Source organism: Hemibagrus wyckioides, linkage group LG06 (assembly GCF_019097595.1).
Source record: "Hemibagrus wyckioides isolate EC202008001 linkage group LG06, SWU_Hwy_1.0, whole genome shotgun sequence".
NCBI classification, from domain to species: domain Eukaryota; kingdom Metazoa; phylum Chordata; class Actinopteri; order Siluriformes; family Bagridae; genus Hemibagrus; species Hemibagrus wyckioides.
The window spans coordinates 22541626-22604572 of NC_080715.1; the positions used below are offsets into that span (position 1 = coordinate 22541626).

At 39.3% G+C, this 62947-nt stretch overlaps 5 protein-coding genes across 13 annotated transcripts in view; 2 read left to right on the top strand and 3 right to left on the bottom strand.

Moving 5' to 3' along the window:
* Positions 1-884: 884 nt before the first annotated feature.
* Positions 885-11643, top strand: mphosph8 (M-phase phosphoprotein 8). Of its 2 annotated transcripts, none has more exons than XM_058392797.1 (14): positions 885-1128; positions 4146-4295; positions 4543-5589; positions 5674-5749; positions 5973-6419; positions 7175-7297; positions 7406-7494; positions 8194-8334; positions 8487-8573; positions 8738-8892; positions 8991-9148; positions 9252-9376; positions 9547-9630; positions 9755-11643. In XM_058392797.1, the coding sequence occupies exons 1-14, from the start codon at positions 1027-1029 to the stop codon at positions 9794-9796; spliced, it is 2826 nt and encodes a 941-aa protein (XP_058248780.1). In that variant the 5' UTR covers positions 885-1026; the 3' UTR covers positions 9797-11643. The 2 variants fall into 2 exon arrangements, with proteins under 2 accessions (XP_058248780.1, XP_058248781.1); XM_058392798.1 differs by having other exon boundaries at positions 4546-5589.
* A 2053-nt stretch (positions 11644-13696) lies between these two features.
* zmym2 (zinc finger, MYM-type 2) lies at positions 13697-35479 on the top strand. 7 transcript variants are annotated; one of them, XM_058392764.1, is made up of 24 exons: positions 13697-13874; positions 19738-19803; positions 22620-23443; positions 24115-24403; positions 24503-24665; positions 24853-25065; positions 25887-26034; positions 27214-27329; positions 27480-27602; positions 27727-27877; positions 28338-28510; positions 28764-28929; positions 29012-29037; positions 29196-29337; positions 29421-29548; positions 29688-29850; positions 30319-30462; positions 30618-30730; positions 30924-31107; positions 31383-31534; positions 32666-32780; positions 33024-33266; positions 33511-33637; positions 34140-35479. In XM_058392764.1, the coding sequence occupies exons 3-24, from the start codon at positions 22639-22641 to the stop codon at positions 34324-34326; spliced, it is 4071 nt and encodes a 1356-aa protein (XP_058248747.1). In that variant the 5' UTR covers positions 13697-13874; positions 19738-19803; positions 22620-22638; the 3' UTR covers positions 34327-35479. The 7 variants fall into 7 exon arrangements, with proteins under 7 accessions (XP_058248747.1, XP_058248746.1, XP_058248742.1 ...); XM_058392765.1 differs by lacking the exon at positions 13697-13874 and adding an exon at positions 14856-14884; XM_058392763.1 differs by lacking the exon at positions 19738-19803 and having other exon boundaries at positions 22587-23443.
* Positions 35480-46809: 11330 nt separating this feature from the next.
* gja3 (gap junction protein, alpha 3) lies at positions 46810-51429 on the bottom strand. The gene is made up of 2 exons (XM_058391322.1): positions 51261-51429; positions 46810-49406 (listed from the first exon to the last, which is right to left on the bottom strand). The coding sequence occupies exon 2, from the start codon at positions 49387-49389 to the stop codon at positions 48091-48093; it is 1299 nt and encodes a 432-aa protein (XP_058247305.1). The 5' UTR covers positions 49390-49406; positions 51261-51429; the 3' UTR covers positions 46810-48090.
* A 1125-nt stretch (positions 51430-52554) lies between these two features.
* Positions 52555-55954, bottom strand: gjb8 (gap junction protein beta 8). The gene is made up of 2 exons (XM_058391398.1): positions 55802-55954; positions 52555-54576 (listed from the first exon to the last, which is right to left on the bottom strand). Exon 2 carries the CDS (start codon positions 54550-54552, stop codon positions 53752-53754), a length of 801 nt encoding a protein of 266 aa, XP_058247381.1. The 5' UTR covers positions 54553-54576; positions 55802-55954; the 3' UTR covers positions 52555-53751.
* Positions 55955-57168: 1214 nt separating this feature from the next.
* cryl1 (crystallin, lambda 1) overlaps positions 57169-62947 on the bottom strand; it is a 17467-nt gene continuing 11688 nt past the window's right edge. For both annotated transcript variants that reach the window (XM_058391396.1, XM_058391397.1), the window contains exons 6-8: positions 58892-59000; positions 57666-57772; positions 57169-57531 (exon numbers count right to left, since the gene is read on the bottom strand). In XM_058391396.1, coding sequence (XP_058247379.1) covers positions 57433-57531; positions 57666-57772; positions 58892-59000 — 315 coding nt within the window. In that variant the 3' untranslated portion in view covers positions 57169-57432. The remainder of the gene's footprint in view (positions 57532-57665; positions 57773-58891; positions 59001-62947) is intronic.

Consider the following 62947-nt stretch of genomic DNA (forward strand, 5'->3'; position numbering starts at 1 on the left):
GGAGGGTTGCATCAGGGAGGTCATCCGGCATAAAACCTGTGCCAAAATACAAAAATGTGTGGATCGGTTGATCTGCTGTGGCAACCCTAAACAGGGAGCAGCCAAAGGACAACAACAGCTCTACAATAATGGAGGATGAGAAGACACTTGTAAAAGCATGTAATCATAACATGAATTATGGGCTTCATTCACTGCTTCAGATATGAGATTTCAAACCATGGTGAAATACAGTCAGAGAACCATTTCATACAAACATACAACCATATGATGCAGGAATCATAATAATAAGCTCATGAATATATACCTGTAATTTTTCTCACACTGCTGTCAGAAATGTTTAAAAAAATTAATTGACATTTAAGAAGTCACGTGTGCTGCTTTTTCTTTTGTATATGCAGGTCTTTTTTCTTTAAGATCAGGGCCATCAATAGTGATGTAGCTCTTCTCATTGAATCAGTTATTTTGGTTCAGCTGACCAATAAGAGCCGACTCCGAATCGGCTCCTTGACATCAACTGGAACAAGTATTCGAATTGATCAATGAATCGAATTGACTTTGCCTACAAAAAGCTTCATATATGTGAGTCGGCTCTTAACGTTCACCTAAAAGAGTCGGCTCAAAGCATCACAAACCTCCGCTTATGGGACGACCGATGGACTATTTCCTCCGCCTGGTGATCTTTTTGACTATAAATACTTTTCACAATCTGGAATAAAACTTTGTCTGTGTCTGTGGATCTCACTGGTGTGTTCGGTTTTACTCATAACATTCATTCGCAATCTAGGAGTGTTTCTCTGTGGGGCGAGGGTCACTTGTGATGCTGGGCGGTGTCTCCACGCCCACAGAGGGTCGTCCCCGGTCCGTTCTGCCCCGCCCCGCCCCGCGCGCCCCCGCGTCCACCTTAACCAGAACAGCTCCTGCTGCTCTCCAGAGGAGTATGTGCGTTAAGGCGAGGTCTTTTCTTGTAACGCTGTTCATGTAGCAAGTTAAGAAGGATATTGGCTTTTTTTTAACTTGCATATACAAATGGATTCCGGTGCAGAGAGAGCGGACCCTGGGGACAGCGAACAGGACGAAGAAGAGGATGTATACGAAGTGGAAAGGATTATTGACATGCGAGTGGAAGATGTGAGTAGCTAGTTGGCTAGTCCCTATCATGCTAGCTTGGATGCCATCTTGTTAGCTGGCGCAGCAGCTCTTTCAACATTAAACCCGATTAGATAAATAAGCTACGCGTAGCATTTTTCTTTCCTTTGATGAAAAGTCCTGAAATTGTGCAGGCACAGGTGAAGAGGCTGACTTTTACAATGAGCAGGCATGCTACACTTGCTCGGGAGTTAGCTTAGCCAACGTAAGCTTGGCTAACTTTCCTAGCTTTAGCTGAAGGCTAGCTTCAAGGGTCATTTCATTGCTGAGTGACTTTAGCCAACAAGATAGCAGCAGATTATTATAGAAACAACTATGCACGGTCTGTTTATGGTGCTTTGTCCGGGGCTGTTGGTGTAGTTTAACGCAGGGTTTGGGGTTAGAAAAGGCACGGAGGGTTTTTTTTTTTTTTTGGGAGTCATGATTTGAAGTAGAGAAAAGTAAAAGGATTTATCCGTCTCCTGCCCTGCCAGCCCTGTTGACCTGTCGTGGTGAGGTAACAGTGTTACAGAGATAGTTGAGGGACGTGTAGTAATCATTGCGCGAGGGTTACAGAGTAAATGTTTTGCAAGAAATTTTGCCGAACTGGTTATGTTTATTTTTTTGGCTCTTAAAGCGATTTGCAGTGCAGCTCTGTTTAGAAAGCAGCAATCTAAAGTACGCAAATCATTGAGATTAGTTTAGAGAGCACATGCTACAATGCACTCATGATACACACATTAACTACCCTATTTTTATTGAGAATTAACTGGGTGAATCAGCATTTTCAGATAAGCCCTACACATATCAATGCATGAACCAGATATCATGTATTTTACATGCGCAGAGGGATTAATGCGCGCGCCCGTGTGCGCGCATGCCTGAGTTTTCACTGGACAGTTGAGACCATTTTAGTCGGCTTGTAATTTGTAGCTGTGTGTCTCGTCAACATTTTCCTTTCCTGTTGAGAGAGGCTTTATGAACTGTCTGGTATTGACGCCTATCACATTACAACTTGACACAATACCACAGAGCAGAAGTGTTGTGTTAAATGCTAGCTGATTGCTCTAGGCCTGTGCCCTACTTCACAACAGGCCTTATTCTTTCTTCAGCTAACATGTTAACAAAAAAAAACGTTTTTTTTTATCTGTAACTGCTTTGTGCATGACTGTCTTTGATTATTGCTGGGTTATGATGATTCCCACTTTAGTAAAAGTCTTACAGTCATGTGAGTGTGGGGAAACTGGTGTCTGTTCTTTTTTCTTTTTTTTAAGGTTAGGTTCAACTTTATTATCATTGTCAAAATACAGAGGCGATGAAATGCAGTTAGTATCCAGCTAGTCGAGCAAATAGCAGAGATGGCAATGAAATAAATCGGGTTACGGTGCAACAAGTTATGATAACAGTTTATAGGTAAAGGGTAACGGTATAATGCATACTATCAATGCATATGACAATTAAGTTAGATAAATAAGTATTCTGGTGCAATGAGATGATAGTATACAGGTGGAGGTGAATATCATGACGGTTAGTCGTTGTTGTATGCTGTGCTTTTTCAAGTGTCTCAGCTCATTTTAGGTTGTAGTGGAGTGTGAGAGGAACAGGAAAGAGAGAGAGAGACAAAAGGGAGCAGAAGTCACTGATGTTAGGTTGGATAATTGTGTACTGTAAGTGAAATGAGAGTAAGAGAGTTTGCTGAAGATGAGAGATGTCTCACTTATCATGTGTGTTCAAGCTCCTCTGGACCATACTCCATGAACATCGGTGCTTTAGAGCCATGTGACATGCCAGATGAGGTACAGTGACAGTAAAATCCAATAGTTTGCACACAGCACTATTATAAGTCTGTGTATTCTCCTCTCTATTGAGGCAGTGCCTATTCACAGACATTGACCAGGAGTCACTGGCTCTGTGTTTGTGTTCGTAACACAGGTCTGTGTTTCTGCTTTAATGTAAATAAGGTTGCAGACAAAAGCAACAAGATGAACATGAATTGTAATTTATTTGCACTAAATTGATGTATTGACATTTAGTATTATATTGTAAAATGCCCCAGAGCTAATCATCTCTCTGAATAGTAAATATACCCCTTAATATTTGTGTATTAAGGGAAAAAAATGTAATCACATTACTTCAATGTCTGTTTATCGTCTGTGAAACTGGTGTAAAAATGATCCTGCACAGGGAAATACACCAGTCGGCATACATATGACATAGTGACATAGATAGCTACTTATACTATCTGCTCTGTTTGTTGTCATCGACCCAGTCATCTCTAAACAGAGTGGTTGAGTAATGAAACAGGAGACAACCCCTAAGAGGACTCTGAGACCATTCAGCCTTTCCAAGGTTCAACAGATTGACTCTGGCTGCAAATTTGGCATTAAGTGACAGAGAACACACACCAACACAATATACTTACTTTTTACTTTTCTTGTTTATAATTATGACATGAAGTGCCAAAGTCAATCCCATGTGTGTATAAAATAAATACGCTCACTCAAGTTCACTGTCACAGGGAATAGGCCTAATCTGTAAGCATATAACTTTAATTAGATGGCTGCTGTTGGGGCTTACATCTGTGAATTAAAAGATGAGACTGAGTGTTGTTAGAGGAAAACATCGAAGCGCCAAGGAAAAGAGACTAGCAAGATAAGCAGTAAGAGGAAACCGTGGTGCAACTGACAGGGAAGCAGGCCCACCCACTCTGATCCAAATGAATGCAGATCTTTGTGTTGAAGCTGTAGTGATTATTCAAGTGCTGCCCAGAAACACAGGCAGAGAGACGAGTAGTCCAATTGGTTACTGTTACTAAGCAACATTGTGAATGATGAACGTCCATGACATTCACCTGTGTCACATAATGTTTGTGTAATATTAACTGCATATTAAACACATTGTGGAACTTCTTTCTTTTATCATGTAGAATTTGGAAATGGAAATGAATGCTGCTGCTACTGTGTGTTTTTAAAATGCTTGTGACAGTCATAAATCTAAAATGCCTTTGTGATGTTTTTCAGGGAGAGGTGCTATACCGTGTGCGTTGGAAGAACTATTCATCAGATGATGATACATGGGAGCCCAAAGCTCACCTGGAGGACTGTAGTGAGGTGCTGCTGGCCTACGAGAGGTCTCTGGCTGAGAAAAAACTTAAGAAAGACTCCAGCATGGTGAGACTATACTCTGTAATTTATAGTTTATTTATATATATATATATATATATATATATATATATATATATATATATAAATATATATAGTTAATTATAGTAAATTTCCCACAGAGCTTAAAAAATGCTTTTGCGTCATTTAATTTACAACCAAATGTTACACGAAAGGAAAGGATCTGTTGCATATTAAAATGTGATTAAGCAACATTTTGTGAACAGTGTAATATCTCTGTTTTATTATTCCTCAGAAGCTGCCTATGAAGAGCGAACTATTTGATGCAAACTCTGAGAGTGAAAGTGATAAAGATAGACCAAAAGAGTCCCCAAGTAAGAAAAAGAAAAAAAAGAAGAAACATGCAGAGGACTCTGAGGATGAGAAGTCCGAGAAGGACAAGAAGAAAAAGAAAAAGAAGGAGAAATGGAAGGAGGACAAACCATTGCCTGCTCCCGAGTCTGATGAAGAGGAGGAAAAAGTTCCTACACCCCCACCTTCTAAGAAAGAGAAGGCCACAGAGCCCAAGAAGCGAACTATTGAAAAGGAAGAGGATGATAACGATGATGCGCCTGCAAAGAAACATAAAAAAGAAATCAAAGTTAAAGATGGAGCGAAGCAAAAAAAAGAAATTGTTGATGAAAAGAAGAAGAAAAAGTCTAAGTCAAAAAAAGAGATCGAGTCCTCAGATGATGAGACAGACAAGAGCGATGCACCATCAGAATTATACACCGATGACACTTCTTCAACAGGCAACCTTAGTGTCACAGCAAAACCTACAACAACTCCCAAAACCACAGAGAAGTCCTCTCGGAGTGAAAGTGGGAGTGACCTTTCCAAGGCAAAACAGAAGAACAAAAAAACTGAACTGAAGCTGCAAGGTTTTAGAGAATTGATTCAGGACAAGAACCCCAAAAAGACAGACAATTCAGCTCTGCTACTTAAAGAGAGTGGCCTAAACAAGTTGAAGAGCCTGACTAGCAGTAAGAGCAGCACCAAGTCATCTCGCAGTGAGGATGAGCCTGACTCCAGTGACACCGGGGCTGCAGCAAAAGCAAAAAACAAGCCTAAAGGTCCAGACTCAAACGCTGCTCCTCAAAAGGATTCGTCTGTATCTTCCTCCTCTTCCTCCTCTACAGTTTTAGCTGTTCCCAGCAAGCCGAGAGAGGAGGAGATGAAGGAGCAAAAGGAAGAAACTGGAGAGAAGGGTGCTGCACCAAATAATCTCTTTGAGAAGTTTTTGCTCAACTGTGAGGCCAAGGATCGTGTGCCTAGGAAACAGGCAGCTCACACAACACCAAAGGTACAGAGTATATTTATTTATTTTATTTTTGATAAGTGTGCTTAAAGGCATTGTATTTATTTTGGCTTTGGGATCATGTTGCAGAATTCAGTGAAGCCTGACAAAAAAGTGAGAAAGGAGTCTCCAGTGCAGAAGCCTGAGTTTGACAAGGCAAAGGAGGGTAAGTGACACAGATTCCTCAGACTTTAACTCCTGTACTCGATAATTATTTTGCCATATGTGTGTGTGTGTGTGTGTGTGTGTATATATATATATATATATATATATATATATATATATATATATATATATATATATATATATATATATATATATATATATATATATATATTTATATTTATTTTTTATTTTATTTTATTTTATTTTTTTCTGCTAACCTCCAGGCACTATTGCTATGGAGACCGATGAAAGACAAGAAAAGAGCACACAGGAGACAGAAAAGAGTGACCGGTCAAATGAACCAGTGGCCAAGATGAAGGAGGATGTTCAGCGTGAGCAGAAAGAAGAAGAGCAGCGAAGAAGGAAAGAGAGGCTTGAGGAGGAGGAGGAGAAAAAGAGAAAAGAGAAGCTTGAGGAGTCTCAGAGAGAGCGGAAGGGTAGGATGGAAGAGGCGCAAAAAGAAAGACAGAGACTGGATGAGGAGGCCCGATTAAATTGGCTGGACAGGAAGTCTGTAATGGAAGCTATGGCATCTTCTGAGTCGACCGAAGACTCAAGATGGAAGGAGAGGAGAAGGAAGAGGCGGGAGGACAGCGAGTCTCGCCTCCTTATCTCCTGCGATGACAATCAGGACTCTCAGGACCCCCTGGAACGCTCTGACAAAACGCCTGGTTTGTACAGTTGTTACATCAACATCGGGCGATCTTTAATCACTTCTATTCTCTAAAAGCTTTTCATATTGAGATGTATCTAAATAGAATATGAACAAATTAGCCTCTCTCAGTCAGACTCAAACAGCCTGTTTGCTCAATATGACCAAAGCTCATATCATGTGGAAGAGTAGTGCTGCAGTAGTGAAACTTTTATTTCATGTGTACTGAATTGAATTCTGTTGAAAATGGAAAAAAATAATCTCTAATAATAATTCTAGTAAAGAGAACAATGGGTGGCCGGCCATGCAGCAGGTAGCTCGGGGGTCCCCGGGCCAGACCTGGGCTCAGGTTACTATCTTTGTAGAGTTTCTATGTATGTACTTGCCAAGTCCAAATGGGCTTCCCTTGGGCTCCTTCCACTACCATAAATCATAGAGTCAACAGGATAAAGTGGTTACTGAAAATGAATGATGTTTACATCTACATTTTGCATTTTAAAGCATGAATACAGCATTTTAACGTCAAGTCTGCTGCTTTCAAGCAATTTGTTTGGAGTCATATGGCCCAGCTCTACAACCTGTGTATGTGTAGTATATGGGTTGTTATATACTGACTAATTTTTAGTGAAAAGCTGATTACTTTTCTCATGTGTATTAAATTGACCTTGTAGCTTGAGAGGTTTCAAATTAAATTTCTGGTGAATTTTGTGCATGTCTGGCCCAAAGAGCATTCCTTTAGCCATACTTAAATGTTGTCTTTGCTTTGTGTAACAGACAGGGGCCCGCCTTCGCTCAATCTTGGAGTTGAGCTGAAGCTAGACTGGATGACACTGGAAGATTTTCAAAAACACTTGAATGGAGAGGATGAGAATCTCTCGCCCCTAGCCTTAACTCCCAGTGAGTTCTACACAAACTCCACACCACTACAGAACAGTCCTAATTTCACATAAATATTTGAACTCTTTGTCACCTCTTACTCTGTTTCTTTTGCCTTTTTAAACACAGCTGAGTTGCGGGATGCCATAAAAAATGGGAATTATATGGCAGTGAAACGTGCACTCAGTTCCAAAGAGGACTATAATCTAGACCACGAGGTAAGACGTGTCTACAGCCTTCTTGTTTTTAGGACTAATTTAATCGTTAGTCATGACACTGTTAGTAACCAGTATGCACGTTAAATAGATTAGAAACAAAATACTGGTTAAAAAGAAATTAGAATACTGCTTTATATAGTAATAATATTTGATGGTGGCTAAAAGGTTTTTAATTATTTGTTCGTGTATATAATCTTTGGGGATATTTCATCATTCATATATTGACCGTTGATGTCATTTAGGACAGTAGTCTAGGTCACTTCAAAAGCTGCATTTGTTAAAAAGTGGTTTTGTTTCTTAGCCTACGCAAACAAGGCGTAAACAAACCTGTTATGTTGCAATCTTGATAGGTTGCTGAGAGACAATATGATAGTTTGAAGAGAGGTCATGCAATGTGCAGTTTCGTTTTACAGAAATCAACTTGTAGAAGTGGCGTGTTTGCATGCAGTTTAAGTACAGCCCAAAAATTGGAAGTTTTTTTTTGAACACTGTGTGATGAGTTACTATTTTTACCTGACAGCCCAATTCATTAACTTCTGAAGCCATACTGAAGTGCTATCTTTATACCTGTGTATTTTAATTGCTGTATTGTGTTGTCTTCCTTTTATGTACTGTCACCTACTGACCTGTAATATTACTGAATATCTTCATCTTTGTGGGTGTCTGTGCATGTGTGTTGGCCTGCTGTGTCCCCTGAAGGATTCTAGTGGTATGTCTCTGTCCATGCTGGCTGCCGCAGGTGGACAGGATGATATCCTCCGGCTGCTGATAAAGAAAGGAGTGAAGGTTAATGGGCGGCAGAAGAACGGCACCACAGCCCTTATGCATGCTGCTGAGAAGGTAATTATTGCTTTGCTGCTAAAACTGTTCTGCAGCTGTTCTGCTGCTTTACACTCACCACAGAAGACATCTGTTCATGTCTCTCACTGTGTCTTACAGTCAGGGGGTAAAAAGAAGGTCTGCTTTAACCTCATAATTATCTCTCCCTCCAGAATTTCCTCACCACTGTGGCCATTCTTCTTGAGGCAGGATCTTGCTTAAATGCTCAGACACTGGGTGGGGAGACAGCTCTTATGAAGGTAAGGATCAGAAAGAGCAGGGGAGATTTGTTCCTTGAGTTGTTCGGTGAGAGCTATCCTGATAAATGAATTGTTTTCCTTAGACTTCTGTGTTTGCGTGTTTGTTATGTCCGCCTGCTTTTATGAATGAGTAGTTTCACATTTATTATTGTTGGCCTTGTTAGGCATGTCGGAGAGGAAATGCAGATGTAGTGCGCCTCCTACTGGAGTATGGAGCTGACTGCAACATCCTCTCCAAGCACAAAACAACAGCCTTGCACTCTGCCAAACTCGGCAACAACATGATGGTGTATGACCTCATCAAAGACCACATCCAGACGTGAGTGTTCATGTGTGTATATATATATAATATAGTACAGTCTACAGTCAGATTTTATACATTTACATCAGTGAACACTTTTTGATTGTTACTCCCAGGTTGTCGACAGTGGCAGAGGAGACAATCAGAGCATATTTTGAGACACGTCTGGCTCTGCTTGAGCCAGTGTTTCCTCTGGCCTGCCATCGCCTATGTGAGGGACCAGACTTCTCACTGGAATTCAGTTACAAACCCCCACAGCACGCACCTGGAGAAGGTAGGGCACAGCACTATGGAGCCAGAGAAATGGCAACACCATAAACATTATACAACTTATATTAGCACTGAGGCAGTAGTGAAAATATTTTTTCTTCTGACAGGATCTGGTATCCTTCTCTTCATTTTCCATGCTAACTTCATGACTGAGATCACAGCCAGGCTCTGTGGGCCGTGTAGCGTACATGCCGTCATCCTTAATGACAAGTTCCAGCTGCCCATCTTCCTTGTAAGTCACTTTATTCATATAAGTATGCTCTTTTGGGGTTTGTTTTACTGCCTTGCTGTTTTAGCACTAAACACACCTTAATTATTAGTTCACTTACTTTAATTATTTAGAAATCTTAATAACCTTAATTATTAAGTAAGTCCATCTAATTATATTATTTCTTCTGACAGGATAGCCACTTTATTTATTCCTTCAGCCCTGTTCAAGGAGCCAACAAACTCTTTATTCGCCTAGCCGAGTCACCCACAGCTAAGGTGAGGGCATTACAGATGTGCCAGACACACACACACACACACACACACACACACACACACACATGCAGAGAGCCTCTATAGAAACATGTGTTTAACCAGAGACTGTCTTAATGTGTTTCTACAGGTTAAACTTCTCATTGGTGCATATAGAGTCCAGCTACAGTGATGCCTAGACTCTCCTTCAAGGTCAAGTTCAGCAGAAAATCTTGCTCAGAGCCAGAGTAATTCCCAAACCTATCCTTCCTAAACCGTGTGTCACTAGACATGCCAAGAAGAAGAAGGAGATGGTTCATGTTCAGTTAAATGGCTTGGAAATGAAGGCCCGAATACACTAGCCAGTCTTTCATAGCAGACATTGGAGTGTGACTCCAGGATACACATTCATCAAAGTGTCAGAAGTGTTTTATGAGTTTTACAGGATTTCTGTTGTTGCGTTTTTGTTTTTTTGTTTTTTTTATAAGTTTGTACTTGCATACATGGTCAAAACAAGTGTGTGAGGGATTAGACATTTTGTAAAGGCTCATTTGTAAATCTTGTTTGTAAAGGTTTTTCTTGTTTTAAATACAATAATTTATCACTCCACATTTACCCATAGTACTTTTATGTTATTGTCTTTTCACCATGGACTTGCCTGTGTGTGTGTATGTGTAAAAGAGAGTTAGTGTGTGAAATGGAGAGCAGCTGTCCGTTGTTCTGGCTTACTAGGTTTTGTTTTTGTGGGACCAAGATGAGACTGGACCTTTTAAACACCTTTTTAAAGTTCCCTGCCCATTGCTTTCCCATTCATCTGTTTTACACTTTAGTCAGATCTCTGGGGCAAACTGTGACTGTAGAATCATTTGTATATGAATGTAGTATGGGTTTGTTCAACAGTACAGGGGAAGTATTGTCTAAGCAGATGTGTGTTTGATGTGTCTGTTTTAAGGGCTAGTATCTGCTCAGAGGCTGGAGGAACCAAGTCTGATAATGCTTTTTGTTTAGGACTGAGCATCTTACCTCTATCTTCCATTAGGCTTGTTTAAATTGCTAAATGCATACACATTTTTCAGTGTATTTGGTTAGCTGTTTAAAATGCTAACTTTTTATTTGGATATTTGAATATGACTAGTTATTTTGGTGGTCAAAATGAATGGAGAGCATCTAATCTATCTGCAGAGATGATTGTCACATGATTTAATAATTGAGATAATTGTCACATGATCAATATAGATTACAATTTACGATTTAGAAGATCAATATTAGACTAGGTCATATTGGGAGTTTACACCCAGGATTGAGTTACTATACTAGAGATTCTTCTGGAAACAGTGTGCTGGACAACATAGTTTTTAATTTATTTTCCCCCTGTCTGTTTGAGTCATTTCATGACTGGTTTTTGTTTGCTACCACCTTACTGTGTGATAAATGGAAGAGTGAGAGAATGCACACAACTTGGCTTCCTCTTCAAATAAACTGTACATATGTTTCCATAACATTTGAAAAAGAAATATTTGTTTGTTAATTTAATTGTTTAGATAAAAAAAAATAATTTAGATATATGAATGACCTTTTTATATGGATTATTTGCTTCTATTCCTGAGCATGGCTACATTATATATGTCTACATTTTATATTTATAGATCCTGTTGAATGTGTCCTATTTTCATCTAGGCATAACCTTGATATGTAAGATGTTAGTACTACTACTGAATCAGTGTAAGCAAATATTGTTGGCTGGAGTAAAAGTGATAACCTGGCACATCATGGACAAAAGCAGACCAGGCTTTATATAACAATGATGCTATAGTACTTTTAGTTTTCAATTAAGCTGATTCTCATTGTAGCTTACATGGATATTTCTCTTGCAGTTTGAAAGACAAATACAAACTTCCAAATCGCATCCTACAAATTATGCGAGCACACAAATGTTATATTTTCAGAAGAAAAGATGGTCATCCTGAACCTATAAACTTCTCTTCCTTGCCAGAGATTCAATTATACTTCTACTAGCAAATAACCAGATATGTTAATAATAATAATAATAATAATAATAATAATAATAATAATATTATTATTATTATTATTATTATTATTATTATTATTACAGCCACTTGATATATCCCTCCTTGATACTAGTGGAGGATTAGTCCACAAGTGGAGGATTATTTACTGTTTAAATTTTAACTTCTGTCTCTTAAACCAGACTAGGTGAAACAAATAATATACAAACAAATATAAATGAATGGAGTATCATCATCCAGAGGTCCAGAGCATAAGGTGAGTTCATTTAATAGCCTGAGAACTTGGAGCATTAGAAAAAAAAGGGGAGAACAGCTAAATAAATAAAATGGTTTCTAGAGACCTAATTTTAAACTATGATTGGGGGATTTCTGAAAGTGAACAACATAAACAACAGAATTCAGTTTGCCCTTGTGTTGAAAAAGAAAAAGAGGCACAAATCTAGTGGGGGGGGGTTGAATAGTGAACACCCAAACACATACATTCTTACTGAGATAGATAGATAGAGAGATAGATAGATAGAGAGAGAGATAGAGTGAGCAAGCAAGCAAGCAAGCTCTGGGGGGAAAAAATGAGAGCACTGCCCAATCTCCAGATTTGAACCCTATTGAAAACCTCTGGAATGTCATCAAGAGGAAGATGGATGGTCACAAACCATCAAGAAAAGCTGAGCTGTTTGCTTTTTTGTAAAAAGAGTGGTATAAAGTTCCCCAACAGCAATGTGAAAAACTGGTGGAGAGTATGGAGCCAAAACGCATGCAAATCGGGGTTATTCCACCAAATACTGATTTCTTAATGTTGTTTAGCCAAAGAATTAAAACAATTTGTTTACAAATTATTTGCATTTTGTTTTATTTGAGTTATTAAAGCTCTGCAAATACTGATGATCATGATCTTGGGTTATTTTGACGTGTTGTCATTTCCTTTAAATATACACTCTAAATAACAATAGTTATATTTTGAATTTAGGAGTAATATTGTCAAAAGTTCACAAAAAATGAAACAAAACTGTTCATCTCACCAATACATGCACCTGTAAGAAAAAAACATAAGAAACTGATTATTTTGCAGTGGTCTTTTTTTTTCCAGAGCTGTAGGTAGGTAGGTAGGTAGGTAGGTAGGTAGGTAGGTAGGTAGGTAGATAGATAGATAGATAGATAGATAGATAGATAGATAGATAGATAGATAGATAGATAGATAGATAGATAGATAGATAGATAGATAGATAGATAGATGGATGGATGGATGGATGGATGGATGGATGGATGTTAGTACAGTTACTCGTTTATCCAGTCATGTGGCAGCAATGGAGACCACACAGGATTAGTGTACGGGTGTTTCTAATAAAATGGACGCTGAATGTAATACGAAACGCATTTATACTTAAAGTTTATTCTCTTGAACACACACACACATAAATAATAAATAAATAAATAAATAAATGAAACTACAAATGAGCTGCCAGAATAGTTGGCAGTAATGTTCGCCATTTCACTTAAGAGAGTCGACTCTCATGGCTCCGAATCGACTCCTTGATTCAAAATGAGTTCTTGTGCTGTTTTTTTTTTTTTTTTTTTTTTTAACTATCGTTTACTCTGAGCATCATTAAACGCAAGCAATTAGTAATCTTTGATATATAACATGCCATAAATTGTTTTGAGTAATTTCTGCTCCTTCATATCTCTCAGAGAAGAGCGAGGGCCTCGCATCATTTTAAGGAAGCCGTTATATTAAAGAAAAGTGTAAGGATAAGTGTAAGGATAATTCAAATCATTCCGATTAAAACGTATATATATATATATATATATATATATATATATATATATATATATATATATATATATATATATATATATATATATATTTAATCATCTGCACATTTGGCAAAGAAAGACCTGTTTAACAGTTTCAAGTAGGTGTAAGTAATCCTATAACAAATCGCCTCCATCACTCAATAAAGTGAGGCGAAAGCTCGTAAATCAGCCATCACGCAAAACGTGCAGCAACGTGGACGCGCCCGGAACATGAGTCACGGCTCTGTCAAAATAAAAGCTCCTCAAGATTCTAGTGACAAATACTCGTGGTTATCTAGATGTGTTGCCCGATAACCTACTGTATATAAAACCTAGATCTTTAGGCGGTACAACCTGTTTAAACGAAAACGAAGGCTAGGAAAAGAGTTGCACATACACCGGAGAGAGGATGCAAAAGCATCATGTAGTCCGTCAGATCACACCACATAAACGGTAGGATACTTTTATTTCTATTTAAAAAAAGAGCCTCACACAGATATGGTACCCTCTATTGGGTACACTCATTGATAAAAAAACACAACGTGTGTTCTATGATAATGTTAAACTGTTGAAATTTGCTCTAGTTTATTTTAGAATGAAAACCAACCTGTTATTCATGACACATTAAACATTGGTGAGTGTTTTATAACCCCCGTCTTAGAATAAACGATAAGGTACGTGCACGTGACACCGGGCCATGGCTGACGAGAAACTTCTCAGGAGGCGCGTTGAATCCTAGTTATTTTCACTGCATTTCAGTTTGTTTTTGTTTGTTTGTTTGTTTGTTTGTTTTTCGTGGGTCGCCATATTTTGACACCTCTCTACAGTTGTGAAGTGCACGTTGTTGTTTTTTTTTTAATTATTATTTTCTTACCCCTTATCCTGTAGAATTCAATCCTACTGACAGGACCTTTCGCAAGTCATGCATTTTATTCGTGCTGTATTCATAGGCGCTGTTATTAGTTAATGGGCATCTTAAAACTGTTATTTTGTCTATTTTCTGAGCAAGTGATCAAGTATAGAGTCGTGCCAGGGCACCTAAGCACTGCAAGTCTGCAAACAACCTACAAGTGACAACTGAAGAGGATTGAATACCGAAGACAGAGTGCTTATACTTACAACAACAACAACAAAAAAAAAGTGTGGTGATATTTAAAACAAAGACTTTCATAGAGCTCAAGTCTGTAAGTCAGAATGTATGTTACATTGACATGACCATGTTACTGGACGTTAATATCACTATAATAACAGTGCACGTGATGGACCACAGATATGCCTCCTTTTGTTGGATTTCAATTTTTAAGTTGATCGGATAGCAGTGCGCATGCGCGATAACGAGCGGCAAGGACCTCGTTGGCAGTATCCTCCCACGCGCCTGGAACGTCCGTACGTTTTCGCGCATGCGCGTCTGAATTTATGTCAAGGCACAAAACTGGCGCTATATCGTTTCCAGCTCTACTCCGGTAAGAATTTTCACTGGCGGTTTTGATGCTATAGCTACTGGGTTTAATTGGCCAAAGTTCTCACAACTGTCTGTAGTGTATAGCTCGTCCTAAAGACACGATTCGGGTCACCTGCGTGGTTCTTAAATCTAATTTAGCCAGGAGAGAGGCAGGCAATTTTACCCCGCCTGAGATTTTCTCCCCCTCTCTGCCGTGGTAGGGTGCTGTTGCCGCTGCGCGTCCGCGTATTGTTTCTCTGGCTCTCTAATGGCGGACGGGAGACAGTACTACCCTCTGAGGGGGGAATTACTGCTCAATTCGCGAGCGCTATTTTACTTTCCTAGCTGATTCTCAGGTCTGCTTTAATGCTTCCTCGGTTCAGTATCTCTCTTAATGATCTGGTCGATTTTGTAAATTTGTCTACCGAGGCGTTATAGTTGATGCTCTGAAGTGTACAGCGCCCCCTCAGGTAGCCACGTGCATGTCCTTTTGATTGCCCGGGGTAAAAGCTGAGGGGTAACTTCCGAATTAAATGTTCACCCAAGATTACTAAGACTCCAACTCCTTTTAAGTCATGTGCAGTGTGTTCTGACACGAATGTCTGCTACTGATGCTTATTTATAACAATTATTATTAACAATGTACCAACATGGCGAGGGCACCATAACAAAGAGTCCAAATTGATCGTGGTTTGTGAAAATTGAAGTACTTGGACGTTTTTACTGGTCATTTGTGTACTTAATATCTGCCTCGACGCCACGATTATTCGCGAATAACTTGCGACGTTTCTCCGTAGCTAATAACAATGGCGCAGTCTCACAGGCTCTCCTCCCTCCACTTCCACGCTAATCCAATGGCTGCATGCGCCACAGAGGCCAGGGGTGGGAACACCGCGAACTGAAACACGGCCACACTTCAGACTGTAAAAACACACGCTTTTTCACTCTACACACTTGAGTAGAGTCCGTGTCTTTATTTCTACTTGTTATGTGAATGGGGTTGGGGTTTTTTTTTTTCAGTATTAAAAATGGGTCTTGTGTAGCGCGTGCTGTCGGGACCGTGGAGCTGCGGCCCTGGTCCAGTCCCAAACCCCAGCGAGCTCAACTCGAGTGCACAGTGAAGGGTACAGCCCTAGTGGGCCTCACTCCGTTTCCTCTTCAGACGAAACCAGAGCATTTTGTATGTTCGTGTGATCTGGAAATGCTGCAGAACTTTAGAGCACGGAAGATCCACATTTTCTCAAACACTTCACTGGTCACGTGGCAGGAACGTGATGACCATTGATTAATTCTGGGTTTTTTTTTATTCTGTCTGTCGCCTCCATTAGCACGTGAAAAGACTTTTTCACACCCATAGCACATGTTCTGTGTTCTGTTATCCTTAACAATAGATCTGGCGTTTTGTCTTTAAAGCCCTGGAGAGAGAGATATATATATATATATATATATATATGTATATATGTATATATATATGTATATATGTATATATATATGTATATATGTATGTATGTGTATGTATGTATGTATGTATGTGTATGTGTGTGAGAGAGAGAGAGAGAGAGAATCATTGGTTTATCTCAAATAATGTTGGGGGGGGCTTCCTTCTTCCTTCTTTTAATTAATGTGTGTATTTGTATTGCATATTTTGCAAGCACATGTTTGTAATGTTACTACATTATCATACGCCTCTTTGGGTAGCATAGATGTAGAAGCTTGGCTGGAACTGCGTCTTCTACCAGGCAATGCGACTGGTATTTTATTGACTGTCAAATGCTTATTAGATTGTAAACAGTTTTTCTTTTTGGTGTGATCTGTTTAATGTCAAGTAGCAGAATAAGGGGAAATAGACGTAGGGTGAACTCTGCTTGTAAATTTGAGATCGCTCCAGAGATGTATAGTGTGTACGGAATAAAACCCAATGGAGCGTGCTGTTCGAGGAAATAATCTGTGACAGAATGAGGCGATGCAGACGATACCCATCCCAAAGTCGATTATTTTGCAATAACATCATGTGTTGAAGTATTTTATTTCATCTACACCACAATGATTTACCAGTGATTGCATTTTTTTCCAGCTTTTTCTTGTTGTTAATGAAAGATGTTCTCGTTGTCACTTACACTATAGCAGCTATAAATGTCATTGTTTTTCCACCACCCTCTGTACTGGAGATACAAAGACAAGAAAGAGGCCCACACCTTATCAGGTTATAGAGAAGCCAGAAAGCACATAGTCCTCTTTCTTGATGTCTGATGACTTTCCTGTGGCAGAAAACATTTTTACGCTGAGACTTCTTCCATAAATTTCATATTAATATCTGCTTACTGAAATTGGAAGTGTTACATGCCTTTCTTTGTTAAACGCCACATTTTTATCTGCTTGTTAGCCTTGGATTAAGTAGTGTCCACTCTAAGTTGTTCTATGAGCTGTTGCTCTATTTAAAAACATATTGTGTGTATTAATATAAACTAAACTAATCAATGCCTTCTGAGCAGATGTGAGAAGCCAACAGTGCTGTGGTATATCGAAATCTACTATATTTTCTACTTTTACTGTTGTATGCCACAGCATTGTTTATTTCTCACATCTGGTCAGAAGGTGTTGCCTGAACTCCTGCTGTGTTGCCATGGTGATGCTGTTAACTAGTTTGCTAAAAGACCATGGAGAACAGTACACTCCTTGTCATATGGTGTATGCATCTCTATCACTCTTCAGTCAGTATTTTCTGTTTTTTTGTGTTCGCCCCTCTGTGCATCAGCTAGAGGGCTATGATTTAAAGCCCTAACTTTTTTACAGTTGCTTCTGTGTGAAGTGGGATTTGTGGGTAGATAACTGACGTATAAAATATCTGCTCAAACATGCGATGTATGCCTCTGAAACATGCCACCATATCTGACCTGACGGCTCTGACCGATTTGATTTGAATTGATCCAACCGATGTTGGCATACCCTTTGGGCTATTTTCTTTTGAGGTGATTAAACATGTTTGTCATTTTGTCTTTGAGGTGACAGTATTGCCTTTGGATAGTTTTAAGACAACTGTTTGCACCGTGTCTATTGTGTGAAATCCAGCTGTTGGCTTTTATTGGTTTTGTTCATGTGTCTTTCGGGAAGAATGCCATGTTAAAAGAATAAAAACTTGTAGTAAAACTTGGGGGTGCCATGTTTGAGCATTTTTACCCATTCTTAGTAGTCATATTCCACTTATCTGTAAAACCTACACTGATCAGGTACAACATTATGAGCACTGATAGGTGAAGTGAATAATACTGATTATCATCTCATCATGGTGAACATTTTGTCCTCAAAGTTGATGTTAGAAGCAGGAAAAATGGGCAAGTGTAAGGATTTGAGCGAGTTTGACAAGGACCAAATTGTGATGGCTAGACCACTGGATCAGAGCATCTGTGGGGTGTTCCTGGTCTGCAGTGGTCAGCATCTATCAAAAGTGGTCCAAGGAAGGAACAGTGGTGAGCCAGCGACAGGGTAATGGGCCAAGGCTCATTGATGCACGTGGGGAGTGAAGGCTGGCCCGTGTGATCCGATCCAACAGACGAGCTACTGTTGATCAAATTGCTGAAGAAGTTAATGCTGGTTCTGATAGAAATGTGTCAGAATACACAGGGCATGACGGGTCAGGGCTGTGTTGGGAGCAAAAGGGGGACCAACACAATAGTAGGCAGACGGTCATAATGTTATGCCTGGTCGGTGTATATATCTATATCTTTCATCTTAAATTGTTCTATCGCCTTTTTGCTGTCATCATGGTGTAAATTGTTTGTATGCTAACAAAAATATGCACAAGATGTACATTTGGTGTGAATCAAATATGGTGTAATATTGGAAGGTTCTGCACCATTGCTTTACCCTGTGTAGCTACAGCTCCCAGTGCAACACAAGTCATTTGGAATTCGACTTGTGCTGAGGTTTCTTAAAGATGTTTCTGAACTGAACACTGTTTTTAAATAGATTCAAGATTTTGGCATGAACAAACTTATACAGTATACAACCTGCAGTGAAATGAAATCTTGGCCTGCTCCTCCTTTAACACTGCATGTAAATAAATCCATGTATACAATACATTTAAGAAACCAAGTATAAAACAGGATAAACAGATGCAATAAGAAGTAATAGATGATGTGTACTGTGTTACAGTACAGAATGGAAAGTGACGCAATAAACGTAAACAAGGTTAGCTCTTTCACTTACTAGCTAATCATACTAGCCTAGCTGTCTTAACTGCTCCAGCCAGGTTCTAGTAATTACAGCACGTGTCTGTTAGCTGACCTAACGCCTTCCCTAAAGAATGATTAACCAGTTGTAGCTTAGCAACCGTAACCAGGCGCAGGCACCCTTTGAAAAGCTGTAAGGGTTTTGCAGTATGCTGCAGCGTGTGAAGTGGAAGTGAAATTTTTTTGCTTATTTCCTTTATCTGAGGCAAATGAGATGTAGCATCTGGATGAAACCGTGTGTAACAGTTAAACATGTCAAAATCACTCAAGAGTCAGGGCTCGACATTAAGCATTGCCATGTGATTGTAAATCTCAAAAAGTTAATGCATCATTCACCTTTCACCTTTCAAAAGAGAGAGGGACAAAAATGAAATTTCAGCTGTGGTGTAAATAAATTATTTTAAAAGCAATGCACTCTCCTCATAACACCCTACTCGAACCATATAACTTTAAACAGCACCAAACAGTGATGTGTTAGCTGGCCACAGCACTGATGTACTCTTAGAACGCAGCAAACACACAAGTTTTCAAATCAAATCCATTTATTCTAGTTAAGGGGGAAAAAGTGGAGTAAATGATCGAAGTATTCATATAAGTTGTCTTTGTCACATATACATTACTGCACAGTGAAATTCTTTCTTCGCAGATCCCATTCTTGGGGGTTGAGGTCAGAGCGCAGGGTCAGCCATGATGCAGCACCCCCTGGAGCAGGGTGAGTTGGGGGCCTTGCTCAAGGGCCCAGTGGTGGCAGCTTGGCAGTGCTGGGGCTTGAACCCTGATCTTCCAGTCAACGATCCAGAGCCTTTACCACTTGAGCTAGAAACTTATAAAGTGGGTAGTGATTTAGATACAGTGTTTATGGTAACATTACAGCAAGTGTATGGACCTGTGAACATGACCTCAGAATGTGGCATAAGAAAATCATAAAGATACTAGAACATTAAGACGGTTTGACCGAGTGAAAATGGGCCCATTAAGCAATGTAAGCTAGCTAACTGCCACAGTTTCAATATTAACAACTATTAATGAATGGCATTAGCTACATTGATTGATTTTTATTCATATCTAAATCATCAGTAAACCGCTTATCCAAGTTAAGAGACATACAATGCAACAATATTGTGTTGGTCCCCCTTTTGCTGTCAAAACAGCCCTGACCCATCATGCACTGTGTATTCTGACACCTTTCTATCAGAACCAGCATTAACCTCTTCAGCAGTTTGATCAACAGTAGCTCGTCTGTTAGATCAGATCACACGGACCAGCCTTCGCTCCCCACGTGCTTCATTGAGTCTTGACCGCCCATGACCCTGTTGCCGGTTCACCACTGTTCCTTCCTTAACCCACTTTTGATAGATACTGACCACTGCAGACCGGGAACACCCCACAAGAGATGCAGTTTTGGAGATGCTCTGATCCAGTCGTCTAGCCATAACAATTTGGCCCTTGTCAAACTCGCTCGAATCCTTACGCTTGCCCATTTTTCCTGCTTCTAACACATCAACTTTGAGGACAAAATGTTCACTTGCTGCCTAATATATCCCACCTACTAACAGGTGCTATGAAGAGGAGATAATCAGAGTTATTCACTTCACCTCTCAGTGCTCATAATGTTATGCCTGATCGGTGTAGTCTAGCCTATTTGAATCAGTCAGTCAGTTAGTCTCCCCAACTAAAATTGCATGGTCACTTGGGATGAGATAAGATTGGGATGATCTGACAGACAGTTCAAAACATCACTCCATCTATCCCTTCATATCACACCCAGTCAAATTCATCCCTCCAGGAAGGGACACATTTCCGCTCCCTTTTATTTTCATAATCTGTGTTCGAGTCTGTGGTCCCCTTTTTTTTGGAGTTTGATGCTTTTCCAGGCGCTTGGCTAAGGTTTTTTTCAGAAGTTTGAGAATCAATGCTTTTATAGAAAATGAAAATGACGCGCTTTGCTGCTGTTGCATGAGGTAAAATCAAACCGTGTTCTGATTGGTCAAGCTTGTTTCTAAGCAACTGCTTGTTTGAACCTGCACTTTCCTGGTTTCTGCTGTATGCGGCAGCCTACACGCTTTAGATTATTTTCAGCAGCAGTAGAAGAATGTGAACGTGGTTATAACCAACACAACACAAGTTCACCTGCTCCAAGATATTTGCCTAACTTGTTAGTGTCAGGGTGACCACAGTCTTGTTTTTGTTAACGTGTTGAATTTACTACCATGTAATTAAAGAAATAATTACATCTTTGTGATGTAGAAAATAATGTAGATATATCAACACAAAGACATGGGTAATATCACCCTGCTGAGGGTTTGAGTGAAATGGATAGCTGATGCTGGAAGTCGATGCTTTAAATGTTATCTTAATTACATTTATATAATTATGAATTTGTTCATTCTGCAATCCCAGAACAATGCTGCTGTTTAATTTCCATGATTAGCCCAGACCTTTCAATTCTGTAGCTGAAACATTTTTGAACTATCCTTTTGAACACCTTGTTTCTCCTATGGACCCGAACCTCACATGCACACACTCACTCACTCACTCACTCACTCACTAATGTAACGTCGTTTCAGTCTGTGTCTGCTGGGCTTCACAAAGCAGGATGGAAAATACAGACACAACAGCAAACCAAATTATCATTCAGTGTGAACATGTTGAGGTGATCCTTTAGGTGTTTATTGGAGTATGTGCTGTTTGGACCATGGTCTCTACTGTGCATTTGTGATTAAGGACCACTAGTCAGTTTGCTGTATTATGGGTGAGGGGGAGATCATCACTTGATGTTTACAGATAAACGGTGGACAAACAAGCCCTTTAAATTTGCTTGTTGTTGAAAGCCTTTGTTGCAGCCATTTTAGCATCCTGTCTGCTTTACACAGACCCAAAGACTTGTGATGTAATGTATGGCAATAAAAGTAAAGCATTAGGATGTTGCCTTAACCTAAAGGACTGAGTTGTTAGGAAGCCTGGCAGTGTAAAGAGCTGGAGTGATTATAGGAACGTCACAGGTTAGTTTACTGTCTGTCAATAATTAGTCAAACAAACAGAGGCTAATCTTTTGTTTCTATCACATTATACATGCGACCTGCTGCTGCATCATGAGCACTGTTACAGATTGCATTGACAGGAACTGTCCCTTGATGCTTTTATTACCATGGTAACCATAGATGCGAAGTAACCAAGACGCATGCACGTAGGGTTGCAGGAATGAGGTTTAAAACAAGAAGGTCACAACAGCATTCAAGACATGAAATTAGAATGTATAAATGAGTGTCTGAGATGGTAACGAGACCAGGAACTCCTGATTATTAGTATCAGATGAAATAAGATGACTGTTGAGTTGGTGCTTTTACAACATTAGGTTTATCTTCATCATTCATTGTGTGTTTTGATGGATGAATTGAAGTATTTTTGAGGTTGACCAGTTAATATTTTTAAATTTATTTTTATAAAGCTCAAATATCTGTATTCTAGTCGTCTCATTATGTCAGTTTTTTCCAGGTGAATGCCTCACGTCTTTATTTGTGGTAACAGGTGGTTGGTTACCTAAGCGATGGATGGAGAGTTGGAGCCCAGGACAGATGTGGAGGAGGGATTAACCAAGGAGGATGAGTCCATGGAAACCACACCCTCAACAGAAGTGTGCTCAGATGGGCAGCGCCAAGAAACTGGTGTCATGACAACAGATGTATCCAAGGCTCCAGAGGATAACGACGATGATGTTGTGCTGGTGGAGGGGCCTCACTTTCAGGAGGGGAAAAAAGCAGCAAGCCCCTCTAGCAACCCTGCACCTGCTGAGACCACAGACAGTGCAGAGCCAGCCACCACAGCAACAGCCTCCTCCAACACTCCTTCTCCTCCCTCCTCCACAGCTGCAGCAACCATGGCTCCCAAAAGCCAGACTGAGCCCATTGTTATAGACGATGAAGAAGATTCTGAGCAAAGAGACGCTTCCTCCTCCTCGCTGGCATCGAGTCGGACCAGGGAAGCTTTAAGCAGCACAGAACCAGACTCGGAAATAAAAATCGCCAGCGTCACAACTCTGGGTGGCTCGTGTTCATCAGAGGTGGCCATGTCGACGTCAGCAGAGACATCCACAGCGCCGTCTGATGAGGAAAGCATGAACCTCAAAATCACAAGTGTGACATCGTTGAAGGGCAATGAGGAAGCAGAGGCGGGTGGAGAGATGGAAGCTGCAGAAAATGGCTTGCAGATCAGCAGCACATTCAGTCTAAACCCAGAGGCTCAGCAGAGCCAAGGGTCAGCCAGCAAACCTTCACCAACATTCAACCCAGGACGTGTTAACTCGGCTACCCAGCCGGTTCAGAACGGCGAGACAGGGACTCACCAGAGATCTGGTAATGCAGATAATAGTCCACTCTTAAGCTTCATTTTGTCTGATAAATTGTTTTTGATAGGCATATAGCCAGTGAATTGATCCAAACCCAACTTTTTTTTCCAAAGTGTGCAATATTTGCTTTATTATTAATAAGCCATTTTAAATGATGCCACTATACATTAGTGAGTGTTTATTAATGTGTGCCTCGGATATAGTTGGAATAAGGGTTCTTGTGAACAGGACACTGATTTTATTGTTGCTTTGGATTTTATTTGAGTAGATTTTATTCTTGTTAATGCCAAATAAGGTGTTAGTATTTTTTGTTTGTTCATTGTTGGGTTGTTAACTGGTTCTGCATACAACACTACATCTATGCATATTACCTATTACACACTTAATGTATGCTCCAATATCGTCTGGTATCATTTCTATGCATTAGCATTGCACTTCAGTACTGTACTGATTAAAAAGTTACCAATTAGTGTCTTATCTACTTAAAATTTACTAGATATCTTCCTAGCAAATTAGAAGCCCTGTTTATTATATCATTATTATAAAGTTTTTGTATCTGGATTTTTAAAATTATATTAATATATAGAAGCTGACTAAACTGTCTTAGTTTCCCTACAGAATTTCCTCTTCTGAATTACAAAAAAAACCCCACTAAAGTCAATTTTACATTTTTCTCAGATTCCTGGATCTCTCAGTCTGCATCTTTTCCCCGCAATCAGAAACAGCCAGGGGTGGACTCGCCTTCTCCTACAGCGTCACTTCCCAAAGCACCAGGCCAGTCTTCCTCAGGCTCCCAGCAGCCACCGCGCACTATGAAGGTCACCTGTGCTAACTGTAAAAAGCCTTTAAAGAAAGGTCAGACTGCTTATCAGCGCAAAGGCTCCTCCCACCTGTTCTGCTCTACGACCTGCCTTTCTGCCTTCTCCCACAAACCCACACCCAAAAAGAGCTGCACCATGTGCAAGAAGTAAGACTTGAAAGTGTGAAATGTCTTGTGTTTATATCGTTCTCTCAAGAGACTACAGTGTTGATAAACTTGTCAAATGTAATTTCTCATTAAATCTAGGGACATTACTAGTATGAAAGGAACAATTGTGGCTCAGGTGGACTCGAGCGAATCATTTCAGGAGTTCTGCAGCACCGGTTGTCTGGCTGCATATGAAAATAAACAAAATTCCCCGAAGAACACCCTCAAAACCAAGTGTACTGTCTGTGGAAAGCTCACAGAGGTCAGTGAAACGGTTCAAGTGATTTAGATTTTTTTTCATGCTATATAATCCTGAATTTTATCTCATATTGTTGGGTTGTATATAATGATAATACGAGATAATGAGCAACGTTCTATCGTTTTTACTTTTGTATGTTGTATGTTGATACAAACCAACATTTGAGTCTCGTTTGTTTATTTATTTTTAGATTCGCCATGAAGTCAGCTTCAAAAACATCACACATAAAATCTGCAGTGACGCCTGTTTTAACCGTTACCGTATGGCTAATGGCCTGATCATGAACTGTTGTGAGCAGTGTGGGAACTACCTGCCCAGCCGGGCCACAGCAAATCACTTCTTACTAATTGATGGGCAGCAGAAACGGTTCTGTTGTCAGAACTGTGTCAGGGACTACAAACAGGTAAATTACTAAACTAACACTGACACTTTCTGAACACCGACATCGCTGGTTTATTATTGTCCTTGAGTATAGAAGAGTACACGGAATGTTTTAATCCACTTTCAGAGAGCTGCTTCAGGTTTTCTGACCGATATGGCCATTCCAGCATTTATTTTTGTTTGAACCAGTCTGCAATATACTCTATTTTATTTCACAAGTCTTTTATGCCACAGCAATCAAAAGTAGGATAAACATTACTGATGATAAATGAATGCATGTGAGAAATGCGTTGCAACTCGTATCCAAAACGTAGCCTTTCTCCCACAGTCTGACAACAGATATGGTCAGATATCTGACCACTAGCATCTAGCCTGTTTGGGGTAAGAATTGCCCACTCCCTCAGTGTTTTTATGTTGGATCCGACAGCATGGAGATGTAGTTTAGAAAACTTTTACTTTGAATCTAAGGCTGAGTATAATGGATTTAATAGGTGATTGTCAGTTACTACCTGATCTAATTTATTTTGTACAGTTATAAAGGTTCTAGTCTGATTAGTCTTCCACCAGGGTTCATGACTACCCCGGAGATCCCACTTCTTAGTTATTTGTACTGCATTTCCTTGGCTTTGTACATATACTTTGCACAATGATGACAAAGTTGAATCTAATCAAACAAAGAGGAATTCTGCTTCAGAGCCACTTAGAATGTTGTCCCTCTGGTGAAAACATCTTAAGTCTTTCCTCCTTTCACTAATTACACAGAAGTTACCCAGCAAACACATAACAAAAATTATTATTGCTGGTCTTCATCTATTTATTTATTTTTTTTATATTTTACCCTAGACCCATGGAAAGATGACACAGTGTAGTGGATGTAAGGTGATGTGCAGGTCTTTCGATGTTACTCATGGTATTGGACCCACTGGAGTCATGGAGCCTTATTGTTCTTCATCCTGTATGAATAAAAGCAAAATTGCATCTGCTACACAAAGTAAGTACTGTTAAGGTTCTGGGGCTGCTTACTCATTGTTGTCTTTTACAGGTTGTGCTGTTTCATTTATATTATGTGCACTCAATAATCTGTGTCTGGAGATTTATTTTGCTCAGCTTTTAGGTTTGCAGATTATAAATGATTATAGAAAAATAAACTCCACACGTGTTGAATGTTATAACAGCGGCATTTCTGGACCGAAGCTTCAGAATGTTCATTGTTGGAATAACTCTTCACTTTCTGCTCTCTCAGAACTCTGCAGTTTTTTTTTTTGACACATGATAGATTTACTGGATTAAGAAGGTTTAAAGGCAAAGTTTTGTGTGATGTGGGTCATGGTCAGTCCAGTTGATTCTTGCCGATGTTTGTTGACAAAATGTACCATTTCATTTAAATGAATGTGGGATTTCTTACTTGAGACGATACTGAGACCCCACTTGTTTCAAGTTTAAACTAGGTTTATTGCAGTTAACTAGCTGGCTGGCTGTGCACTAAAATAACCTGCACTCCAATATATTAACCGAGAGCAATATCAGTAAATGCTGTCATAAAAGCTTGCGTTGTTCCGATACATGACTTCAGGGAAATATCTTACCAGGCGATACCTAGTAGCTTAGTGTTGTGATCATGAGTGCTGTTGCTGCTGATTTAATTTTCTGCAGAATTTGTTAAGGATCTCGCTCGAATCCAGCAGAGCTAGTCTGGCTAATCAAGTAGATTGATTATCTGGAGCAGGTGTGCAGGATCAGGGTCAGAACTGAATTCTGCATGAAGTTAAATCTCCATGAACAGTGTTCGTTACTGGCATTGCATAATCCCAAGCGTGAGGCATTGGGCGGGGCTGGGACTTGAAAGCTTTGTGTTATGGCTGGGTTTAGATGTGTTTAGAAGTATTTAGACATGTTCCTGGACAGTTTGTGATTTTATCATTAGTTTTCTCTTGTGTTTTATTGCATGGTATTAGTAAAATATTTGCAAATCTTTGATTCATAGGCAATTATGCAACTCAAATACAGAGCATAAAGACATCAATCTCATATCACAAGTTGCACTAAGGAGTGTTCTCAAACAGTGCAGCTGATGTTCACTGGCTGCTAACAGTTTCTTGGTTTCAGAAATGATGTCAACTGACTTGTTTAAGACCTCGGTTGTATTGACACTTTACATCTGTTTTTGTAGTTGCTGAGCCTTCCTGTCATTTCTGTAAGAGAAATGCATTACCTCAGTATCAGGCAACACTACCTGAAGGGAAGGTCTTAAACTTTTGCAGCTCTCAGTGTGTCACCAAATTCCAGGTACATTCATTGCATAGCATACATTGTGTGAAAGCATCTCTAATAAATATGATTGTCTTTAAAGCCATGATTTAATTGCATGATTATGTTTTCGGTACTTCCAGCCAGTCTATTTTAGTCTTTCACTTTTTCCTGTTTTTTTTTCCTCAGAACGCCACTATACAAACATCAGCCAACGGCCAACTTCCTGCCTCAGCTTCCAGTAATGTCCAACTAAAATGCAACTACTGCCGGGGCTCCTTCAGCCTGAAACCAGAGATTCTGGAGTGGGAGGTAGTGTTATCCACTACATCTGTTGTTTTATTATTACCTTATGATCTACAAAGGACATTTATGTTTTTTTTAAATATATGTTATGTTATATAATGTAGGATGTATTCCTGCTTATTCGTTTCAGGACAAAGTGTACCAGTTTTGCAGTAAGACGTGTTGTGAGGACTATAAGAAGCTCCATTGTATTGTGACTTTCTGCGAGTATTGCCAGGAAGAAAAGACACTTCATGAGACTGTCAAGTTTTCAGGGGTCAAAAGGCCTTTCTGCAGTGAAGGTACCTTTTTTCATGTCTCTTATTTTTATTTTGCCTTCGACGAGAGCCTGTTACCTGGCCTGTGAAACAATAGCTTTTAGCTGTCTGTTGTCAAGCCACCCCTCTGAACATAATCCGCATAATAAACTGTTCAAATATTAGCCTCATTAATTAAATGTGTACAATAATATGTTGGGTATATATATGAACTAGAGAGCTTTCCATCTTTTTTTTTTTTTGTTTGTTTGTTTGTTATATTTACTTTCTCCTTGGTATTTAGTTTCGAGATTTGGATTACATCTATCCAATTCAAATAATCTAATGACTACAAAGTCAATAATGACTGTAACTTTGATAATGGGGTGTATTTTCCAAAACAGTTTTTTGTGTTTATTTATTTACAGTCACAGCCCTACTTTAAAAGTCACTGGTGAACCCAATTAACAGAATAATTGTCTTCTGCTACATTCTTTGGCTTCAGGTTGCAAGCTGTTGTTCAAGCAAGACTTTATACACCGTCTGGGCCTCAAATGTGTCACCTGCAACCACTGCACTCAGATGTGCAAAAAATCTGTTACCAAACAGATAGATGGTGTCAGCAGAGACTTCTGCAGTGAACCTTGTGCTAAGAAGTTTCATGACTGGTACTACAAGGTCTGTGATTAGTCAGTTCATTATTACAATTAATTATTATAATCATTATTATAATAATTAATTACTTTTCTGGGTTTTTTTTTTTTTTAAAAAACGTCCTATGATTATAACTTTATTGCTGTTCACATTCTGAACCATGGTGTCGATTCTCCTTATAATATGAGGACACAGTATAAGGATTTCTGCCTTTTCATGTCCATTTGCTATGCCGTTATTCATTTGCTTTTTAAACATTCTCTTGTTTGTCCACCAGGCGGCGCGCTGTGACTGCTGTAAAGTGCAGGGGAACCTGACAGAGACTGTGCAGTGGCGTGCTGAGATGAAGCACTTCTGTGATCAAGAGTGTCTCCTCCGTTTTTACTGCCAGCAAAATCAGCCCAATATGGCAACTCAGAAAGGGCCAGAAAACACAACAATAGGTAATAAACAATCCTAATAAAATGAATCAAGTGTGTTTTTTGGAATGTTTGTTTTAAAAAAGTAACAATTTTGTTTTCTTAGGACAGACACATGCGTCAAAGTTAACTGTGAGTACGAAAGTCAGTTTATTTTTCTCATTTTATCACATTTACTGTTTATCGTTGATGGAAGACAGGAGAAACAAACAGTCAGTCAGTATAAACTCCCTATATTTAGATATCTCCATGTTGTAGCAATCTCTCTCTTGGTCTCTTTCTTCATGCAGATGATTAATCAGGGTCCGGTGTCATATGCTGGAGGAGGGATTGTTAAGGATGTGAAGAATAAAGCTGTTCTCTGTAAACCTCTCACCATGACTAAAGCCACATACTGCAAACCTCATATGCAGAGCAAGCCACTGCAAACAGGTAGGCTGTGTCACATACGGTATAAGACCTATATGTGTGTCAATTAAACACACAATACAACATGTATTCTGTTGTCTTTACAGAAGAAGATGGCTTGGAAGGCTTGGTAAAGGAGTATGTCCCTGTTCCAATTCCCGTTCCTGTTTATGTTCCAGTACCCATGAATCTCTATGCTCAGGCCACACCCACCACCGTTGCAATACCTGTACCTGTAAGAGCGCCCCTCTTAATTACTGAGACTCCCAGAAATGCTGTGGAGTGGTCTAACATTAATCATTTACTGCTGATGAGATCTACATCCACTGTGAGTGTATGAAGAATAGAATATTGTTTGGCTCCGTTGTTCTCAGGTACCTGTGCCAGTGTTTCTGCCCACCACACTGCAGAGTGCTGAGCATATTGTGAAGACCATAGATGAGCTCAAAGCCAAGGTTCCCAGTGATCCTCTTGAAGCCGATCTGATCGCTATGGCTGAAATGATTGCAGAGGAAGACAAGAAACCTGACTGCTTAGGTGTGAAGCGTTCCTTTAAAAGTGTCTGTGAGATCAACAATGCATAATTGTGGCCCTGTATTGTAAATATTATTATAAATATATGTATTAGTTTTTTGATTCTTGCTATAGCAGTACTTCATTTGTCAAGATCTCAGCAACTAGATTTTGTTTTAATGAATTTTACATTTACATATATTTAAAGATTGAAAGAATATTTTACATTTTAGTATTTTTTTTTTATTGTTGCTCTAAATACTAGTTCTATCAGTGTACCATGTGGCTGCATTGATCACCCTTCTAGTGTAGTCATGAAAGTTTCTACAGGCCTAGATGCTTACCTTGTTAATAATGCATTTGAGTGAAAAATTTTTAAAAAATTCTCCTCAGATATGCAATACAGCCTTTACTGCAATTTTTAAAACTGCATGGCTTTCTATTGTTATTTTCACTATTTGAGGAATTGTAAATTCCTTTTATCTGTTTCAGATATCAAACATGAGAAGGAGACTGAAGAGGTTAAAAAGGAGAGAGTAAATAGCAGCAGTGTTGGAAGCGGTTCAGAAGATGAAGAGGAAGAGGAGGAAGACAAGTATGAACCTGAGCTGGACCTGGAAAAAGATCTTCCTCAAGGTTCCGAATCTAATTAACAGTTTAAAACACTGCCATTTTGTAAACGTTAGTTGTGTAATCTAATCAAGTTAGTTTTGTTGTAGCTAATGTTCTCCACGACTCTTGTGTAATAAATGGAACTGGTATAATAATGAGTTTGGTATAAATCTCCTCAGCCTCGGAGCCTGTGCCCACTTTGGAGGGGATGGACACAGACATGGGTTTCACATTACCTCCCATCCTCACTGACGAGCGAGAGGAGACCTCTTGGACCAGAACCAGGAGGAAGGTATTTAACACGCACATCGTGAGCTTTTTACACAGGTGTGTCCAGTGATTATAAACACTTATGCTGTTCACATGCTGATGTGCAGTGATTGCTGATGTGTTCTTATGAGGACATTTACATGAATAGTATCTACAAATTGTGTGGGTTTTGTTTATTCTTATGACCAGTGATTTTTATTTCAATTATGCTTTAGGGTGTCAAAAGGAGGGCCATGGAAGAGGAGACTTCCACAGAGTCATCTTCATCAGCAGAACCTTTTGCAGCCAATTCCTCCTTCCCCCTGAGCTCCAGGTATGGCCTGAATGCCTGGAGGAGATGGAATGCATCATCAGCTGCAAAGTCCAGTGATGAAAAAGAGAAAGGTGCTTGCAAACAAGGTGAGAAAACCTGGACATGAGAGATTCATTTGCAAGTAATGATAAGGAGGTGCCTTTTGATCTGTGTCCAATGATTATAACTTAACTGCTGTTCACATCCTGAAACATCTGGTGTTGATCATTTGAAGTTATGAGGACACAAGCTTGTTCATGAAAGGCTGTAGAAAAATATCTGTTCATTTATAATTATACTTCAGTGTAACTTCCATCCAACAGAAGTCAGTAGATTACATATTATATAATGACATCTTTTTTGCTTTTGTGTCTGTGTTCAGTGACTCCATCTCGGTTGAAAGACAGTCTCATTTCTCTGAACGCAGCAGATCTGAACAAGGCTCTAACTCAGTTTGTCAGAGAGGTGCGTCGGTCCAACGGTGAGCGCTATGCTCCAGACAGCATTCTCTACCTTTGCCTCAGCATACAGAAGGTATGTGCTTCATATGCATGTGGCTTTTGTGTCACTGAAATGGATTTGTCAGGATTTATATATATATATATATATATACTACAGAATAGGGAGCCATGTGTTTGTGCAGTGTTCACACAGTATTGCATTTGGAGTAACGTAACACTAGACTATCCTGATATAATTATCACACGAATATAGTGACTGCTATAATTTAATTCTCTTCAGGCTAATGGTGTGAAGTGGAAAGGAACTCCTTTCGTTTAAACTTTATTAAAACTAATAAGACTGATGAGCTGAGATAAATATAAAGGAAAGCCACAGAGCAGTTGCACCAACATGTTTGTGTGGCACAGCACATAGTTAACTGCAAACAGTTACTAGTAATTTAGGAAGACTATGCATGTCTTTACAGTTTATGTTGCAATGATTAGGATATAAAAATTTGGAGGTGCACTTCCTGTCCTGAACACAAGGCAGCTGTATAATGGATAAAACTATGCAAATAGCGGTCAAGAGCTTTAGTAAATGTTTACATCAAACATCAGATTGTGGGAAATGTAATTCCGGTAACTTTTGTTAGAAAAAAAATTAACCAGTCTTCATCTGTCCAGTTTGGATGAGTCTGTGCCTCAGATTTTTGTTCTTAGCTGACAGGAGTGGAACCTGGTGTGGTCTTCTGCCGTTGTAGCTCATCCACTGCAAAGTTTGATGTGTTTTGCATTCTGAGATTCTTTTCTGCTCACCACAGTAAAGAGCGATCGAGTTACTATATCCCTTATGGCAGTTCCAACCAATTTGGCCATTTTCCTCTGATCTCTCCTGCCAAAAGGCACTTCCACCCACTGAACTGTCCCTCACTTAATTCTGGTACATCTGGTACTAATAACCATGCCACAGTCAGTCACATGGATCACACTTTTTAGCCATTGTGATGTTTGACGTGAGCATTAACTGAAACTTGCGTCCTGTATATCTTCATGATTTTATGCATTGTGCTGCTGTGACATGATTGTCGGATTAGATAACTGCATAAATGAGCAGGTGTTCCTATTAAAGTGGACTGAGAGTGAATGTCAGACGTTCTCTTCTTATTAGTTCTCTTCTTCTTACACCATTATTCTTTCTGATGTTGTGTTGGTTTGCTTAAAGTATTTGCAGGAAAAAGGCAGGACAGACGACCTGTTTAATGATCCCTGCTACAGTGCATTCGAGGAGGAACTTAACAAGGTTTTGAAAGGCTGGCAGCCCACCGTTCTTCCTGATGGTAAAACTCTTGGCATCGATTTGTCATGTCATGCTGCTGTTAATGAAAAGTGTCCAATGATTAGAACCACTGCTGTTCACATCCTGAACTAAAGATGTTGACTCGCCTACTATGAGGACATTTTGAAGTTAATATTTCACTCCTGAGGTTTTTTGTTGTTTTTTTTGTGTGATAATAAAAATATAATGTAAATTTGTTCTGTATTTGTAGATGTGTATGTTTATTCGGTGTTACTGTGTTCAGGATCTCTGTGGGGTCGTGTAGAGGAGCCGTGTCTTTGGAGCAGCAAACAGCTAGGAGAACATTCCCCCTCGGTTCTCCTGCGCTCTCTTGTCTATCTCAACACAAAATACTTTGGCTTGCGCACTGTTGAACAGCACATGCGCCTCTCTTTTGGTAACGTCTATGGGCCCAGCACTTCTAAACCTCACAATCATGGCACCACTGTCTGTATTTGCGTCCCCTCCATTTCACAGGAACAACATGGTACGTTTCACTGCAGTGTATTAACACCTGTCTGAGCTCACAAGAGTCCTGTAAATTGTTTTATGGTGGTGTGGTGTTTAATTGCATGCTATCAGTGATTGATCTGTTTGCTGCAGATTGGTTGTTTTATTTAAGGTTGAGATTTATAGCGTTTAGGCAGACGATGAACTTTCTAAGTGCTGTTGCCTGTCTTTATTTGGTCTTGGGTTCAGGTATTATTCATGTGTGTCTCTCATGTGAACAGAACCAATAACAAGTAAGAGAAGGCGTAAAGACTCAAACTTTGATCAGAGCGATGGTTCAGGAGGCTCCACTCACTGTCCGGTTAAGAAGCACGAGTGCAGATTGTATGAACTCTACTTGTCGAAGTGGTGAGTCTCACCTGAATCCAGGTGTATGATCCTTGTAAAAAGTAAAAACTGCACACTATAATGGTATTCCTATTAGGTGGTTTAATTGTCTAGGCTATTTCTTTTCTTTTGCCATTTCAAAAATCTTGGTGGTCTCCATCATAAATATAGTTAACTGATGTGAACTATATACGTGTCTATTGTTGGCCAAGTTGAATTTTAAATTCAGGATGTTATCCACCATGACAGAGAGCAAGAATGTCTCATCTCTCAAGTGATAATGGGGAAAGGCATAAAACCTCCAGGGGGTCTGTTAAAACACCCATGAAACCCAGGGTGGGTGGATAGAGACTGCTTATGGTGTATTTTGGTGCAGAGAATGCATTAATGTTTCCAGGTCTGATGCAGTTAGAATAGCTTTGTCCTGGTGTGTGTGTGTGTGTGTATGTGTATGTATGTATTAAAGATAAAGTCTAATATATCTAATAAATCTAATATGATTTTCCTGCTTGCATTTCCACAGCCCTGAGTCTGTGAGGCAGAGGACAGATTTCTTCTATGTGAAGCCAGAGGTTTCCTCTACATCTGACAGTCCTCTGTGGTTCAGTTCAAGTCCTCTAGAAAAGTGTGTGCTGGAGAGCCTACTAACTCAAGTCCTTCTGGTGAGGGATATCTACAGAGAGCATGGCCATGAGGAGGAGGGAAATTAGGAACTGAGGCCTTGTATGCCACCATAGCACCCTCTGCATTACATGTCACTTTCCCTTTAAATACACTGATCCCATTACAGTTATAAGCAAAGCGAATACTGTATTGTCAGGACTTGAGGGGTTTATGGCTTAATACTGATGTCTAAATCAGTGTTTCCAGAAGACTTGGTCTGGTGATTGGTGCTTTACGTGAAAAGCAACCCACAGACTGCTGCTTTTTTTTTTTTCTTTTTTTTTTTCTTTTTTTTTTTTGTAAATTTTTTTGTTGTTTTTCATTTGTTAGGAAGTTGTGTGTATGTGATGTAGCATTACCTACGATGCCCAGACTGGGCTGCTGTGGTCTGTAAATATTTCTGAAAATATTGTTAGAGAGAGGTGAAGTGTGTCTTGAAAACAAAAACCATTGAAATACTATAGATGAATAAAATGAAAGAAATCATCCTCAACACGAATCCAACATGCCTTCTTAAGAGAAAATATTTATTTATTGCGGTTTGTGATTTGTTGGAGTCCTTATGACAGGACAGTGTGTGTGTGTGTGTGTGTGTACGCTGTGCCATTTCTCTCACCCTCATTAAGAGCATTAAAGCCTGCTGCAGCCGTTGACCACCCATCTGTGTCTGTCTCTGTCTCTGTCTGTCTGTCTGTCTGTCTGTCTGTCTCTCTCTCTCTCTCTCTCTCTCCCTCTCTCCCTCCCTCCCTCCCCAGAGCTTTTCTTTTTGGAGTCTGGGTGTTGGGTGGCAGAGCAGACATATTTGAAGCAGGCTTTTTGTTGGTATTAAACTTTGTGTGAAGCTATTCTTTTGAACAATCAGTTCTCTAAACCTTTATTTTTATCCCCAATGTGTGTTGTTTTTTTCCCCCCTTCCAACTTTACTGACGTTTGGATGTTTCTTTATTACATTTGAAATAAACGAAGCACTTGACAAAGTGCAGTGTTGATTCCACGGTGGCATTTTGTTAATGGCAGAACAGAACGTTTGTACTGTACTCGGGTGGGATCTGTGACTGAGAAAAAAATTGTACATCTGCAAAGGACAGTTTTGATCATTAAAAAAAATCATTCTTATAGATGAAAGGAACAACGGCTTTATGTGTTAAATGGTTTTTATGTTTTCATTGTCTGTTTTTATAAATTCTATTTTTTTACCAACTAATTAAAAGTCATTTTCTTTATTTTACAAAAACATCCTTTTGGAATTTCACTGATTTAATGAGCCTCCTCTTACGCCTCTGTTGCCGACGTCGCTTCCAGCCTGAGCAACTGACGTATTTTCTCAGCTGTTGTCACAACCTGTAGCTAAATGTTAAGTAATGTTCTGGGGAAACAGATGGTGTCAAAAATAAAGCAGGGTCAGAGTGAAAACAGCCTTCCTGCCCTACCTAAACATCATACCTGAAGATGATCTGATTTACAAATGGGGTTGTGAGAGAATCAGGGTTTTTTTCTTTTTTCTTTCTTAGATCACAAATAATTGAAATGTTGAAGATGGATTTCATGTCAGTATTTTTGAATTATTCCTCAGGAGTAACATTAAATTACTGATGTAAACGTCATCTTAATCTTTTTGCACTATCCTGACATGCTGCATTAATGTAGGTCAGCAATAAAAATGGACATCCATCTCCCTCCATTAAGCAACCAAGCACTGTGCTGCAGATACTTCATGTATTATTCTAGACTATTAAGCACTTAACAGGTTTACTGTCAGCTTGGTGTAGTCTTCTCAACTACCTGCTCCTTCCCAAGGTTATGGAGTGACATCAAATCAACTAAAGAAACCAGCACTTCTTACCTTACCTTTAAATCAGTACCTGTATGTTGTGTATACGATTATTTGGATCAATATAGACCCCGCTTTGTTGAAGCACTGACTATACAGATCGCTGAGGAGGAAAATACACTATATTGCCAAAAGTATTCGCTCACCTGCCTTGACTCGCTTATGAACTTAAGTGACATCCCTTTCCTAATCCATAGGGTTCAATATGACGTCGGTCCACCCTTTGCAGCTATAACAGCTTCAACTCTTCTGGGAAGGCTGTCCACAAGGTTTAGGAGTGTGTTTATGGGAATTTTTGACCATTCTTCCAGAAGCGCATTTGTGAGGTCACACACTGATGTTGGACGAGAAGGCCTGGCTCTCAGTCTCCGCTCTAATTCATCCCAAAGGTGTTCTATCGGGTTGAGGTCAGGACTCTGTGCAGGCCAGTCAAGTTCATCCACACCAGACTCTGTCATCCATGTCTTTATGGACCTTGCTTTGTGCACTGGTGCACAGTCATGTTGGAAGAGGAAGGGGCCAGCTCCAAACTGTTCCCACAAAGTTGGGAGCATGGAATTGTCCAAAATGTCTTGGTATGCTGAAGCATTCAGAGTTCCTTTCACTGGAACTAAGGGGCCAAGCCCAGCCCCTGAAAAACAACCCCACACCATAATCCCCCCTCCACCAAACTTTACACTTGGCACAATGCAGTCAGACAAGTACCGTTCTCCTGGCAACCGCCAAACCCAGACTCGTCCATCAGATTGCCAGATGGAGAAGCGCGATTCGTCACTCCAGAGAAGGCGTCTCCACTGCTCTAGAGTCCAGTGGCGGCGTGCTTTACACCACTGCATCCGACGCTTTGCATTGCACTTGGTGATGTATGGCTTGGATGCAGCTGCTCGGCCATGGAAACCCATTCCATGAAGCTCTCTGCGCACTGTTCTTGAGCTAATCTGAAGGCCACATGAAGTTTGGAGGTCTGTAGCGATTGACTCTGCAGAAAGTTGGCGACCTCTTCGCACTATGCACCTCAGCATCCGCTGACCCCGCTCCGTCAGTTTACGTGGCCTACCACTTCGTGGCTGAGTTGCTGTCGTTCCCAAACACTTCCACGTTCTTATAATACAGCTGACAGTTGACTGTGGAATATTTAGGAGCGAGGAAATTTCATGACTGGATTTGTTGCACAGGCGGCATCCTATCACAGTTCCACGCTGGAATTCACTGAGCTCCTGAGAGCGACCCATTCTTTCACAAATGTTTGTAAAAACAGTCTGCATGCCTAGGTGCTTGATTTTATACACCTGTGGCCATGGAAGTGATTGGAACACCTGATTCTGATTATTTGGATGGGTGAGCGAATACTTTTGGCAATATAGTGTATATAGCGCTCATCACATTTAACTAGCTTGTTGCTTACAAAAGACAAACAGATATGTTTTGTTTGTTTGGTTGTTTTATCCTTTGTGTATTGAATGTATGGAGGTCAAAGATTATAGCTTTCCAAGCTGCAAATTAGCATTTCCAAGGTAAGTGAGATGCAGCACTGGCCTAGCATGCTGTTCAAATTCCAGTTAATCCCAAGGATGCTCCGTGGAGAGGAGGTTTTGTCTCTGTACAGGCTACCTGGGTTCTTCTCCATCAGTCCTGGCTAAACTCACTGAAGCAACAATAAGCTTTTATTCTACACACATCTGGAACCAACTATCAGAAGAGGTTATAAAACAATTCTGTTTTCTTGTGACTACAGTCGATCTCTAAGACTTGTGTTTTAGTATTCTACTTATAATTCTACTTAAGTTAATTCATTTCATTTTTTTTTCATCATGTTATCTTAATATTTTTAAAATTTATTTTGCATAAAGCATTGTGTTAAACAAATACATTTCACTTGCCTTGTCTTATGCTGATGTCAATGTGATTCTGTATTTAACAGGCTCCAAGACTGCTTCTGCGATATCTGATGAGCTAGTGGAGATTTACTTAGTTTAAATTCTAGTGGAAATATCATAGAGATTATCTATGACAGTTTTATTAAAAATAGGAATAGTAGCTGACGGTAGCTTATGCTGTAAATAATTTAAGAGAAAAAAAAGTCCTGCTGTCTGGTATACACGAGTGCACAGCATTTATCAGTATAATTTCACAGGCCAAGGAGTAATTTTATTTAATATTAACATCACCTGAAATGAATGGGAACATACAGGGGTTGGACAATGAAACTGAAACGCCTGGTTTTAGACCACAATAATTCATTAGTATGGTGTAGGTCCTCCTTTTGCGGCCAATACAGCATCAATGCGTCTTGGGAATGACAGATACAAGTCCTGCACAGTGGCCAGGAATTGAGCCATTCTTCTTGCAGAATAGTGGCCAGGTCACTACGTGATGCTGGTGGAGGAAAACGTTTCCTGACTCGCTCCTCCAAAACACCCCAAAGTGGCTCAATAATATTTAGATCTGGTGACTGTGCAGGCCATGGGAGATGTTCAACTTCACTTTCATGTTCATCAAACCACTCTGTCACCAGTCTTGCTGTGTGTATTGGTGCATTATCATCCTGATACACGGCACCGCCTTCAGGATACAATGTTTGAACCATTGGGTGCACATGGTCCTCCAGAATGGTTCTGTAGTCCTTGGCAGTGACACGCCCATCTAGCACAAGTATTGGGCCTAGGGAATGCCATGATATTGCAGCCCAAACCATCACTGATCCACCCCCATGCTTCACTCTGGGCATGCAACAGTCTGGGTGGTATGCTTCTTTGGGGCTTCTCCACACCGTAACTCTCCCGGATGTGGGAAAGACAGTGAAGGTGGACTCATCAGAGAACAATACATGTTTCACATTGTCCACAGCCCAAGATTTTCGCTGCTGGCACCATTGAAACCGACGTTTGGCATTGGCACGAGTGACCAAAGGTTTGGCTATAGCAGCCCGGCCATGTACATTGACCCTGTGGAGCTCCCGATGGACAGTTTTGGTGGAAACAGGAGAGTTGAGGTGCACATTTAATTCTGCAGTGAGTTGGGCAGCTGTGGTTTTATGTTTTTTGGATACAATCCGGGTTAGCACCCGGACATCCCTTTCAGACAGCTTCCTCTTGCGTCCACAGTTACTCCTGTTGGATGTGGTTCGTCCTTCTTGGTGGTATGCTGATATTACCCTGGATACCGTGGCTCTTGATACATCACAAAGACTTGCTGTCTTAGTCACAGATGCGCCAGCGAGACTTGCACCAACAATTTGTCCTCTTTTGAACTCTGATATGTCACCCATAATGTTGTGTGCACTGCAATATTTTAAGCAAAACTGTGCTATTACTCTGCTAATTAAACCTTCACACTCTGCTCTTACTGGTGGAATGTGCAATCAATGATGCTTGGCCACCAGGCTGGTCAAATTTAGCCATGAAACCTCCAACACTAAATTGGCCAGTGTTTCAGTTTCATTGTCCAACCCCTGTAGATGAATCTGTTCTATAGAAGAAATGAGGTGGGAAAAATCTATTTTTACACATTATGACCACCTGCCTAATATTGTGTTGGTCCCCCTTTTGCTCCCAAAACAGCCCTGACCCATCATGCACTGTGTATTCTGACACCTTTCTATCAGAACCAGCATTAACATCTTCAGCATTTTGATGAACAGTAGCTCGTCTGTTGAATCGGATCACATGGGCCAGACTTCACTCCCCACGTGCATCAATGAGTCTTGGCCGCCCATGACCCTGTCGCTGGTTCACCACTGTTCCTTCCTTGGACCACTTTTGATAGATACTGACCACTGCAGACCGGGAACACCCCACAAGAGCTGCAGTTTTGGAGATGCTCTGATCCAGTCGTCTAGCAATCACAAGTTGGCCCTTTGCCAAACTCTCTCAAATCTTTACGCCTGTCCATTTTTCCTGCTTCTAACACATCAACATTGAGGACAAAATGTTCACTTGCTGCCTAATATATCCCACCCACTAACAGGTGCCATGATGAGGAGATAATCAGTCTTATTCATTTCACCTCTCACCTCTCATTTCACCAGTGCTCATAATGTTATGCCTGATCGGTGTATTTCAAGTCATTGCTGCAGGAAAGCTGTATACAAAACCTGAGAAGATAACTGAGGTGATGAGAGAATGTGACTCATATGGCATCAGGATTAACAGTACTTTTTTAACATATTGTAGAGCAAGGAACACTTGATTAGTCAAACACACAGACAAAGAGTATCAGGACAGTTTATATATGCAGTAAAAACTGACAGATTGTTTTAAATTATTACATTTCACTCTTAACTGATATTTAGATCTAGATTTTAGGGTAATCATTTATAGCATTATTATACTACTGCTACTACTACTACTACTACTACTACTAATAATAATAACTGATTACTCATAAATAAATCATCATTAAGCATGATGTGTACATGTTATTCCAGAGGTTCAATAATGTTTAAACCTGTCAGTAATGTTTATATTGTAGTGAATGTACTATGATATTATAAGTCAGTGTTTGAGCAGCCTCTTTGGTTACATATGTGGTGTTATGTGTTGCTTGTGTTATTTATAGATGGACATGGAATGCTGAAGAGTGTGTGAAGAAGGAGCAGGAGGTGTGGAAATACTTGTGCTGGCATGTGACCTTGATGTGGTGTGTGTGTGACCTTTGAGACTTTTTTTTGTGTGTGCTGGCTTCACCAAAAAGACAATGTGGACACAGTACCTTGCTTTGAACTGTAGAAATCTTTTAATCACATCATTCACAAATGAAAACTTAATTATTTATTATCTTCAAATCTGGTCTGCTGATTTGTTCTCCTCCTAGCCTGTGGTTCTGACCTTCTTTATTCAAAAAGAAGTCTAGGCTTGTAGCATCTGATATCTGGACTAGTAATGGTAATCCTGAGAAATAGCTGGATTCTGGTGTGTGTGTGGAACCAGAGTACGAGTGTGAGATACCATCAGCATATTCACAGCACTACACGGAATAGACACATGTCCAAGTGCAACATCACAAGGGAAACCTCAAGGTTCGGTAATACTCACTGCAGCTTGTAAGTATTTTTTGCAGTAGACATTTTTTCACTCCAAATTTGACTTAAGACTAAACTAACAATGATGGTAAAGTGTCAGATGAATCAGATTTGTTGTAAAAATGTTTGTCATCTTTGCCTTTAGTCAGTTTGATCCATCTTCAGATTGTCTGTTTTAGGCATTTGAATCATTGATATGGGGTTTTAAGGCTGAAGTTATAAATAACCTTGTTAATTTCACTGCTGAAGCCAAACCACTAAAACAGACAGACAAAAACTATGCCTCCAGTGAGACTATGCACCTCTATGCAGCTTCTAGTGCTGTCTGTCCAGAGGGGGGAGCTCTTTACTGGTTGTGTATGTGGACATTCAGAGGGTGGGACTGGGATGGAATAGTGATATTAAATGCATTAACATTTGTGTCTGCTTGTCTATTCTATAATAACTAGCCCTCAAACATGTGCAGGTCTGGAGTGGCTGCTGTTCTTCCTGTCAGTGAGAGCTACAGTGTCAGAATGCAGGGTTTTATCTGTAGCTTTTTGTTGGTACAGTTATAGGAACATGTTTTTATGTCTTACATGTCTTTTTGAAGAGACAGCTTTTTGCTTTCTTTTCCCGTGTGCTAAAGTTGGCCAGACTTCAATAACTTGTTCTATTGATCTAAAGCTAACACGAGCACACAGCCAGGTTAGAAAGAGGGCAGGTGGGTGTAAAAACATTTTTTCACCCTTGTGGGTTTTTTGTTTGGGCTCAATCCCCAAACCTTTCATGGCACATAAAGAAAGTGCCGCGCTCAGCGAGGTCAACTGGGATCAAGCCATGGCAGAGGCAAGGGCAGACTATAGGGGGCGATTAAGCCTGCTAATGTCTGATGAATCCTTTCAGAATCACATGATATGAACTAATGTCACCATTTAATTATAAAACAACAGAGCGTGTGGGTGAGGGAGGGGGAGATGCAAGGCCTGTGTGTGTTCACAGAGCAAAAGAGAGTTCAGCTGTACAGAACAGAGGGGGACCAGAATGGATGACAACTGCATTTCTCACATTTTTTTTTGTTACAACACACTTTCGGTAGTTTCTTTGTGGCTATATGTACCGCTTCGACATGTAATATCGTTTAAAACTGGAATGTAGAAACCAAAAATGATTATTGTCCTTTGCTGTTTAAGTAAAATGTAGGATGTAAATCATATTAATGGGAGCAGTTTTTTTGTATAATGTTACACAGACATCACAGACATGATAAAGCATCAACAACAAAAAATGGCATAACTTTAATCTCTGAGTGCTGTTCCTGTATGATTTACATATAACTATACTTGAGCCTCAAGTTACTTACTGCTTTCAGTAATTCCCTCTTCAAAGTTAAGCTAATATTAAACTCTGTATACAGCAAGCAATTATTGCAAATATTTAAGACCTGTACAGGTTTAATAAATTGAAAAAACTTCCCTGGAATAAACACAAGGAGTCTGAGGGACTGGACTGAATTTGCTTGGTGATTAAAGGCTATAAATAACTTCCTATGTGTTTAACTCTTGGGGCTGGAGCTACACGGCCCCACATAGACACTTCTTTTCATAGCTATCACTAACAGACAGGCCATCGCATGACACACTGCAGCCACTGAATACAACACCCTTTACTTATCATCATCTATCCTCAGCTCAGGTCCTCATCCCCCACCCCGACCTTGATAACTCTGCTTCACTCTTCTCTTCCTGAACAACCTCTTTTTTCAGAATTCTTCTCCCTCTTTTGCTCTGGTTATCCAGGGTGCTTTTTGTGATTCATATTCATTTTGTTTCAATAGTCAGCAATCAATACATGAAGAGCTACATTCAGGAGAGCCGATATTTATTACTGTTTACTATGGACATTGTTGCCTTAATCCATCACTCCTAAAATAACTGTGGGCTCTTGTTCTTTCCTAGGTGTCTAGACACTGACCATATGAAACATGGAAAAGAGAGGCTAGTGCTTAGAATAAAAGGTAACAGGTTAGAAGTAAAACACGAGGTAAATTAAATGACCTTATACAGCACTGTGCAAAAGTCTTAGACCACATACACATGTCTTCAAAGATAATAAAAATAATTCTTTGTACAGTAAAAAAGTGCTACAAAGAGCAGTAAATAGTGATAAACAAAGTCAATATTTTTGCAAAAGGCCTGAAGCCTCCAGGGCTTTTCTTCCTACAAAGAAAAAAACCTAGCTTATCCAGGAGAAATGGTTGGTCTTATAAACCCATGCTGGACAATCTCTTGGATGTACTCCAGGTCTTTAAATGGTGGGACAAGTTGCTTTATTTTTGCTAAACACTTTTGATGACGTTCTTGTAGCACTGAGAAATCTCGTCTATTTGCATCTATTTACCAGTGTTCTATTTCTCTTCTTGTCCAATTCGCTTGGTTATGATTATAAAAGCTATGGTAGTCCGTTTTTTATTTTTGATATTTATGAAGGACATGGCTGAATAATGAGTGGCATAACACATTGTATGAGTCAGGCAGTGGGTGACACTGGGAGCATTCACTGGTGTATCATCTAACATGGACAGAGATTGGTCAGCGGTGTAGTATGCCTTCCAGCAGCTGAATTAAAAGACCTTTTTGAATGTTTTTCAGAAATAAAAGACCTGAAAAGGGTCCAAATGAATCTATTGGTATGCATTACCCAAGATGGACTAATCTTTCACTAAAATTATAGGCAACGTTTAATAGGTAAAGTACAGAGGACACTATCGTGAGATCGATTTCTACACTGTGGAGTTTTACAAACAGAACTGGGTTTAACTGGGATTATATGGCAAGGATGTACATGAATAGGACATAATATTAATATTTAAGTGTATGTGGTGGGTAGAGGGGTTGGTGTGTGTGTGTATGTGTGTGTGTGTGTAATCTGACTGTATGCCATTACATAAATATACTTACTAAACAAGTCAAGGACACCATTCTGGCAAAATATCAATCATCAAAATACAAAACATTGAATGCTGAACTAAAAATACAACATGGCACAACTGTGACATTGAACAGGTAAAGTAATTACGAGGAATGAGTTGGAATGATCCACAGCTCAGATGGGAGGAGGACACCTGTAGCTTAGACACAACATCTAAAATGTCCAGACCAATTTTGCCCAGAAGAATGGACAGCACTTATGTTTAAGATGTGCAAGGCTAACACTGTTAAAAATACTGTTGCACTTCCAAATGTTCCCAATATGTCCATATTAGTTCCAGGTTGTAACGTAATGTATAAAAGTTTGAGGGGGGCGAATACTAATGCAAGTACTGTATAGGAGTTTTTTCTTGCCATTGTCACCTCTGGCTTGATCATTTAGGATACATTCAAACATGAAATTTTTTCTCTAAAGCTGCTTTGGGACAATGTCCATTGCTAAAAGTGCTACACAAATAAAACTGAATTGAATTGCATGTATCTCAGATAACGTTGACGTAGTGTTGGAACTGTAAGAGGTTCGATAACTATCGATGACCTTCCATGTAATGAGGAAGAGAGTTGTTGCATCACTTTGTTCAGGCAAACTAATTATTATAGATATTGATATCTTTTCTTAATTTCTACTTGATGACTGCTTTATAGATAACTGTTGATGTTGTAGCTGTTTTTAGCGAATCTTCTGTCACAACAAAGGCTGCAGCTTGGGAAACAAATGTGAGGAGATTAGAGTAGGCTACATAATCCTGAATCTTTAAACCCTAAAACAGAAAATTCAACAAACTGCCTAAGTTATATGAATGCAAAGAGAGGCAAAAAGAAACTGAGAGACTGAGTAATGCACAGAGTAAGACTTACTCTGTCATCCTCAAATTCCTGTTGGTCAGGATGTATGAGGTTAAAACTACCGCTCGTTGATTTCCCTTGAATTGTTTGCAGACACGCGTGTGAAAAGCAGAGTATGATAGTGATGTGTCATATTTGCCTCCTTCACAAGTCACTATCGTGACCCTAACCCTGACATATCCTTGTGGAATTTGAAGTCACGGAGAAGAAAATCTAAGAATTATAGGTTTCTGTTCTTTGGATGGATGCATTCAAATGACTCATTTTCATGACTATGGCTTTTGGTGTCATGTAGAGCAAATAAAGGAATTGTGTGTGGAGGGGTGGACAATGAATTTGCTTACTACATCCAACTGTGTGACTGGCTGCACTTAGTGCATTTGAACTCCTGTCTTGGTTCATCTCTCACTCTGAATGCATTGAAATGTTAGCTGATAGCTTCTATCTCTCTCTGACAGTGCCACTCTGTCGAATCTATTCTTCAAAGCTCTGAGACGAGCTAAGACTTGAGCTGCTTAAAAAATCACGTCGACCGCCAGTTATTGTACAAAAAAGTTTATTTAGTAAGTTTTGTAAACAATTGAGGTAAATGAACATTTACATCAACATGTTTTACATCAATGTGTATCACAAGGCACTTAAGACAGCATTTAAACAGGCTGCTGTTCTGAGCGTATCTGTGGGGTTAATTTCCCTGACTGGTCAGAGTAATCTTGCTCTGAATGAGATCGTTCAATCATTCACAAGATGAACGTTGAAGTAAAATGCTGCAGCTCAGTACATTGGTTATTGTTCAGAAATGGAAACTGAGGGTAAGCTATGTAAAATATTGATTGTTACACATATCTGTCTTTTCTGTGTGCCTTTCAGGCTAAAAAAAAAAAAGAAAGAAAACTGTACCTGTAAGCTGCAAGTTCTTTTTTTCTATCACATTTGATGTCATTTTAGTTGAGAAATACTGTCTTTAACACAATATTATTAAGACATTTTTCCTTTTAAGGATCCTTTTTTCACTGAACACCGTGTTTTTTTACTTATATGTGCAAATCTTCATCTATTTACTAAAATGTAAACTTTCAGGACCAAAAATAGCAACACAGTGCTCTGTACATTAAAAAAGGGAAAATAAATGACATACATCTGGAAATACTGTGTTTTAATAAAAGTAAAATGCTTCTAGTGCTGTCTGATCAGGTGTAGGGGAATATTTTGGATTTTGTATGTAGCTTGTAGTTTGTGTGGATTCATTTTAGGTAGAGATCTGGTCCTTTAAGTGTTTAGGGGTTTTGCACTGGTTTTGTGTGATTCAGAGGGATGAAGCACTGAGCATTCCTCTGCTTAACACAGCTACAGTAATCACGAAAGAGTAGGACTGCGAAAGTAACCCGAGACGTTCAGCATTTTAGATGCACACAAAGCAAATATACTTTTTTTTTTTCCAATCACAATATGAGTCTGAAATAAAATAAGAAACAATAAAGAATGTTTTTGTTGTTTCTGTCATCAACCAATTCTTTTAAAAACGGCATTTTGTCATGAATAAACTCAAAGGAAATGTAAAATGGCAGATGTACCATTGTATTCACATTACATTCTACATTATATGTATTAAAACTAGTATATGTATCTGATGACAAACTGAAAGATGTTAAACCTCTCCAAACTAATCTAGAAGTGTAGTTTAAAATCAGTTAAACTGTGCAAGAAAACTGTGTTCTCCTTCAGACAGAAAACTACATTTAACTGATGTTTTGTTGTTGTTTTTGTTTTTTTCCCCGCTTTTTTTTTTTTTTTTTTTTTTTTTTTTTTAAATATATATATATTTTTCATTGATCACATCAATTTTCCCATCTTAACTGTGTAAGTGAAATGCAGAGGCAGATGCTGGCTTCAGGTTGTTTTTTTTGTTTTGTTTTTTACATGATTTATGAGCAGATCTGCTACGATAAAAGAGGGCTTAATAAATGTCAAAACATAAACCTACATTATTCCTGGACTATTATTTTAAAATGAAATTCTTGTACTGTTTCTGATTTTTCACCCTGAATATATTGTGAACCTAAATGTAGATGTTGGTATTGTGCACCAATACTGGATTTTTGTAATCAAAACTCTGAAAAAGAAAAGGCCATTCATGTTGCTGCCAATCAGCAATTAGATATTACAGTTTAAGAATGACTGTTTTATATATAATATCCTACAGTGCTAGGATCAGGATTTTGTTCATACTAAGATGTTATAATTCACAGATATACACTCACAGCCAATCATGTGGCAGCAGCGCATTTGCATGAAATCATGCAGATTCATGTTAAGAGTTTCAGTTAATATTCACATCAAGCAAAAAAATCAGGAAAAAAGGGTTAGTTCAGTGATTTAGACAGTGGAATACTTCTTGGTGCCAGACAGGCTGGTTTGACTATTTCAGAAACTGCTGATCTACTGGGATTTTCACACACAACAGTCTCCGGAGTTTACATAGAATGGTGTGAAAAACAAAAAACACCCAGCGTTTTGGACCTTTGCTTTTGGTGAATCTATGTCCACTGTAGTCCCAGATAGCTGTTCTTGGGTGAGATAGGAAGAAACCTGATGTAGTCTTCTGTCTCAAATCCTTCTCCTCTCAGCTCTTGTCAACCTGCAGAACTACCATTCGCTGGACATTTTTTTTGTTTTTCACACCACTCTGTGTAACTCTAGAGACTTTTGCTCCTGAAAATCCCATAAGATCAGCCTTTTCCCAAAAACTTTCAAACCAGGTTGTACGGCATCAACAATAATGCCATGTCAAGATCACATTTTCCCCCAATTTTTATGTGAACTCTAACTGAGGCTCTTCTTTTGCTGCCACAAGATAAAGGGAAAGTGATCGATGTTATATGTTATGTGTTTATAAGCGCCTAAATTGTGAACTGAATAACCTCTCTTTTATCATATCATTGAACTGCCACGTAACATTAGACACCGTTCAAGTGCTACGTATCAACACCACAACTCACTGATTGCACAGCTTTCGATATTTTATGTTTTTGTAATCCCCCTAGATAACATCCAGCAACCTGACTCTCATTTATATTTTCACATTATGTTTTTTTACATTGCCTAACGTGTATATATTAAAGTTGAAGTTGTGCATTGAAGGTTACTAGACAGCCAGATCATTGTGCCTTGCTCTTACACTGCTTGTTTTGCTTGCTCTGCTCATGCATCGGAGGTCAGTAAACACGCTAGGTGGCTTGTGCATCTCCACTGTAGTGGTGACGTGACTCTCCTCTGGCTCGCACTTCCCACTACTCAAAATGCCACCACTTGAGCTGGGAATGCTGGTAGTGGGAGCAGCGTCTCTGGGGCGCTGCTCGTTATCACAGGAAGAGGCAGAGGAGGAGGAGGAAGTAGATGGAGCAATGGCCTTCTTTTCCAGAGTTTGCTGTTCAGTGGCCAGATTGGCCCAGTTCTGCTCAGCAGCCAGCCGGTGATTGTTGCTGCTGATGTAGAAAGAGTTTGGCTCCTCATGCAGAGGATCAATCTTGAAATCTGATGTTACAGGAACTGACCCTGGCTGCAGGAAGGTTGTGCTACCTGCTGCTAACTTGGTATATTTGGGAGGATAGCTAAGAGCTGCAGGGTCAGTCCTGGAGGCTGCAGGCATGGCTCCAGTGTCCACTGTGTCATTATGGGCCAGTGACTCATGCTCAGGGATGTATCCTCTGGTCACACCCTGTTTGATTTTTTTCCATCCTAGGTGATAAATCTCTAATATATTCAGCACAAGAGACACGCAAGCCACCACAAGCATGAACATGATGAAGATGGTCTTCTCCGTAGGTCTTGACAGGAAGCAGTCTACAGTGTTGGGGCAGGGCCACCGTGCACACTTGTACAGTGGCATGAGCCGGAAACCATAGAGAAAATACTGGCCTAAAATGAAACCCACCTCAAACAGAGTCTTGAAAATGATGTTGAACACGTATGTGCGCAACAAAGCACCCCTGATGCGGATTTTGCCATGCTCATCTCTGATTGAAGGTTTCTCTTTTTTCTCGCCTCCTCTGTCCCCATTTCTGTACTGGAGTTCTTTCTCTTCCTGGTGTCTCTGTGCCTTTTGCAGCTCCTCCTCCTTCTCTTTGCGCTTATCCTCCATACGGATGATGTGCAGTATGTGGCCCAGGTAAATGAGCGTTGGCGTGGACACAAAGATGATCTGCAGCACCCAGTAACGGATGTGTGAAATGGGAAAAGCCTCGTCATAGCAAACGTTTTCACAACCAGGCTGCTGCGTGTTGCAGGTAAAGTCCGACTGTTCATCGCCCCAGACTTCCTCTGCTGCTGCTCCTAACACCAGGATCCTAAAGATGAAGAGGACAGTCAGCCAGACTTTGCCGATCACCGTCGAGTGTTCTTGTGCATTCTCCAACAGTCGCCCGAGAAAGCTCCAGTCACCCATGCTTCACGATTTCTAACCTAAGGAGAAAGTACAGTCCAGAGTGAACATACCCAGGAAAAGGGTGAGGAAAGGGGAGAAAAGGGAGATGATCGTGTGTTAAAATCTACATGAACTAAACAAACATAAACAAGAACTGGGTATACTGAGCAACAGCTGCACATTTAAACTAAACTGATTATTCTAATACAACTGAATAATTTTAGCAAATTGGACTTACATAATCATTCCACACTAATTCACATAGCATTTCACATCTCTGCATAAAATGCGCTTCTGTTCAAGCAGCTGCTGTTTAGACAAACAAACAAAGATTAACAAGCCCAAAAGAATAGAGATATGCTAGATATTACTGTCCTTTACTTAAATCTGGCATGCCTTCTCTCTGTCTCTCATCCTTTTTATCTTTCACTCTTTCTCTCTCTTCGTCATTGGCACACACAGACTCATACAGATATTATATCATCACGCTCATACACACAGTGCGCTTCTCTCTCACCTGTTCGCTTCACTGCTCAACAGGTATGTGCTGAGATCAACACTATAATGTGTCGAAAACATGTGAGTGGACACTGCTGTGGAGAGCCATGAGGGTCCCTCCTCCCAATAATGCAATGCAATAATAGAGCCAAATACATTCAAAAGAATAATATGGAGATATAATTTCAGTAATATACTTCACTTAACACCACTACTTTTTTTTTTTTTAATAAATACACATGTATCACACACCATCCACACTGTCATCATCATTTGAATCAGTGTATATAAATAATAGTTTTACGTTTTTTAACAATATTAGAATAAAATTTGTTAGTACATAAAAGAAAACAGGGAGAATCAGTTGGTTCCAAAAATGATCCACTACAAATAATGACAAACTTTGAAGTTTTGCAATTTATTACAACTGAAATAAAATGAGTAAGAAAATTAGAAAAATATTTTATGGCTTAAAAAGTTTTGTTTATTTTTTTTCTTTTGCCTAAAATGTATTATATATTACAGTGTCAATATACACTCTACTTTGATGAGCCCCTAAATGATTGTCTTCTTTTCATCTTTTATGTTAATCATATGAACTACATAATGTTCATAATGCCAGTCCAGAAATCTTCCTATAGCACACATGCACTACTCTGTTCTTGTGTCTGGCATGTTAGCAAGGGTTTAACAATAAACTGATCAGTTGGATCTGGTGTGTTGGCATGTGGAAAGCTTAGGCTGAACAGAGCAAGGACCTTTAAAACAAAACAAAAAATTTGAAATCGTCAAGGTGGCAAATTAATCAGCCAACTTGTATTTGCTATGAGGAAATCCATAGGATATTATTATTATTAGTAGTAGTAGTAGTAGTAGTAGTAGTAATAGCTGTTATTTTCTAATGAATTTGGTCTGTAAATTAGCAAAATATTTTTAAATATTTTAAATGATATTTAATATTTAAAGAAAAAAAATTATCATTTGGCAACAATTTATTAGTAGCTATTTGGTAGATTAAGCTTCATGCCAATAATAATAATAATAATAATAATAATAATAGCACTGTGAATTCAAAGGGATTTTTTTAACACTATAGATGTGACAGTCTCAGACAAACTGGACTATGCTAGACTTCCTTTTGTTTATCTCCTGTATGGCCCTAACAAAAAAAAATAGCTCTTGTTTAAAACGTTTCTCTAGGGTTATTTATTAATCAGTGACCTTCCACTAAACTGAAGATGAAAAGGTCACAAACTTTAAACTGTGACATGAGTCTAGGCTTAAGCCTACCTTAGACTGGAGATGCCAAACAGAGCTGCAGAAAGTCAGTGATGCTATCATTAGTCTGAGCAGATGCCCTCCCCTCTCCCCCCCCAAACCCAAACCCAGCTTACCAAACTGTTTTCTAATGAGTCGGTCAGTTCATTCTTGCACACACTTTTTCAGGCGTGGACTCGAGGCCAGATGTGAGCAGAACCAGTTAGTGTTTAGTGAAAAGTCTGGTAAGGAGTCGGTGATCAGTGAAGTGCGGCTGAATCCTGCTGCAGGCCATCTCGCCTCTCTCCTCTGTCACTGCGCACCAGGAGATGTGAATAAGCAAGCCATGAGCCCTGGTGCGCGCGACCACGCCCCCCTAAGCACACGCGCACACACACACACACACACTCCGCTCACAAGCAATATGAACCTAAAGGGTCTTAAGTCTCTTCAGTTTTAGTTCAGGTGTTAAATGTTAGACAGACTTTAGATAAACTTAACAGTTGAATTTTAGTATGTATTTAAATAAATAAATAAATAAATAAATAATAAATAAATAGAAACGAGCCACAATGACTACACATCCAACTTAGTGCCTTCTGCCATCATAATTGGAAGGACATCGCCCTCCACTGGCTTTCCGTGTAGTTAACGGCACCACAGAAAGCAGGAATTTCAACTCAGAACAAGTTTCCCGAGATGTTTATCCCGAACAATTTATGGAAATGTAACTGGTTTGTTAAAATGTACAGACATAATGATATGCAAAATATTACAGGTACACTTGGGAATTGTGTGGGATTGTGTTTAGGATTTTTCTTTTTAAATTTTTATTGAATAGACTGCTTTTGTCATCTGGACATCCCTGGCCTATTGGATTGCCAAATGTAAAATGTTTAATAATCTTTTCTATTTGACTTTTTTTTTAATAAAAAATTTGGTACAATTCTGATACGTTTAAATAGTGAAACATTTAGAATAACAGCTATGTTATTGCACCATTTTGTTCTACTTGATATTTAAAAATGGTCACATTATAAATATGCTTATTGTAAACTTGTCATTTTAAGCATACATGTTAATGTTAAATGTAAGTAAATATAAGTAGAAATGTTTATAAATGAATATAAAATTGACTGATAAATGTAAGTGCTAATTACTATATGCTTAAATATAAATATGAAATATAAATATAAAAATTTTACATGTAATTCTAAATCATAAATGTTAAACGAAATGTGTTGTTCATATGCTAACACTCATATGCCCTCCTGGAATTTTGACTAGTTTGGAAAAAGATTGCATAGGCAGGGTTGCCAGGTTCACAGCCTATATTGCTTATTTACAAAACACAGAACCATGTGAAATGACAGAACTATTAGCGTTTTAAAGTTTGGGGGAGTGGGGGGATGCCAGAAAAGTAAATCAGAAAAGTATTAAATCTCATTTATTTATCTTTTCTTTATGGACTACACAGATCTTTGCAATTTTTACATAAAGCATAACAAATGTGTTCACGTGATTGTACAAAAAGCAGGAAAAAATGTTCAGATGCCTTGAATGACATGACAGGATGATGTACAGGTGCTGAAAAAGGTTCAATATTGCAAAGTCTCTCTTCTACAGTCCTAAAGGCCGTCTGTCCTAAAGTTTCGGTTTGACCCTGAATCCAAGCACTACATGAAGGCAAGGTCAGGTGTTTTGAGAATAGGACAAAACACTACAGTCCAATGAGAATCCAGACCAGAGGTGAAATATCTTGCCATACTGGGACCTCCTGTCCATTGGGAGTTATCTGGTTATGTTCAGAACTGCACAAAAGCTTGAAAGACTTTTTACAACATATGTAGCCACATTCATTAAATAAGGCAAGTTGTAAACAAACTTTTGCAAGACAAATTTTGCTCATGGAAGTCAATATAGGAATGCAATTTCTTATATTACAGAATAACACAATTGCCAAAACATTATATAAATCGCCAATTTTTTATATAAATGACAGACATTCAGACATTTAAACCCACAATTTTTAACTGCACTATTAGCAGATTAAAGCACATGATTTTGTGCTTACATGAGACATCTAATCTAATTTCATGTTTATCAATCAAGCATAACAATTAATTAAAAAAAAATAACTCCATTGTTTTCAAAGTTAAAATGCAAGCAAAAAGAGGCTAAGCTCTCGAAACAGACCCTTTGCGAATAAGGCTTCAGATCGAATCACTGCCTAGCAGTCTATAAATATTATGCTACCTGCCAAAAGACTGCATTGTTAAGAACATCTTAAAGTATAGACATTTATCTGTCTGAAGTAACAATATAAAATAAACTGAAAAACATAGGCAGCAAGTTAACTTTATTTGTATTTGGTTACCAGTAGGTGTCTATTTCTCCCCAAATGAGAACACAATTGTGGAATGTGAACAACAAGGCCACGCGTTAACCAGTAATAAATGTGTTCAGACATTCATGACCAAGTGCTTTGTGCTTCTTTTTTTAGCAGAAGGGAATGTTATACTAGTGAAGTAGTGAAACTGCATTAAATGTTCTCTTTTTTAATGTTTTGTCATGTTCATTCATGGGGAAAAAAAAAATCAAGTTTAATTCGACAAAACACTGGACTTCTTATACCGACTTGCTATTACAGGACTCAGAGACTGATGAAAGCAACATCTCATTCTTTTTGTTCTGCAAGAGAGCCCCATCCTTAGACATGTCTGGTGAGTGGCTATACGAGTGCCTCCTCTTGGTTCTTGATAAGCATCTCATTAATGCCTTAATGATCAGATAGACCAGCTCTGCAACGTTGAGCACAATGCACAAAGCAGAAGATCCCACCATGAAAATGGTGAAAACTGTCTTCTCTGTTGGTCGTGAGATGAAACAGTCAACTTTATTTGGACAAGGCCACTGTTCGCACTTGACAAGACGTGGCATCTGGAAGCCATCATAGACAAAGTAGAGGGCATACATGAAGCCAGCTTCAAAAACCAGCCTGAAGAAGAGGCTAGAAGTGTAGGTCCACCACAGTGGGCCTGTAATGGGCAAGCGTCTCTTCTTCAAACCCTCCAGGTCGTCGTCTGTTGCTTTATCACCCTTACATGCAATGAGTTCTTTCTTGACGCCACGCCTGCGATATGCCACGTGCATGGCCACCAGTAGAGCCGGAGTGGAAACGAAGATCAGCTGTAGGCACCAGAAACGGATGTGAGAGACTGGAAAGAAGTGGTCATAGCAGACATTTTTGCAACCTGGTTGCTGTGTGTTGCAAGTAAAGTCTGACTGTTCATCTCCCCAGACGCTCTCAGCGGCCAGGACCAGGATGGTGATGCGGAAAATGAAAAGAACAGAGAGCCAGATCTTTCCCAGACTAGTGGAGTGTTTGTTCACTCCTCCTAGCTGGCTGTACAGTGCTGCCCAGCTCATCTTGCTTGTTGCTGATCACTAAACCTGCAGGCAAAAAATATATACAAAACAAATGAAGTAGGCACCACAGTGTGACCACCCCCCAACCAAACAGCCACCCCCTTCCCCTCAGCCCCACCCCTCAGCCCCGCCCACACCCTCCCTTCTTTCCCAGAAAGTTGCAGACACGGGTTACAAAGGTTTTTACACCACTTTTACAATGACTTACTAGTTGCCTGAAGGCAAGTTAATTGTCCATATAATGTGTACATACATTAAATTTGTGAAATGGTGTTTTTATTTTTGCTAGCAGGTTATTTCATTATTATTTTTTTTCTGTTGCACTTAAAAAAATTAGGAAAAAATGGGACAGCATTTCTCAGGCATGGGATAGACCTAGACGCTCTTGAGACTGAGGAAAGATTCATTTTAATGATATATTTTCATGAGATATTATAAAATCTCTCTCTTTCTATTATATATATATATATATATATATATATATATATATATATATATATATATATATATATATACATACATATATATATATATATACACACACGTTTTGTTTCAATATAGATTGTATTTTGTAATGTCATGCTTATTCTCTTGTGGTTTAGTGCTTTGTGTAAATAAAATCAATACAATTCAGGAACCTTCATTGTGCCAGGCATTTTCTTTTTCTTTTTTTAAATCTATTTGATCTCTAGAAGCTCTAAACGCCCTCATATACTAGGAAAGCATAAAATGGTTTCGTTAAAGTGAAAAAACAGTAAACAAAAAATAAACAGTTTCGTTAAAATGGTACATTTACAACACTCAAAACGTTGAGGTTTAAAAATGAGGTCATTATATAATACATAGAATATTGTACGTGTGTAGTAGTGTTGTGTTTTGTAAAGAAAATCGGCTTGAAAAATCGGGGCAGATTTAGTCTTTTCTAAACCAAAGTGTCCTGTAGCTATTCTCAGATCAGGACAGAAAAGAAAAAGTTTTGGGGAAAAGTATGGAGAAATCGTCTCCACACTTCTCTTATTATTCTGTTTTTGAGCTTTTTCTCTAAAGTTCTCCTTTACTCAAGAAAGATCCAAAGATATATTATGTGATAAGATCCAAAGATAAATGATGTGTTACAGTTAAGAGAATTTAAAACGCTGATAAATCATCATCAGTTTGATGGCTGCCGAAAGTTTTATAAACGTAAGGCTGTATAAAGTTGGGTAAACAGTTGAAATGGAGCAGTCGTAAACACTAAAGTTCATCTTACCTGTGTTTAGAGAAGGAGGAAATGCGCGCCCATGTTCAGCAGCGCAGGAAGCGGCAGTAATGAGCGGCTCGCGCACAGACACTGATTTAATGCCTTGAGGAGGCTGCACCTGCCGTCAGGGGGCGGGGCCTCAGTCTTCGCTCCCTTTAACATACACCATTAATACCGTCTTTACATCACAACACGTCATACAGGTGACGCTTAACATGTGTAACGTTACCAACCACAGGAGTACAACTGGAACACTAACACGGCTTGACAAATACTGGACATTTTGTTTGTTCTTTGCTTCACCATCTTAATGACATTTTGGACAATTAAATGATAATTAAATGAATTAGTGTGGAGACTGTGATCCATTCCAAAACTGGGACCTCTGCCCAGGAGGTGGTGGCTCAAGTGGTTAAAGCTCTGGTTCGTTGCCCGGAAGATCGGGGGTTCAAGCTCCAGCACTACCAAGCTGCCACTGTTGGGCCCTTGAGGAAGGCCCTTAACCCTCCCTGTTCCAGGGGTGCTGTATCATGGCTGACCCTGTGCTCTGACCCCAACCTCCAAGAATGGGATATGCAAAGAAAGAATTTCACTGTGCAGGAATGTATATGTGATATGAATTTAATATGGAGTTGGCCTGTCCTTTGCAGCTATAGGAAGGCTTTCCACAAGGATTAGGAGTGTGTTTACAGAAATTTTTTGACCATTCCTCTAAAAGCACATTTGAGAGGTCAGGCACCAATGTTGGACGAGAAGGCCTGGCTCGCAGTCTCCACTCTAATTCATCCCAAAGGTGTTCTATCGGGTTGAGGTCAGGACTCAAGGGTTGAGGTACAGGTGAGTTAAGTTCCTCCACACCAAACTCACTCCTCCATGTCTTTATGGACCTTGCTTTGTGAACTGGTGTGCAGTCATGTTGGAACAGGAAGAGGTCATCCCCAAACTGTTTCCACAAAGTTGGGAGCATAAAATTGTCCAAAATGTCTTGGTATACTGAAGCATTAAGAGTTCCTTTCACTGGAACCAAGGGTCCAACCCCTAAGGAAAAAACAACACCTGAATTCAATCATTTGGAGGGGTGTCCCAAATCTTTGGACAATATAGTGTAGTTTCAAATACCCATCTAAAGTTTTTGAATAGGTTTGACTTGTCAGATTTGTGGTGATAGTATCACACTGTAAATCTCAAGTATTCGCATATTTTAAATGCAACTACACAGGGCTGTAATTGTGCTGATGGAAATGCATTCACTGCAACTTACAATTAAATCATGTGGCAGTCACAAGTAGAGTGAGATAAACTATAGCTAAGCTACCTGCTTTAAAATGCTAACTCACCAAATATCACAGAGAACAAAAACACTTTTTCAACCCCCATTCCAGTTTGTTTTCATTTTAATAGGGAGAAGGGTCAGGCTTGCTTTTTAAGCAAAGCTTAAAAAAAGTCATATTAAGTCTTATACAGTAATAGTCACAGGTTCTGTTTCACAATTCACAATCAAATGTACAAAAACACAGACATCCTCATGTTAAAACAGTATTCCTGGCTCAGTTAAACTTTAAAAGTTTAAAAGTTAAAGCTCAGTTAAAGGCTTTTTTTGTATCTTAAGTTGAAACTTTGACTAATGTGGCAGTAGTTATTCATTTCTTAAGCTTAGCCAGCCCCATGAGCAACTGATCCCTTCTCTCTCTTCTGGCAGAGAGATGCTCCTGGTCACTGGGGATAAGTTCACAGATCTCCTAAAAGGATAAGAAAAGTAAGGTTACAACAAAGACCTTATTCATATGATTCACCTATGAAAACTGCATTGCTTTATTTCTTTTCAATTAATTCATTCAAATTATTTGCCATTAAAAAATAATACTGCACATACTTTATTGATTCTAGCTGCTGCTTCTCCATCAAACTCAGGAATAGGTCCAAAACTTGACAGAACTCTTCTAATGCCCTCCCGATAGCGTCCAAGGTAGTCTTCAAGGCCTGAGGATACAGGTCACACAGATTACATAAGCCTGGTCTAACTTTCTGCATGGTAAACCAAACCAGTTTGAGTAACTATTCACTTCTGGCCTGTTTCATGTTTCGCAACAAATGCATTTAAAGGTTTTTTTTTTTTTTTTTTAAAGAAAAAAAAAGAAAGAAAATAAGATAAAAAAAGAAAACCTTTCCTTTATTAAGCTTATCTGTATAAAATTTGAATGTATAACTAAGCTGTTATACAAACTTAATTCTTGAGTGCCTTGTTTACTTTAGTCTTACTTTAAAACAAAATCTTGAAGTACAACTCAAATGGTTATCAGATGGGCTTGGATGCTTACAGGAGACTCTCAGAGAGAGACAAAAATGCAGAGGAAAACATTAACATTAGCTCTTCGCTTATAAGTAGCACATACCTGGGATGCTACAGTAGGATTAAAATTGATTTCTGTTTATATCAATATTCAGTCCAATGTTAAAAATAGAATTAAAAACATATCATGTACTCCTCATATTACGATTCCAAGGACTAACAAACTGGAGTAGGAACAGTATTTAACAAGCATCAAAAGAGGGCCTTGTTTTCACATAGCCTTACAAAGCAAGGCCATCCTGCATATTTCACACTACCTTCTGATATTCACCATGAACATGTGGCCTCACACACACACACAAACACAGCTCATAAAACACACACAACACACACATACACACACACATGCACACACACCTCTTACTATCCCTGTGGGCTTCTTCCACTGACAGTTATTAATGCAGCTAATTAATGCTATGCCTACACACACGCCCTAGCCTTAACCTCAGTAATCAACTTTTGGGGACTTTGAGTTTTTTTAAATAACAAAAAGAAACAGCCAAATGTCCCCACAAGGTCAAACATTCCTATTTATGTGAAGACAAACACACACACACACACCATGTGAGTCACACAGTAATGCAAATATGCTGGACTATATGTTGTATTAAGGAGGTCCTCAATTCTGACTTGAGGACATCCAAGGCATCTGAGATCATAAGCCTTCTCTCTGCTATTATCTGGCCATTAAAATAGAATAGAAAAAACAGATTTTATTCATAACCACATTCCAGTGCATGAATACTTGCCATTTGGTGCATTGAGATGCATAGTTTCAATTGGGCCAATGAAAGCGTAGCGCATGCCCAGCCCCTCTGACATCACCAGATCAATATCCTTTACTGAGATCACATTATCCTGAAAACAGAGAAACACCACAAAATGTTAACCTTTATTTGACAATAGTGTAATTTAAGAATGACACGTCTGGTTTCATTTATCTGGGTTCACATTCAGTACTTTTTGCTTATGTAGGTCTACATCCCGTACTTTTAGATTATCTGAGTCTTTATTCAGTACTTCCTGGTCTGATCTCTGTATGGCAAATGTATGCTGATCCCACAGAGTGAGCAGAAAACAGTGACAGTGTTTCCTTTTCATCCCAATAGAAAAGCACTAAAACAGGTCCTGATGTATTGGATTTCCCTCATCATCTAATTCTGTGCCCTGGGAACAATGGGACGGTATCGAGGGAAGCGTGGTAGTGCCAAGCTTTGGGTCCATTCTGCACTCAGATTACCTCAGGCTACAGATACCTGCTGCATGGCCGGCTTGAAATCAAAGCTTGGACACAGACCTGGTAAAAGTTGGAGAGACTGGGAAGGGGACAGGGTGGTCTTTGTTCATTTCCTGTGGGCAACAACGAACCCGTTATATCACGGTCGCCAGGCGACGGACTGGCTGTGGGAGTCGAGAAAGACGGCCTTTCCTTTGCAGTAATCACCGGAGGCAACCGGCAGCTTTCTCAGGTGCTCCACTTTCCAGTACTGGCTCTCTCTCAACAGCTCTCCATGCAACCTGTACGGTTGTGAATCTATTGAATTAACTAGATATTTACATGAAATGTGATTTGATCATGTCAGTCATAATAATAGAGGCTGTTTTACAGTTCATCACTGAACAAACTGTTTCAATTATTTACCAGAAAAGTTTGTAACCAGTTATTAGTCGTACATACATTTTAGAATAAGCCAAATCTAACTTTGATAAATAAATATTCTGTCAGCAAATCAGTCCTGTGCCGAAGTGTGTAACTCTGATTCTTCTACACAAACATTAATGTGAGTAACTTCAGATCATGTGACTGAGGTCAGAACTTGACCACAAAGTTTGGAGTAGGTTTAGGTATTTGTACTTATAACAACCGGATGCGTCTGTTTTCTCTCAACATAAAGGCTTGTACACTTGACATAATGATTCTGAAAGCATGAATAACTTCAGAAACCTGACAAGATGGGATTTTATTTTGCACTGCAGTAGTACTGACATTAAGGAAGTGAAGGAAATGATAAGATGCTAAGATACTCTGTCAGTCCAATGGATTTTTTTTTTATCAGTTGGAGTTGATTCTGTAGTGCAGTGATCTTTAAAAGACACACGGTTTGACTGAAATAATAGAGGCCCAATAGATACAGTAGGAAATTGTTCTGTAAACTTCCCTGTGTTCTAAGGTTAGACAGTATGTTTTATCTTTTGCTTGGATAATATGGTATTTGAATAGAATTCTATTATATTTAGCAGTGACTGGTTGACAGAGGACTTGAAACAGGTTAAAAAAACCGGAGCACAGTGGAGACTGATGCTAAAACTGAGGTGGTAGCTCAAGTGTTAAGGCTCTGGGTTGTTGATTGTGGTTCAAGCCCCAGCACCACCAAGCTGCCACTGTTGGGCCCTTGAGCAAGGCCCTCCAAACCCCCTTGCTCCAGGGGTGCTGCATCATGGCTGACCCTGCGCTCTGACCCCAGCCCCCAAGGATGGGATATCCAAAGAGAGAATTTCACTGTGCAGTAATGTATATGTGACAAATCAAGGCTGCTTAACATAAACTGGTCACCAGTGGATTACATACTTCTTCTGTCAATGACCGGGATTGTTTCTAAAATCTAAAATGCTTTCACTTTTCCTACACATTTTCTAACTGAGGTTCATATCTGGAAGGTTGTGCGTGTGCGTGCATACATCAAACAAGGCCGCTCACAGTGGTTTATTAAACACACAGAAAACATACTGTTAAAGAAATAAAGCAACAAAAGAGTTTACCCAATGCAGTGTTAGAACACTTTGCAGATGGGTTTGAAAGACTTTCAGCTGCTGGCGGTATTTGAAAAACAAATGTAATAACCTCCTGCCTAGAAACTTTCCACCACTCATAGACATCAAACCTGACCGCATTGACCTACTATGCTATTTCAGACACCACACATTCCTCTTAAGGTAATTCAGAAGAATTCTTCAGTAGAATCACTAAGTTTTTTGCACCCCATCAGGTTGAACCAGATTCCTTACATTCCCATTTATGCAAAGTCTGACAAATCTGACAGATGTTTTAGACAAACACACGTGAGAATAAAAAAACACAATCATGACCTCACAACATACCACTCCTGAACGGATCCTTTTTCATTTGCTAACGCATAATAAAATGTGTTAGATTAAACCGTGTTATCAGTGATCCGATATAAGGAGCTTTGTTAACATGATCGTTAGGGCATGAGATTGTATTGCAGTGCTGAGACTAAATAAAAAAACAAGAAGACATTTCGGGGAAAAAAGCTACAGAGATGCTGATGCAAGGTAAGCACACCCCTGATAAAATTGCAGGTTTTTGCTATGTAAAAAAGTAAAACCACGATGAAATATGTCAGATCTTTTTCCAGCTTTAATGTCATATAGCAACTAATATAATTTGAGTGACATTGTATTGTAACAGGGAGGCTTGTAATTGTATTAAGGAGTCTGTAGGGACACCTGTTAAATTTCGACATCAAAAAAGCACACAATTGTGTAAACGTGTGTTAGACTTTTTTTTGTATATCCACTGTAGAGGTACAGCAGTCAGTGCCAGGGTTATCTAATGACAAACTGTTAAAAATGTGCTTTGTTAAGAATATTAGTTTCTGTCATGAGAAGAATCTCTGCTATTTTCAATAATTAGCTTGTCACTCCTGTCAAGCTGGTCAATCAGCTTTACTCTCTACTAGGCTCAAGGGCTTCTGTAGAGTCTGTCCTGTGTTACGCTTTCTCTCACACAGCACTTTTTTAACCTGTTTATTCTGAAAGCTGGATGTGAAACTGATGCACTGAATCCAAGTTAAACCTCTTGAAGTCTGAGGAGATGCTTTTTAATATTCTTGAACAAAACTTAGCCATACAAATGCATGTCAGGATGACATGACATAAGAGAACTGTAACAAGAGAGAATTAGTGTACACTCACAAACAAGCCAAGATCACCCTTTATCTTTTCTAAAACCAGAGAAGGCTGGGACTACTAGAACTGTAAACTTTGCACAGTCCAAATGTGAACTTCTAAATGGAACTACTGGCAAGCAAACACAAGCTTGTATTCCACTGGGTGATGACAAATTATCACAGGTCATCACTAAGGACACAAGTTGAAGCACTGCTTCTTGAGCAGCATAATTACAGCACAAAGAATAACCCAAATCTTGTGTTTAAAAAGTACATGCAGATATGCAGTCTGGGAGAAAGATAGCACAACGTACCATCACATGATATTATCACCTCTCCATCACCATGCCTGACCACTGGTATGAGGTACTTGTGGTGTAATGCTGTGTTTTGTTTTCGCCATAATAATAATAATATGCCACTGTGTATGATTACCAAACATTCCCACCTTGGTCTCATCAGTCCAAAGGATATTGCTTCATGACTTTTGAAGTTTGTTCAGATGCAATTTATCAAAACTAAATATCTTCATGCCATCTTCTTTTTGGAGAGAAGAGTCTTTTTCCTTGCTAAACTTCCATTGTTTTTTCCTGAATATAATCATTAATACACTTACTATTAATATGAATCCCATAGGTCACATGATGAAGCTCTTGGGTTTTTCTTTATAGCTCTGAGCATTATATAGTCTGACCTTAACTGAATTTGTTGGGACACCCGCTCCTGGGCAAATATCTTTAAAGCTTTGCATTTGAAAACAATCGCTCTCAACGTAGATGTGAATTTGAAGTTCTGGATGTTTATGTTATCAAATTCCAAATTATGGGGATAGCCTAATAAGCCTTGATTGATAAGCAGCAACAATTGCTTCTTATGGGTTCATGGCTGATGCTC

Bases quoted from the DNA above. Each gene is read 5' to 3' on its own strand.
- mphosph8 (XM_058392797.1), top strand. From the start codon at position 1,027: ATGGATTCCGGTGCAGAGAGAGCGGACCCTGGGGACAGCGAACAGGAC. The intron at 1,129-4,145 runs GTGAGTAGCTAG...GATGTTTTTCAG, and splicing joins TTGACATGCGAGTGGAAGAT to GGAGAGGTGCTATACCGTGT. The intron at 5,750-5,972 runs GTAAGTGACACA...GCTAACCTCCAG, and splicing joins GTTTGACAAGGCAAAGGAGG to GCACTATTGCTATGGAGACC.
- zmym2 (XM_058392764.1), top strand. From the start codon at position 22,639: ATGGATGGAGAGTTGGAGCCCAGGACAGATGTGGAGGAGGGATTAACC. The intron at 29,549-29,687 runs GTAAGAGCGCCC...CGTTGTTCTCAG, and splicing joins CCGTTGCAATACCTGTACCT to GTACCTGTGCCAGTGTTTCT. The intron at 32,781-33,023 runs GTAAAACTCTTG...TACTGTGTTCAG, and splicing joins GCCCACCGTTCTTCCTGATG to GATCTCTGTGGGGTCGTGTA.
- gja3 (XM_058391322.1), bottom strand. From the start codon at position 49,389: ATGGGTGACTGGAGCTTTCTCGGGCGACTGTTGGAGAATGCACAAGAA.
- gjb8 (XM_058391398.1), bottom strand. From the start codon at position 54,552: ATGAGCTGGGCAGCACTGTACAGCCAGCTAGGAGGAGTGAACAAACAC.